This window comes from Erinaceus europaeus, chromosome 2 (genome assembly GCF_950295315.1).
Source record: "Erinaceus europaeus chromosome 2, mEriEur2.1, whole genome shotgun sequence".
Lineage (NCBI taxonomy): Eukaryota > Metazoa > Chordata > Mammalia > Eulipotyphla > Erinaceidae > Erinaceus > Erinaceus europaeus.
The window spans coordinates 166,198,446-166,270,534 of NC_080163.1; the positions used below are offsets into that span (position 1 = coordinate 166,198,446).

The window sequence follows — 72,089 nt, forward strand, 5'->3', positions numbered from 1 at the left end:
TAGGGGGAGTGAAAGACAGATACCTGAAGACCTACTTCCCTGACTGTGAAGCAACTCCCCTATAAGTGGGGAGCTGGGGGCTTGAACTGGGGTCCTTACGCAGGTCCTTGCATTTCATACCATGTGTGCTTAACCCACTGCACTGCTACCGCCTAGCTCTCTATTTTCTAGTTTTAAGGTCTTCCTTGCAAGTATATGGGTATACTTACATGCTGTTTTTACAATGAGTGGTAAATTTAGGAATATACAATGTCTCATCTTAAAATACATTTTCAATATAAAACTCATCCCTGGAGATGATTAATACGTGTATTTATATACTATTTGCATTTATGTTTCGTTTGTCTCTTACTTTTTTTTTGCCTCCAGTGTTGTTGCTGGGGCTCAGTGCCTGCACCATGGATCCACTGCTCCTGCAGGCATTTTTTCTGTTATTAGACAGGACAGAGAGAAATTGAGAGAGCAGGGGGAGATAGAGAGGAAGAGAGAAAGATAGACACCTGCAGACTAGCTTTGCTGATTGTGAAGTGAAGTGACCTCCCCTGCAGGAGGGGAGTCAGGGGCTTGAACTGGGAACCTTGTGCAGGTCCTTGCACTTTGTACTATGTGCGCTTAACCTGGTGAAGCACCGCCTGGCCTGGCCTTTACTCTTTAACTAATATTAAAGTATGGTTTTCATTATGATTGCCACTGTCCAGTCAGTAAGGTGGTCCTGACTTTAATCTTGTGATACAGCTATTATCATTATTATTCAAATTAACAGTTGAAATTGCAGCTAGAGATATGTTTTTAACCAATCAGACACTGAAGAAATGTGACCACTAGCTAATTACAGATTGTGTTCATGTAATTGGCAGAGCTGCTCTTGCTGACATTGAAGTTGATTGCACTCAACTCTTAGACTTTCTGTAGATTCTGACTTAGAAAGGTACATCAAAACTCTGGTGACTGGTATGTGCCAAATAGGTATTCATAGGCTTATTAATATTTTCTCAGTAGTGTAAAGCCACCTGTATTCTAAGGCTCATTGGATCAGTCAGTCAGATGTATACCATACTGGTAGGACCTGAAGGTTCACAAATGAGTAGGAGCACAGCACAGCGTCTGCTTGACGACTTAGCTTCCTACCCACCGCAGCATGTCCTGCTTAACAAAGGCAACTCCCCAACCTGCAACATCCTGCTGACCAGGCAGAAGGGAAGATAACCAAAAGTCGCAACCCCTACCCCCCTGCTTCCTCCTGCTATGGCTTGGGGACACTTTTTTTTAACTAAACTAACACGATGCTTGTCACGTAGCCCCCCTGCCCTAAACCCTATATAATCTCAATAGAAACTATAGAGGGGGTCAAGCATTTCTGACCACCACTGCGTGGTGGCTCAAGTGTGTTCGTCCCTGGTGCCAGCTAATAAAGACTCTGTTGATTTTACATCGCTCTGGTCTCTTGGTGATTTCTGTGGATTACCGGACCCTAACACATGGAGGGCGTCTAGTGGGGTGCCGCGGAGGTGCGACGGTCCCTCCTTGGCCCTGTGAGCCCAGTAGCCGGGAGACCCATGGAGGGGCTGACCAGCAAGAGGGCTACATGCTGACTGGGACTCAGGTTCTGGCGCCGGAGGGGCAGCCGCGGTGGTGGTGGTGGTGGCGGTGGCGGTGGCGGTGGCGGTGGCGGTGGCGGTGGCAGCGGCAGCACATTGCACCCCCCCAACCTCCCTGGTCAATTCCCTGTGGTGACGCTCTCTGGGACCCGCGGGAAAGGAGTGGTGTGGGGTCGCTGGTGCAGGGTGGCCTTGGCTGCAGCTACTGGGGTGAGGGGAAGGCGTGCGCCAGCAGGGGGTGGCTGATGCCCTGCTCTCCAAGTGCCAGCTAGTGCTCCAGGCTTTTTTAGGGGTGGTTGCTAAGCGAGGCGCTACCAGGCGCAGGATTTTATAACCAAGCCTTTTGTAACAAAAGCAAATTAATATGTAAAATATGATAGATTCCTTGTGCAGGCACCAATACCCAGAAATAACCCTGGTGAGGAAAACAAAACACAGAACGTAAAAAAAAATAAATAAATAAACAATGATGTTGAGAGAAAAAAGTTAAAAGAATCTGGAGGAGCTGGGCGGACCTGCAGCAGGTTAAACGCAGGTGGCACGAAGCACAAGAACCGGCCTAAGGATCCCTGTTCGAGCCCCAGGTTCCCCACCTGCAGGGGAGTCCTTCACAGATGGTGAAGCAGGTCTGCAGGTGTCTATCATTATTCCCACCCCTGCTGTCTTCCCCTCCTCTGTCCATTTCTCTCTGTCCTTTTTAACAATGACGACATCAATAATTACAGTAATAACTGCAACAATAAAAATGAACCAGGGCAAAAAAGGGAAAATAAAAAACATATATATTTTTAAAAAGCACATTTAAAGAATCTTGGAGTTGGGCGGTAGCCCAGTGGGTTTAGCACACATGGCACAAAGCACAAGGACTGGCCTAAGGATCCCGGTTTGAGCCCCCAACTCCCCACCTACAGTGGAGTTGCTTCACGGGCTGTGAAATAGGTCTGCAGGTGTCTATCTTTCTCTCCCCTCTCTGTCTTTCCCTCCTCTCTCTATTTCTCTGTCCTATCCAACAAGGGCAACAATAACAACAATAGTAACTACAACAATTAAACAAGGGCAACAAAAGGGAATAAATATTTAAAAAAAGAAGTTAAAAGAATCTTTAAATTTGTAGCAAACAGGTAAACAGTAACAATTCAGTGTACATATCCTTGTAGACACTGTATGGAAGCCAATGTGCAGACATCAGAGGAAACAACACTGCTGTTTGGGGATGGTCTAGATGTGAATTGATATAGTCCCAGAATGAAAAAATGTTTCTGGACTGAGGTTAGTAGTCTTTCTTAGTTACGTAGCCTTTCCTCTCTTTGTACACATTTGAGAATATTAATAATAGGGTCAGTTATTATTAAGAACTTGAAACAACAAGGGCAACAAAAGGATAAATGAATAAAAATAAAAATTTAATAGAAGAATTTGAAGGTATCTTGTAAATAATTAGCAAGTGTTATACATATATGTATATATATATATATATATATATATATATATATATAAGATTTATATAAATATAAAGCAAATTCAGGGCCTGGCGGTAGTGCAGTGGATTATGTGCACACAGTACAAGGCGCAAAGACTGGCCTAAGGATCCTGGTTGGAACCCCTGGATACCCACCTGTGGGGGTCATTTCACAAGTGGTGAAGCAGGACTGTAGGTGTTGCTTTCCTTTTCAGTCTCTGTCTTCCTGTCCTCTATGTTTCTCTCTGTCCTATCCAACAGCAATAGCAATGGCAACAATAATGACAGCAGTAACAACTAGGACAAAAGAATGGGAAATAATGACCTCCAGGAGCAGTGGACTGTAGTGCAGGCACCAAGCCACAGCTATAAGCCTGGAGGCAAAAAGAAGAAATCTTTTGTCCATTCTCCCAGAGGGATAAGAATAGGCAACCTTCCAGTGGAGGGGAGGGTATAGGGAACTCTGGTGACTGGAATTGTATGGGATTGTACTCCTCTTATCCCACAATCTTCTTAATCATTATTAAATCACTAATTTAAAGAAAGCAAGAGAAAAAATCTATAAAAACACAGAAGCACACTATCTGCTAGCTACCTTCTTAGTAACTTTCTGAAGCTCCACATTCATTCTGTAGTATATTTAGAAAAGGGTTTAGTCTAGCTAGTTTAACACAAATACTAAAGAAAACATGTTCTCTATACACTTGGTGAGGGAGGAACATTGCTTGTTTTTTTTTTTCCTATTTTTATTAGTGATTTAATAATGGGTTTAATTGTTTTGTTGTTATTGTTGAGTCATATGATTGATTTATTGTCATTTGTGATCAGTCTCTTGTCAGTTTTGTGACATCCAGGTATCTTCTCCCAATTTCCGGGTTACGTGTGTGTGTGTGTGTGTGTGTGTGTGTGTGTGTGTGTGTAAAAATGTAAAACCAAGGTCTCTTTTGCAGTGTACTCCTTGGGAAACAGAAGCTGGCTTGTCATTTTTTTTTATTTAAGACCTTTATTAACAGATGCTTGCAGCTTATTGCCTTTTTTTTTTTTGAAAAAAAATCAAGTTGTAAACTTTTATTACAAATTCAAAATGAGGTTCTTAAAAATCTCAACTTGACCAGATATGAAACAATTTAAAAACCTTTAAAGGTGTATTGAGAAAAACCAGGCCTTTAAAAAAAAAAAAAAACATGTTTGTTACCAAAAAGAGACATCTTTAGATAAAAATAATAAAACCCCCCTTGCTGCATAGATAATGCAGATAGTTCTGGTTATCTGTTCAAGGGGAAAAAGCAAGCACTTAAGGTCTACAGCTCATTCCTGTTGTTGAAACCATATCTGCTCCTTACATTGACCATTTTACTGTTCCCATAACCTTCATTGCCTTGATCTTCTTGTCCCTGCCAGCAGGCGCCACCGATGTGAGGCTGCCTGGGCAGCCGCTCCCTGTGCCACTACCCGTGGCACCAGGCTTGGTGTCGGTGGTGCTGAGGGCGGGGGCGGCCTGCGGCTGCTGGGTCTAGGCCACTCTGCTCATGGTTGCCATGATGGTGACTGGGGCCAGCTGCTGCAGCTGCAGCTCCTCCCAGGGTGTGATGGTAACTAGGAGGCAGTGTCGCTGGGGCTGCTCAGGGCTCTCTGGGGTCCGCACTCAGCTTGTCATTTTTAAACCAGGTTCTAGTAAGAATGAACATGTCTGGCTCCACTCAGAAACATTTCTTTTTAATATTTACTATGGTTTTGAGTTTCCCATCCTTTCCCATCCAAGTTCAGCTCATTAGCAAATCTTAGCAAAGATCATGTTTAATATTTTGGCATCTATGTTCATCAGAGATATTGGTCTGTAGTTTTCCTTTTTTGTTCTGTCCCTATCAGCTTTTGGTATCAGGGTGATGTTGGCTTCATAGAAGGTGGAAGGGAGTATACCTGTTTCTTCAATCTTATGGAAAAGCTTAAGAAGTATGGGTACTAACTGTTTCCTGAAAGTTTTAAGGAGAATGTTGTTTAGTTTCCAACTTCTGTGACTTTTAATAATCTTCTGTTTGTTGTTAAATGTTAGTTTTACTCCACTGTGGTCTGAAAGATACGTGGCATGATTTTGATGCTCTTGAATTTATTTATGCTGTCTTTGTGGCCTAATATGTGGTCTATCCTTGAGTATGTATTATGTGGATTTGAAAAGAAGGTGTATGCCAGTTTTTTGGGGTGAAGGACTCTGAAAATGTCCAAGAGGTCTAGTCTGTCTATCTCTTCATTCAATTCTCTTGTATCTTTGTTGGTTCTCTGCTTTGTTGATCTGTCTAAGTGTGAGAGTGGGGTATTGAAGTCTCCCACTATTACTGTATTATTATTGATGTATTATTGAAATTCTTTCAGTAAGCGCTTGACATATTTAGATAGCCCCTCACTGGGTGCATAGATGTTAATAATTGTTATGTCTTCTTGGCTGATTGATCCTCTAATCATTATGTAATGTCCTTGCCTATCTTTTGTTACTTTTTTTAACCTAAAATCTATAGTGTCCGAGATGAGAATGGCTCTTTCTGCCCTTTTTTGTAGTCACTTTAAGTCTGTGTTTATCTTGTTGTGACAGATGTGATTCTTGCAAGCAGCATATGGTTGGGTTATGCTTTCTGATCCATCCCCTCACTCTGTACCTTTTGATGGGTGAGTTTAAACCATTGACATTTATTGATATTATGGATTTAATGTATTGTAGTGCCATTGTTCAAATAAAAATTTTTGTTTGCTCTGATATATTGCAAGTATTTATAGTGATGTTCTTGTTTATAAGAGGTCTTTTAGAACCTCTTTCAGGGCCGGCTTGGTGATGGTTGCCTCCTTTAACTGTTGTTTGTCTAAGAAGGTTTTGATCCCTCCATCTAGTTTGAATGAAAGTCTAGCAGGATATATTATCCTTGGTTGAAACCCTTTTTCATTCAGGGCTCGATAGATATCTTGCCATTCTCTTCTGGCTTTTAGAGTTTGATTGGAGAAGTCTGCAGATAATCTTATGGCATTTCCCCTGTATGTGACTTTTTGTTTCTCTCTTGCAGCCTTTAGGATCCTTTGTTTATCCTTACTTATTCTCATAGTGACTATGATGTGTCTTAGTGTCTTCAGGTCTGGGTTGTATCTGTTTGGAACTCTCTGGGCCTCTTGAATCTCGATGTCCTTTCTGTTATTCAGGTCTGGGAAGTTTTCTTCTATTATTTCCTGTAGAATGTTTGCTTCCCCTTCCTCTCTTTCTTCCTCTGGCAGGCCAATTAAAGGAATGTTACTTCTTTTGAGATCATCCCATATGTCTCTGTTGTTGTTTCCAGTGTCTCTCAGTCTCTTTTTGAGCTCTTTCACCTCTTTCTTAGTTTTCTCTAACTTATCCTCTGTCTGACTAATTCTGTTTTCTGCTTCTGTTAGTCTGCTTTCCCTTGCCTCAGCTTCTTTCTTCATTAGAGCTATTTGAGGTTTCAGTTCTCTAATTGCCTCAAGATAATCAGTATTTTCCTTGGGGGTCTCAACTTGTTTTCCGAATAGTGCCATTCCTTTCCTCCAAAGTTGTTTTCATTTCTGTCATTAATAAGTTTATTATTGCTTGTATCCTTTTCTTAACTATGGTTACTTCTGGCTGATTTGTAGTTTCTTCTGGGCTCTTGTCTTCATTCATTGGAGTAGCAGTTTTATTTGTTTTTGATCTACCCATTTTTAATGTGTTTCTTTTTTATGCTCTGTTATTCCTCTTTTGTTGTGTCTTCAGTACAATTAACACTGTACTAAATACCTTTATGACAATTTCACTCACCAACCTCAGGAATTACAATAGCAACTGTAGCAAGTATTGAAGCAGTTTAATCACTACCAGTTAGCCAAACAATATCTCCAGTCTGTGAAAAAATAGCAACCAAATCCCAGTGAAAAAGAAAGAGTAAAAAAAAAAGGGATAGCAAGAATAGACAGTTATGCAAATCTACTATCCACTGTATATTCTAGGGGTAACAAGAGGGGAAAGGGAACTAGAGCAGAGATAGACACATAGAGAGTCCACTCTGAGTCAGATTTCTTCCCCAAAATAATTCACAAATTCATAAAGGCAAAGAAGAAGGAAGGAAGAAGTGTATGACAAGATAAAAAAAGAAACAAGAGAGAGAAAAGAGAAAAGATAAAAAGAGCTGTAATTAAAGAGCAGTGAAAGGAAAGTTTTTTTTTATTACTTTATTTTTAATTTAATATTTTAATTAGCTAGGAGGAGGAAAGCGAGAGTCTGTAGAGGAGGTAGGAGTAATGAGACAAGTTCCTCCCACAATAGATAAGATGCCTACTACCCTAGCAATGAAAGATACCCTAAGAGTTAATTCTGATCAACCTAAAGGGGGGGAAGATATATGCCTTTACATAATATTAATAATAAAATAGAGCAGGGTAAAAAAAATACCCTGTCCCAGATTACCTCAAACCTTGTGAGCAGAGGTAGCTGATTGTTAAGAAAGAAGAAGAAAAAAAATAATAAAGAAAACCTCAGGACCAGACAAGGATAGCTAGGATAGACAATTATACAAATCTATTATCCACTGTATATTCTAGGGGTAGCTAAAGGAGGAAGGGAAGTTGATCAGAGATACTCATAGTGAGAGTCCACTCTGAGTCAGATTTCATCCCAAAAATAATTCCCAAACGTGTATCAGTGAATTCAGTGAAAGCACACTGTTTGGTGATGTGGGGGATGGGGCCTGTGGCTTTGGAAGCCACAAAAAAAGAGAGAGAGAGAGAGAGAGAGAGAGAAATGACAAGAAAAAGAACAGTAATAAAAGAGCAGTTAAAGGAAAGAGTTTTTTATTTGTTTATTTTTTATTATTTAATTATCTATGTGGGGGAGGGGTGGCTACTTAGAAAGAAAAAAGGCCAGAGGTTTCAGAAGGGAATAGACTTAGAATGAATGGTACTCCCTGGTGGGACAGGAATCTTGGTAAAGAAAGAAGCTCAGCAGAGGATCCTGCTAGGAGGTGGTCCCCCAGGATTGGTTATGGGGGGGTGAGGGGTAGGAGGTTCGCTTTGGGAATAATAATTTAAAAGAAAAAAATTTTTTCCTTTTTTTCTACTCTATTTTTAACCCAAATTAAGTTATAGTCACCTCCTTGGTGTCACCGCTAGGACCCCTTATTGACTGGCGTACTGAAGGCAGAAAATCCTACCATTTCCAGACAATGTGGTCAGAGCTCAAGCCACTAGCAGCTTCTCAGTCCACCATGTTCCGGGAACCCCGCTATTCTTTTTTAAAGTTTTATTTATAAAATGGACAAGGCCATAGGTTAAGAGGGGTACAATTCCCACCACCAGAACTCTGCATGCCATCCCCTCCTGAAAGCTTTCTTATTCTTTATTCTGCTTTGTCCTCCTCTCACGCAGTCTCATCCTGCAGGTAGCAGGGGTGGGTCTGGGCAAAGCCCTATTTCTTTTTCTTGCTCTGAGATTTTGAACTTTATATCCTGTCTCTAGATTTTATTCAAACTTAAGTCTGTCTCTAAACCCTAACACCATCAACACAAAATGAGTTGAGTTAGATTCTTAAAATTTATTTTGGATTTGAGTCCCCACCACACCTGCAGAGGAAAAGATTTGTGAATGGTGAAGCAGTGCTGCAGGTTTCTCTCTCTCTCTCTCTTTCTATCTCTTCTCCCTCTTTACTTCCCATTTCCTTTTTGATTTCTTCTGTTACTATCCAATAAACAAAGATAATAAAAATATTTTTATTTTTTAATTTTTAAAATATTTATTTTCCCTTTTGATACCCTTGTTGTTTTATTGTTGTAGTTATTATTGTTGTTATTGATGTCCTTGTAGTTGGATAGGACATAGAAAAATGGAGAGAGGAGGGGAAGACAGAGAGGGGGAGAGAAAGATAGGCAGTGAAGCAGGTCTGCAGGTGTCTATCTTTCTCTCCCCCTGTCTTCCATTCTTCTCTTCTTCCCTTTGTCCCAGCTGCATCCACAGCAGCACCATGGAGCCCTGAGGCCTGCGCCCTGAGACCCTGTCGCCCCCTGTCACATTGAGTAGCATAGCATAGCATCACCCCCAGGCAGCATTGAGCCAAGCCGCATTGTGTCACACCCATAGGCCCCAGCGCTGGGACCTGGGCCCTGCGCCCTGAGCGCCCAGCAAGAACTGTGTGGAGGCCCCGTGTGGAAGTACTGCTGGGGACTCCCCAAGGTGCTGTGCCAGACAGCAGCCAGTGGCCAGGTCCATAGTGCTGGAGCCCATCTAGTGAGATTCCTCCAATTCCAAATAAGTGGCCCCTGGTTCCTGTGCCCTTGAAAGCTGGGTTGTTGTGCCCGCCTGGGAAGGTGCTGGGTGGGGTGAGGGGCGAAGTCGGGGTACAGCCGCAGATGGGCCAGCGCCCCCGGACCCAGTACCCCGGGACAGGCGCACCCCTTAGAGGTGGCTGCGCACCCTCCCAAACCTCCAGCACCCAGCGGCCTTAAGCAGGGCGCTCCCCCAGATGGAGCCATGCGCACCCCCGGTACGGGCGCACCCAGGGGAGGTGTCCGCGAGCCCCCAGACCCCGCACCCGTGGCAGGGACACCCTGGAAGGGTGGCTGTGCGCCCTCAGATCGTGCTGCTTTTGGCTTCCGTGAGCGCGAGCGTAGGGACCCCGCCGGAGAGTCTGGGCAGCAGGCCTTCCCTTTCCTTCCTGCCAGGAGAGGGGTCCTAGGTCCCTGGGCCTCACCCAGGGTGTCAGTGCTAGTGGCTCCAAGTGCCCCGAGGGTGAGGACCCGCCAGCTCAGCTGGAGTCCAGGCAGTGCGCCTCCTGCCCACCCCAAACGCCCTGGCAGGAGGGGACTCCGGAACCCACCAACCTGGCCTCAGGAGCAGCCAGGCCCAGAAAACTCTCTGTGTGTCCGCCCACCCGAAATGTGCACCCGCTGGCCTTCCTCTCGGTGTGGCCCAAGACGAGGTCCTCGGGGGACGGCTGTTTGGAATCCTGAACTTCGAGTTTGGTCTGGGGAAACATGGAGAGCCAAGCTCCCAAATTAGGGTGAAGGAGGCTGGGGCACAGGGTGCGGGTCCAGGTTGGGGGTCTCCTCGCACTACTAGAACTGGAGTGTTTTCTCTGCCTCTGTCTCTCTCAGAAGAGACATCCATTTCAGAGGGGTGCCACAAGCCAGCTGGCTCCAACCCTTGTTGAGCCCTGGGCCCGGGCTGTGGATTGGGTCTGGGCTGAAGGTCTGGCACTTTGCAACCTGCTGGTCCTGGAGGGCACTGCCAACACCCACCCCCAATCCCCCTCATCCCGGTGGCCTGGGCCTGGCAGGGCTCCGTGTGTGGTGGGGGGTGGGCAGGGGTTGCCTGTGGTTCTTGTGTCTGAGGGGACAGTCCTGGGGAGACTGCAGTCTTCCTACTCACACAATGGGGCAGCCAGGATGCTGGCAGGTGGGAGCTGCACTAGGAGCCCCACAGAGCCAGGCAGCAGCCGATCTTGGAGCTGGGTAGGAACCGGGCAGGAACCGAGGTTTTTTTTTTAAAAAAAAAGAAATTAAAAAAAGGAAAGTAAAAAAAGGAAAAATGTTATTTATTAATACAAAAAAGAGAAGCAGAGCATGACTATGGCACATGCAAATCTGGGGATTGAATTCAGGACTTAATTCGTACAGAGCCATTGCCCTAGCCATTCTGCAATTCTAAAGTATAAATAGGTTATTTTATTTTTGTTGTTGTTGTTGCCACCAAGGTCTCATTGTCTCCCTTTCTTTTTTTTCTTGTCTATTCTTTTCACCTCTTTTTTATTTTTATTTATTTTTCCATTTTGTTGCCCTTGTTGCTTAACATTGTGTGGTGATTAATGTCGTTGTTGTTGGATAGGACAGAGAGAAATGGAGAGAAGAGGGGAAGACATAGAGGGGGAGAGAAAGACAGACACCTGCAGACCTGCTTCACCACCTGTGAAGGGACTCCCGGGCAGGTGGGGAGCCAGGGGCTAGAACTACGATCTTTCCTCTGGTCCATGAGCTTTGCGCCATGTGCGCTTAACCCGCTGTGCCACTGCCTGACTCCAACTGTCTCCATCTCTTAACACTTTTTAAATAAGATTATAATATAGTCCTAGCTTCCGTAGTACATATACTAAAATTGGCATGATACATAGAAGATTAGCATGGCCCCTGCTCAAGGATTACACACAGATTCATGAGGCATACCATATTTTTTCAAAAAAAGGATTATAAAATATATGTACACACATATAAATAATTATAATCTTTTAAAGAGCCAGTTAATGCAACCTGGGAGGCGGTTCAGTGGCAAGAGATCTGGATTTGTATGTGTGGGATCCCAGGTCTGTCTGAACTCTGGTTCTACATATGCTGAAACTTTTTTAAAAGATTTATTAATCAGTGAGGGAGAAAGGGAGGAGAGAGAGAGAGAGAGAGAGAGAGAGAGAGAGAGGAAAAACACTATAGCATCAGTCTGGAACATGTGATGCTGGAGGTAGAATTCAGGACCTCATGCTTGAGTCCAAAACTCCAACCACTCTGCCAGCCTCCAGGACTGCAGATTGGCTTTTTTGAATAAAATCATGGTAATATTGTTCTCTTAACTGTACATCTTTTAAATAATACAAAGTCTTTTTAAAATTTTTTCTCAAATATTGTGCCTGGGGATCAATCCCACCCAGAACCTTGCACCTGCATGGGACAGCTGAGAAGCCTCCCTGCCAGTCTCCATTCTGTATCCTTTAAGAGAGGGAGACATGCAAAGCACTGCTCCTCTATGCAAGGAGTCCCGCCCATTGCCTGCCTGTGTTTTCACTTGCAGTGTGGAGGATCAGACCCCCAGCCACATGCTATGCTATGTTTTCTTTTTAAGAAACAGACAACCTGCGCCTAGATTTAGGCGGGTAACTGGACTCAACAGTAGGCCAGGCCCATTTAAAATCCAAATTCAACAAATTTAGAACCAAGGCAAAGGAAAGAACAGTCACTATAATTTTTTTAAGACACTGGGTAGCTTCTTTGCATTGGTCTCTCTATATAAACATGTTATTTTCACCATCTCTGTATTGATGATTGAAGTGGGTCAAGCTGACTTAGTTCTCCTTGAGACAGACAATGTGTGTATCTACATTTGGGTCACAATACCCTGCTGTATGTTGATCTTTGAAAGTAAATGAATGTGCTGGGGTGGGATTGGGAGGCAGAACTTGGAGAAAGAATCATCCTCATCCATAGGTGTTGCTACATTCAGCCTTCATATAGGAAACACCTCAAGATATCAGTATCAGAGCAACCATTTACAAGTATTTTTTCAAGATTTATTTTACTTGTTTATTGAATAAAGACAGAGAAACTGAGATCGTAGGGGGAGGTAGAGAGAAAGACACCAACAGCACTGCTTAACCGCCTGTGAAGCTTCCTTCTTTACAGGTGAGTCAACAGTTATTACCATCTTAAGCTAGGTATCATTTCTTCCTTTCTTTCTCTCTTTTTCTTTTTAATTTCTTTATTGGGGAATTAATGTTTTACATTCCACATTAAATACAATAGTTTGTATTTGCATAACAATTCCCAGTTTTCCATATAGCAATCTATGTATCATTTCTTTTCTTTCTTTTTTTTTTTTTTGTTATTGGATAGCGACAAAGAGAAATTGAGAGAGAAGGGGGAGATAGAGAGGAATAGAGACAGAGAGACACCTGCAGACCTGCTTTACTACCTGTGAAGTGACTCCACTGCAGGTGGGGAGCAGGGGGCTTGAACCAGGATCCTAAACGGTCCTTGCTCTTTGTGCCATGTGGGCTTAGCCCACTGTGCTACCTTCTGGCTCCCTTAGGTATCATTTCTAAAGCCTGTTAAATCTAAAATGTTCTTAATCTTTTGTAGTAATTTCCTGATTCATGTTTGCTTGTCTTAAATATCTTGGTTCTGTTTTAGTTTGCCTTGTGGGAAGTCCCATCTGTCTTTGGTCTTGGTAATTTTCCAGGGCTTGTAGTTGAATGCCAGCAAGGACGCTCCCAGATAAAAAAAGAAATCGCTCTGCATGTGCTTCGAGATAGGCTTTACCAGAAGATTATAGAGAAAGACGTGTCGACAGCAAAATAACAGAAGAATGCAGGTAATATATATATATATATATATATATATATATATATATATATATATATATATACACATTTAAATAAAAGAAAAAAAGAAAGGTGGGGGTCAGGTGGTAGTGCAGGAGGTTGAGTGCAGGTGATGCAAATCACAAGGATTGGTGCAAGGAACCTGGGTTGAGTTCCTGGCTCCCCACCTGCAGGTTGTCTCTTCATAAGTGGTGAATCAGGTTTGCAGATGTCTTATCTTTCTCTCACCCTCTATGTTCCCCTCCTCTCTCGATTTCTGTCTGTCCTATCCACAATGACATCAATAACAATTATAATAACCATAATAATTATAAAACAACAAGAGCAACAAAATGGAAAGGAAAAAATGATTTATTTATTAATGAGAAGGTGTGAGGGAAGAACTAGAGCATCACTGTGACCTATGGAATGCCAGAGATTAAACTCAGAACTTCATGCTTGAGAGTCCAATGTCTTATTCACTGCACCACCTCTCAGGACACTGCAGATAAGATTTATTTAGTAGAATCACTTAACAACTGTTCGAAGAGTCATTCTGCACATGCCTTACATATGGGAGTCCCTCGGATTGATTCCTGGCACCACTGAACAGCAACACAGACACAGCAAGCCAAGTTCAGTGATTGGTAGATCTATGCTTAGGTCTCTATCTCAAAATCATAAGCATTGAACTGAGAGGTAGCTTATTGGTAAATTGCATACTGCACATGCATAAGGCCCCAAGATTGATCCCCAGCATACAGAAGTTCTGAGTGGTGCTCTATCCATAAAAATAAATAAACGAAGGGATCCAGAGCTTGCTCCCCCAGTAGAGTGCACATCACATCACCATGCTTGCAGACCTGGTGTTGAGCCCTAACACAACATGGGAGCACCAGGCATGATGGCAGGTACTGTGATGTTTCTCACATGCTCTTTCTCCCACTTTTTCTATTTCATTTTTTAAAAATTTTAAAGTCAATTTTCATTTATATATATATTAATATATTTATTTATTATTGGACAGAGACAGAGAAATAGGGAGGGGAGGGGGAGATAGAACAGGAGAGAGACAGAGAACCACCTACAGCCTTGCTTTACCACTTGTGAAGCTTCCCCTACCCCCTGCAGCTTAGGACCAAGGGCTTGAACCTGGTTCCTTATGCACTGTAATTTGTGTGCTTAACCAGATGCACCACTGCTGGCCCCCTGTATATTTTATTCATTTATTATTTCCTGGATAGAAATTGAGAGGGAACAGAAGATCTAGAAGGGGAGACAAAGAGAGACACCTGCAGTGCTACCTCACCACTTGTGAAGCTTCTCCTCAGCTGGTTGTATCTTGGGCTTGAACCTCAGTCCTTGTGCATTGTAACATGTGCACTCCACTGGTTATACCACCTCCTGGACCCCATTTTTTCATTTTTAAATTTAAAAGGAGAAAACAACTGTTGACAACAGTAGAATTATGTAAGTATGAAACTCTGGTGTAAGTATGAAACTCTGGCGTACTAAAATACATCAATATATTCATCTTTTTTTAAAGGTCACTTTGTGAGTGCACATGTTATAGTGTGAGAGGACCAAGGTTCAAGCCCCTGATCCCCACTTGCAGGTGGAAGCTTCACAAGCAGTGAAACAGTATCTTAATGTGTCTCACTTTCTTTTTCCACTCTATCTCCCCTTTCCATCTCCATTTCTTTCTTTCTTACCAAGCAAAAAGAAAAAAAAACTTTTTTAAAGGTTTCTTTATATTAAAAATGTTTTTTCATTATTCTTGACCAAGTAAAAATCTCAGGACATATAGAAAATATACTCCGCTGTGAATAAGAAATAACTTGAATGTTTAGGCTCTCTGTGTCTGTGCCAGAAGGGGTTTGCTAAGAAGTAGTGGTTTTTAAATGCAAATTCCTATCTTCAAGTCTATCTACTGATGCTCCTCTGCAATCTGAGACCATCACAGGCAAGGGATAAATATATTATTTGCACTGTCACTTACACTACTGCAGGCTAAAACAAGCGTAGGGAAAGTGGAAAGGCCAAAAGTAGGGAAAGCTAAGATATCTAAATCAAAGTGACTTGTGACAGTTATTATAATGCTTACTGTTATGAAGCCCACTTTTCCTAAAATGCTACAAGGTTTACTGCAAATAACTCAAAAACATGGCTATTTTGGGCTTCCAATTGGGCTTCCAATTCCAAAATTCTCTTTCAACCCCATTCAGGTTTTACTTTTGTTTGTAAAGATTTATTTATTAATGAGAGAGATAGGGGAGAGGAAGAAGGAGAACCGCAGCATCACTCTGACACATCTGATGCCGGAGATCAATCTTGAGACCTCACACCTAAGAACCCCAAAGCATTATTCACTGCACAACCTCCCAGACAGTGGCAGCCTTTATTTTTCTTTTTTTATATTTATTTTATTTATTTATTCCCTTTTGTTGCCATTGTTGTTTTATTGTTGTAGTTATTATTGTTGTTGTCGTTGTTGGATAGGACAGAGAGAAATGGAGAGAGGAGGGGAAGACAGAGAGGAGGAGAGATAGACACCTGCAGATCTGCTTCACCGCCTGTGAAGTGACTCCCCTGCAGGTGGGGAGCCGGGGTTCGAACCAGGATTCTTATGCCGGTCCTTGTGCTTTGCGCCACCTGCGCTTAACCTGCTGCGCTACAGCCGGACTCCTGGCAGCCTTTACTTTTTTATAATTTAAAATATTATGATACTTTGCTTACTTAAGAGGCAAAAGATTTATACAATCTGAAGAGAACAAGAGTATACATACTTTGCTTATTTAAATGATACATACACTTTAGTAGAACTTACACATTTGAATAAAACTACATACATATGTAATTCAAAATCTAGGAAATAGAGAAAAATGAAGTGGGGGGAAAACCCTTTCCTGACCCTCGACCTTAGACTCTATCAGTAGAGAATATTACAGTATGGTGTTTTTAAATGAATTTATTTTCCCTTTTTAGTTGCCCTTGTTTAACATTGTTGTAGTTATTGATGTTGTTGTTGTTGGATAGGACAGAGAGAAATGGAGATAGCAGGGGAAGACAGAGGGGGAGAGAAAGACAGATACCTGCAGACCTGCTTCACTGCTTGTGAAGTACCTTTCCTGCAGGTCCGGGGAGCTGGGGCCAGAACCAGGATCCTTCTGCTGGTCCTTGCACTTTGCAGTATGGTTTTGGCAGAGATATTTATTTCTGAACCCATAGGGATTTGTAATAAATTTTTGTAATAATATGTTTCATTTTAAAACTTGAAAGTATCTTAATTTCCATAAAAAATTTCATTAAAATGACCTTTAAACCAATTTTCTCTTTAGACAGTTATGATACAAATCCTGAATAGAAATAGCTTGAGGAAGAAATTTGAGTTAACACATTAGTAAACTTGCTGGAGAACGGACTGATGAGGGTAAAATATAGTTTTTTAATTATTTTAATTTCATGAATTACAGAAGGTGGTAAAGGGGCACAGAAGCAGCACTCTAGCATATGCAGTGCTTGGGATTGGACTCAGGACCTAAAATTTAGAAGCTCTAATTTCTTCCATGGTGCTACCTACCCATCCTCAGAGATATTTTTCTTTTGTTTTGTTCTAAAGATCTTATTTATTCATTAATGAGAGAGAGAGGAGCAGGGAGGATCTGCATGTTACTCTGGTATATGTGGCACTGGGGATTGAACTTGGGACCTCATGCCTGAGAATCCTATACTTTATCCACTCTGCCTCTTCCTCCCAGACCACTGATAATTTGGCTTTGATTGGAATTGGAACTACTGAAGAAGCACTATTGGGTGCTGGGTGGTTGTGCAGCAAGCGGGTTAAGCACACATGGCACAGAGCTCAAGAATAGGGGTTGGGATCCCAGTTTGAGCTCCCCACCTGCAGGGATGTCACTTCACAAGTGGTGAAGCAGGTTTGCAGGTGTCTGTCTTTCTCTCCCACTCATTGTCTCTCCCCCCACCCTCAATTTCTCTGTCCTATCCAGCAACAATGATAAACAAAAAGAACAACAAAAGGTGGGGGGGGGGTGATGGCCTGCAGGAGCAGTGGATTTGTAGTTCAGGAAGAAAAAAAAAAGAAAAAGAAACACTCTTACTCTGTAAGTAAACCTGAGATAACAAGAGTCTTAAACAATTAAATTCCTTCCACTCTTGCTCTTTGTCAATTGTATGTGCCTGACATTCAGAAATAGAAATCCTTAGAAAAGAATTTGCGGTGCCTTTTCCATTGTAGTAAAGATAGTAATTATATTAAAATGTGAATTCCTTTCTATCTCTGCACAGGTTGGAAAAAGAACCTAGTCAGAAAGAATCCAGACCTACAATTTCACCCAGAATAGTGTCACTGACCACAGGGTAGGATATGAAGTCCATGATATTAAGGTAATATTACTGAATGTGCTTACTGTATCTTTGATTTATTAAGGAATCAAATTTTGGGGCCTGGTTTATTAAGGAATCAAATTTGGGGGCCTGGTTTATTAAGGAATTTGGGGGCCTGGTTTATTAAGGAATCAAATTTGGGGGCTCTAGCCGGTATCCTTAGGCTGATCCTTGTGCTTTGCACCACCTGTGCTTAACCCACTGCGCTACAGCCCAACCCCTGTTAATATTCTATTATCTTCCTTTCCTTCTTGGCTTGGTCCCTTTATCTTGCTTGCAAATCTGTCATCTGAACTGAGAAGGTTGAAAGAGGAGGGGAGGGGGCCCACTGAGGTGGAAGGATCCAGGGCCACATGTATGCCCTGCCCACTTCACTCCCAGGTCAGACTGGCTTCCTCTGCCCCCTGGAGCCTGTCTGTGCATGTGTGTGTGTGTGGGGGGGTGTTTACAAGTGTTTCCTGATGCTAGAACAGTCTCGTTGGAGTGTGACTGCTAACTGCTTTTTGGCAAGATACTATTTTAAATAGTCCTGGGGTCCTGATTGTGGTACACCTGGTTGAGCACACATGTTACAGTGCACAAGGATCCAAGTTCAAGCCCCTGGCCCCCATCTGCAAGGGGAAAACTTTTTGAGTGGTGAAGCCATGTTGCAGGTGTCTCTGTTTCTTTCCCTATCACCTACCTTCCCTCTGAATTTATGGCTGTTTCTATCCATTAAATAAATAAAGATAATAATAGAAAAATTAATTTACATGACAGAAGTCTACATCAAATTGGCATTTGAAATAAGAAAGCTCTTTTTTGAGGTCCCCTGTTACAGAGCACATGAGTGGAAACAAACTGCTTCTAGAAAGCCTGTTTTTAGTAGCTTAACTTTTTCCTTTCTTTAATTTTCTTTTCTTTTTAAACTATCTTTATTTATTGGATAGAGACAGCCAGAACTTGAGATGTGATGGAAGGGGGAGAGAGAGGGAGGGAGAGACAGAGACACTTGCAGCCCTGCTTAGTCACTTTTGAAGCTTTCCTCCTGCAGTGAAGATCAGGGGCTTGAATCCAGGTCCCTCTCCATTGTTGTATGTTTAACCAAGTATACCACTGCCTGACTCCCCCCTTTTTTCTCTTGGCTTTTCTTTCTTTGTTTATTTTTCCTTTCTTTCTTTTTTTTTTTTCTTTTGGGCTTATCACCAGGTTTCAGGGCCAGCACTATGAATCCACTGGTGCTGGCAGCCATATATATATTGATTCATTTATTTATTTATTTTGGCTAAGACAGAGAGATACTGAGAGGGGCGGGGGTATATAGAGAGGGATAGAGACCTGTTTCTCTGCTTGTGAAGTGTCCTTCTGCGGGTGAGGAGCCAGGGCCTTCAACCAAGATCATCGCATGGGTCTTTGTGCTTTTATACTATGTGCACTAAACCCAGTGAACCCCCACCTACCCCACCCTCCCATTTGCATTCCTTTATAGGTGAGAGGAAATACAAAATAAGAGGCAAAATCTTCACCCAGCACTTTGTTTAGGGCAGAAGAAACTCTGCAAATGTCTCCCCTCAGCTTAGAGGGAGAGGGGAGTTTCTCTGCATGTGATGCCTCTTTTTTTTTTTTTAATTATCTATGTCTGGATTGACTTATTGATTAGATAGAAAGAGAAATTGATAAGGGAGGAGCATATAGAAAGGGAAAGAGATAGAGACACCTGTAGCTATATTTCACCACTTGTGAAGTTTTCCCCCTGCAGGTAGGGGGCCAGGGGCTTGAACCCAGGTCCTTGTGCACTATGATGTATGCACTTAACCAGGTGCACCACCACCTGCCCCCATTTTTTTGCTTTTAAAGAAGCTTCCACTGATTTTTTTTGCATACAACTCTCTATATATGCTATTCTTTTTTAAAGGTTTATTTATAAAATGGAAACATTGACAAGGCCATAGGATAAGAGGGGTATAATTCCCACCACCAGAACTCAGTATCCCATCCCCTCCCAATGGCTTTCCTATTCTTTAACCCTCTGGGAGTATGGACTCAGGGACGTTATGGTGTGCAGAGGTAGAAGGTCTGGCTTCTGTAACTGCTTCCATGCTGAACATGGTTGTTTACAGGTGGATCCATACTCTCAGTCTGTCTTTCTCTTTCCCTAGTGGGGCAGAGCTCTGGGGAAGTGGGGCTCCAGGACACATTGGTGGAGTCTTCTGTCCAGGGAAGTCCAGTAGGCATCTTGGTAGCATCTGAAACCTGGTGGCTAAAAAAAGAGTTGACATATAAAGCCAAACAAATTGTTGACCAATCATGAACCTAAAGGCTGGAATATTGCAGATGAAGATTTGGGGTCACTGTTTTGAAGATAGCTAGTAGGCCTATTTTAAAAATGTTATATTCCAAAGGGATATATATTCCAAAGGGATATTATATTCCAAGGGATATATATTCCAAAGGTATATTATATTACTACTGCTTTGTTCTTCTTTCAGCCAGTCTCATCATGCAGGTAGCAGGGATGGGTCTGGGCAAAGCCCTATTTCTTTTTCTGGCTCTGAGATTTTGAACTTTACATCCTGTCTCTAGATTTTATTCAAACTTAAGTCTGTCTCTAAACCCTAACACCATCAACACAAAAGGAGTTGAGTTAGATTCTTAAAATTTATTTTGGATTTGAGTCCCCACCACACCTGTAGAGGAAAAGCTTTGTGAATGGTGAAGCAGTGCTGCAGGTCTCTCTCTCTCTCTCTTCTCCCTCTTTACTTCCCCTTTCCCTTTTGATTTCTGCTGTTACTATCCAATAAATAAAGATAATAAAAATATTTTTTAATTTTTAAAATATTTATTTTCCCTTTTGTTGCCCTTGTTATTTTATTGTTGTAGTTATTATTGTTCTTATTGATGTCCTTGTAGTTGGATAGGACAGAGAGAAATGGAGAGAGGAGGAGAAAACAGAGAGGGGGAGAGAAAGATAGACACCTGCAGACCTGCTTCACTGCCTGTGAAGCAAACCCTCTGCAGTTTGAGAGCCGGTGTACTTAACCCACTGTGCTACCTCCTGACTTTGCTTAGATTATTTTTAAGGAATTTGTATTTACAATTAAATTTTGATTTGATAGAACAAGGCAATTCATACAAGGAAGGGAGATAATGGAGAGAGAGAAACACCTACAGCTCTGCTTGCTTGTCAAGCTTAACCCCACCCCCTAGCAGGTAGGCACTGGGGCCTTGAACCTGGGTTCTTAGTCATGGTTATGCGCATGCTCAACTGAGATCACCACCACCTGTGCCTATTTTAAAATTATTAAAGAATTTCTTAAGAATCCCTCAACACTTTATCTGTACTATTCCAGCTTAGGTCCATGATTGGTCAACAATTTGTTCGGCTTTGTATGTTAACTCTTTTCAACCACCAGGTTCCAGATGCTAGCATAATGCTGACCAGACTTCCCTGGACAGACAACACCACCAATGTGTCCTGGGGCTCTGCTTCCCCAGAGCCCTTGCCCACTAGGACAAGGGAGAAACAGGCTGGGAGTATGGATCAACCAGTCACCGCCCATGTTCAGCGGGGAAGCAATTGCAGAAGCCAGACCTTCCGTCTTCTGCATCCCACAATGACCTTGGGTCCATACTCCCAGGGTTAAAAAACAATAAAGCTATCAGGGGAGGGGATGGGATACAGAGTTCTGGTGGTGGGAATTGTGTGGAGTTGTACCCCTCTTTTTTTAAAAAATATTTTATTTATTTATTCCCTTTTGTTGCCCTTGTTGATTTATTGTTGTAGTTATTATTGTTGTCGTCGTTGTTGGAAGTTGTACCCCTCTTATCCTATGGTTTACTCAATGTTTCCTTTTTATAAATAAAACATTAAACAAAAAGGGAGTTCGGAGGTAGCGCAGCGGGTTTAGCGCAGGTCGCACAGCCTAAGGATCCTGGTTCGAGACCCCAGCTCCCCATCTGCAGGGGCCTGGCCTCACAGTAGGTGAAGCAGGTCTGCAGGTGTCTATCTTTCTCTCCCCCTGTCTTCCCTTCTTCTCTTCTTCTCTTTGTCCCAGCTGCGTCCAGCGCAGCGCCATGGAGCTCTGCGGCCCGCGCCCTGAGGCCCCGTCGCCCCCACGCGCCTTGCTTAGCGTCGCGTCCCGTCACACCCACGCGCATTGCGTAGAGTCACGTCACGTCAGCCCCACGCAGCATTGCATCGCCTAACGTCACCCCCACGCCGCATTGCGTTGAGTTGCGTTGCACCCATAGGTCCCAGCGCTGGTGCCCGGGTCCGCGACTTGAGCGCCAGGCCACGACTGTGCAGAGGCTCCCGGCGTGGAAGTACTGCTGCGGAGTCACGACGGTGCTGTGCTGGACAGCAGCGGCCATGTCCATCGTGCTCGGGCCATCTACTGCCATTCCTCCAATTCCAAGTAAGTGGCCCCCAGTGCCAGGTGCCAGGTGCCACCCGTCCTGGAAGGCTCTGGTGTCGCGCCCGCCCAGGAAGGTGCTGGTTGGGGGGAGGGGCGAAGTCGGGGTACAGCCACAGAGGCGCCAGCGCCACTGGACAGACACCATACCCCGGGCCAGGCACAGCCCGAAGAGGTGGCTGCGCCCCCCCCCCCCCCAACCCCCAGGACCCAGCGGCCTTGAGCAGGGCGGTCCCCGGATAAGGGCCATGCGCACCCCCGGCAGGGGCGCACCCGGGGGAGGTGTGCGCGAGCCCCCAGACCCCACACCCCGGACAGGGACACCCTGGAAGGGTGGCTGCGTGCCCCAGATCCCGCTGTTTTCGGCTTCCAGGAGCGCAAGCACAGGGACCCCACCGGAGAGTCTGGGCAGCCGGCCTTCCCTTTCCTTCCAGCCAGGAGAGGGATCCTGGGGTCCCAGGGCCTCGCCCAGCATGTCCATGCTTGCGGCTCCGAGCGCCCTGAGGGTGAGGACCCGCCCAGGCAGCTCGAGGCCAGGCGCACTGCCTCCAGCCCACCCCAAACGCCTGGGCAGGAGGGGACCCCGGTGGAACCCACCAGCCTGCCTTGGCTTCGGGAGTGGCCAGGCCCAGAGAACTTTCCGCGCACCCGCCCATCCGAAATGTGCCCGCTGTCCTTCCTCAGTGTGGCCCACGACGAGGTCCTCGGGGGAAGGCTGTTTGGAATCCTGAACCTGGAGTTTGGCCTGGGGCAACATGGCGTGCCAGGCTCCCAGACTAAGGTGAAGGCCTGGGCGCGGGGTGTGGGTCCAGGTTGGGGGGGTCTCCTCACACTTCTAGAACTGGAGTGATTTCTCTGCCTCTGTCTCTCTCGGAAGAGACATGCATTTCAGAACTGTGCCCCATGCTGGCTGGCTGGAACCCCTGTTGAGCCGTTTGCCAGGCTGTGGATTGGGTCTGGGCTGAGGGTCTGGCACTTTGCAAACTGCTGGTCCAGGGAGGCCACTCCCAGCGCCCCCCCCACCCCCTACCCATTTCAGGAGGCCTGGGCCTGGCTGGGCTCCTTGTGCCATGGGGGGGTGGGCGGGGGGCGCCTGGGGCTCTTGTGTCTGCGAGGACAGTCCTGGGGGGGACTGCAGTCCGCCTGCGCACAACAGGGCGGCCAGGGCACTGGCAGGTGGGAGCTGCAATAGGAGCTGGGCAGAGCCAGGCAGGAGCCAATCTTGGAGCTGGGTAGGAACCGGACAGGAACTGTGGTTTTAAAAAAAAAGGAAATTAAAAAAAAGAAAAAAATTGTTACTTACTAATACCAAAAAGAGAAGCAGAGCATGACTATGGCACATGCAATGCTGGGGATTGAATTCAGGACTTAATGCCTACAGATCCACTGCCCTAGCCATTTTGCAATTCTAGAGTATAAATAGGTTATTTTATTTTTGTTGTTGTTGTCACCAAAGTCTCATTGTCTCCCTTTCTTTTTTTTTTCTTTTCTATTCTTATCCACTCTTTTTAAATTTTTATTTGTTTTTCCTTTTGGTTTCCCTTCTTGCTTAACATTGTTGTGGTTATTAATGTCATTGTTGTTGGATAGGACAGAGAGAAATGGAGAGAGGAGGGGAAGACAGAGGGGGAGAGAAAGACAGACACCTGCAGACCTGCTTCACCACCTTTAAAGGGACTCCCCTGCAGGTGGGGAGCCAGGAGCTCTAACCACGAACCGCGATCTTTCCTCCGGTCCTTGAGCTTTGCGCCATGTGCGCTTAACCCGCTGTGCCACCACCCGACTCCAACTGTCTCCATATCTTAACACTTTTTAAATAAGATTATAATATAGTCCTAGCTTTGGTAGTACATATACTGAAATTGGCATGATACAGATAAGATTAGCATGGCCCCTGCTCAAGGATTACACACAAATTCATGAAGTGTACCATATTTTTCAAAAAAAGTTTATAAAATATATGTACACATATAAATAATTAAAATCTTTTAAAGAGCCAGTTAATGCAAGCTGGGAGGTGGTTCAGTGGTAAGAGGACTGGTTTGCATGTGTGGGATCCTAGGTCTGTCTGAACCCTGTTTCTACTTATGCTGGAGCTCTTTTAAAAGATTTATTAATTAGTGAGGGAGAAAGGGAGGAGAAAGAGAGAGAGAGAGAGAGATAAAGAGAGAGAGAAAACACTGTAGCATCAGTCTGTAACATGTGATGCTGGTGGTAGAATTCAGGACCTCATGCTTGAGTCCAAAACTCCAACCATTGTGCCAGCCTCCAGGGCTGCAGATTGGCTTTTTTGAAAAAAATCATGGTAATATTGTTCTCTTAACTGTACATCTTTTAAGTAATACAAAGACTTTTTAAAAATTTTTCTCAAATATTGTGCCTGGGGATCAATCACACCCAGAACCTTGCACCTGCATGGGACAGCTGAGAAGCCTCCCTGCCAGTCTCCATTCTGTATCCTTTAAGAGAGGGAGACATGCAAAGCACAGCTCCTCTATGCATGGAGTCCCTCCCATTGCCTGCCTGTGGTGTGCACTTGCAGTGTGGAGGATCAGACCCCCAGCCACATGCTACGTAAAGCATGTGCTTTACCCCCTGAGCCGCCTTCTGGTCCTGAGTTTGATTCCTGGCATTGCACGTACCATAATGATGCTCTCATTCTCTTTTATGAATAAAAAAGTTATGTTATGTATGTACTTGCATAACAATTCCCAGTTTTCCATGAAGCAATCTATGTATCTTTTTTTTGTTTGTTATTGGATAGCGACAGAGAGAAATTGAGAGAGAAGGGGGAGATAGAGAGGAATAGAGAGACAGAGAGACACCTGCAGACCTGCTTTACTACCTGTGAAGCGACTCCTCTGCAGGTGGGGAGCAGGGGGCTTGAACCAGGATCCTAAATGGTCCTTGCTCTTTGTGCCATGTGGGCTTAGCCCACTGTGCTACCTTCTGGCTCCCTTAGGTATCATTTCTAAAGCCTGTTAAATCTAAAATGTTCTTAATCTTTTGTAGTAATTTCCTGATTCATGTTTTCTTGTCTTAAACATCTTAGTTCTGTTTTAGTTTGCCTTGTGGGAAGTCCCATCTGTCTTTGGTCTTGGTAATTTTCCAGGGCTTGTAGTTGAATGCCAGCAAGAATGCTCCCAGATAAAAAACAAAGAAATTGCTCTGCATGTGCTTCGAGGTAGGCTTTACCAGAAGATTATAGAGAAAGACAGGTGTCAACAGCAAAATGCCAAAAGACTGCAGGTAATATATATATACATTTAAATGAAAGAAAGAAAGAAAGGTGGGGGTCAGGTGGTAGTGCAGGAGGTTGAGTGCAGGAGGTGCAAATCACAAGGACTGGTGTAAGGAACCTGGGTTGAGCCCCTGGCTCCCCACCTGCAGGGGGTCGATTCATAAATGCTGAAGCAGGTCTGCAGATGTCTTATCTTTCTCTCCCTCTCTCTATCTTCCCTTCCTCTCTCGATTTCTGTCTGTCCTATCCACAAACAATGACAGCAATAACAACAATAATAATAACCACAATAATTATAAAACAACAAGGGCAACAAAATGGAAAGGAAAAAAAAAGATTTATTTATTAATGAGAAGGAGTAAGGGAAGAACCAGAGCATCACTGTGACATATGCAATGCCAGAGATTAAACTGAGAACTTCATGCTTTAGAGTCCAATGTCTTATTCACTGTACCACCTCTCAGGACACTGCAGATAAAATTTATTTAGTAGAATCACTTAACAACTGTTCGAAGAGTCACTCTGCTCATGCCTTACATATGGGAGTCCCTGGGCTTGATTCCTGGCACCACTGAACGGCAACACAGATACAGCAAGCCAAGTTCAGTGGATAGTAGATCTGTGCTTAGGTCTCTATCTCAAAATTGTAAGCATTGAACTGAGAGGTAGCTTATTGGTAAATTGCATACTGCACATGGCAGGAGGCCCCAAGTTTGATCCCCAACATACAGAAGTTCTGAGTGGTGCTCTATCCATAAAAATAAATAAACGAAGGGGTCCAGAGCTTGCTCCCCCAGTAGAGTGCACATCACATCACCATGCTTGCAGACCTGGTGTTGAGCCCTAACACAACATGGGAGCACCAGGCATGATGGAGGGTACTGTGATGTTTCTCACATGCTCTTTCTCCCACTTTTTCTATTTCATTTTTTTTAATTTTTAAAGTCAATTTTCTTTTATATATATTAATATATTTATTTATTATTGGACCGAGACAGACAAATTGGGAGGAGAGGAGGAGTTAGAAAAGGAGAGAGACAGAGAAACACCTGCAGCCTTGCTTTACCACTTGTGAAGCTTCCCCTACCCCCTGCAGCTGGGGACCAGGGACTTGAACATGATTCCTTATGCACTGAAATTTCTGGGCTTAAACAGATGCACCACTGCTGGCCCCCTGTATATTTTATTCATTTATTATTTCCTGGATAGAAATTGAGAGGGAACAGAAGATGTAGAGGGGGAGACACAGAGAGACACCTGCAGCGCTGCCTTACCACTTGTGAAGCTTCTCCTCAGCTGGTTGTATCTTGGGCTTGAACCTTAGTCCTTGTGAATTGTAACATGTTCACTCCACTGGTTACATCACCTCCCGGACCCCATTTTTTTCATTTTAAATTTAAAAGGAGAAAACAACTGTTGGCAATAGTAGAATTATGTAGTATAAAACTGTTGTACTAAAATACATCGATATATGCATCTTTTTTTAAAGGTCATTTTGTGATTGCACATGTATAGTGTGAGAGGACCAGTGTTCAAGCCCTTGATCCCCAATTGCAGGCAGTAGCTTCACAAGCAGTGAAACACTATCTTAATGTGTCTCACTTTCTTTTTCCACTCTATCTCCCCTTTCCATCTCTATTTCTTTCTCTCTTACAAAACAAAAAGAAAAAAGACTTTTTAAAGGTTACTTTATATTAAAAATGTTATTTCATTATTCTTGACCAAGTAAAAATATCTCAGGACATATAGAAAATATACTCCATTGAGAATAAGAAATAACTTGAATGTTTAGGCTCTCTGTGTCTGTTCCAGAAGGGGTTTGCTAAGAAGTAATGGTTGGGAAATCCGAATTCCTAGCTTCAAGTCTACCTACTGATGCTCCTCTGCAATCTGAGACCATCGCAGGCAAGGGATTAATATATCATTTGCACTGTCACTTACACTACTGCAGGCTAAAACAAGGGTAGGGAAAGTGGAAAGGACAAAAGTAGGAAAAACTAAGATATCTAAATCAAAGTGACTAGTGACAGTTACTATAATGCTTACTGTTATGCAACCCACTTTTCCTAAAATGCTACAAGGTTTATTGCAAATAACTAAAAAATCTGGGTATTTTGAGCTTCCACATTCTCTTTCAACACCATTCAGATTTTACTTTTGTTTCTAAAGATTTATTTATTAATGAGAGAAATAGGGGAGAGGAAGAAGGAGACAGCATCACTCTGACACATCTGATGCCGGAGACCAAACTTGAGACCTCACACCTAAGAACTCCAAAGCTTAATCCACTGCACAACCTCCCAGACAGTGGCAGCCTTTATTTTTTTATAATTTAAGATATTATGATACTTTGCTTACTTAAGAGGCAAAATATTTATACAATCTGAAGAGAACAAGAGTATACATACTTTGCTTATTTAAATGATACATACACTTTAGTAGAACTTACACATTTGAATAAAACTACATACATATGTAATTCAAAATCTAGGAAATATCGAAAAATGTAGTGGGGGAAAAACCCTTTCTTGCCCCTTGACCTTAGACTCTATAAGTAGAAAATATTAGAGTATGGTTTTTTAAATGAATTAATTTATTTTCCCTTTTTAGTTGCCCTTGTTTAACATTGTTGTAGTTATTGATGTTGTTGTTGTTGGATAGGACAGATAGAAATGGAGAGAGGAGGGGAAGACAGAGGGGGAGAGAAAGACAGATACCTGCAGACCTGCTTCACTGCTTGTGAAGTACCTTTCCTGCAGGTGGGGAGCTTGGGGCCAGAACCAGGATCCTTCTGCTGGTCCTTGCGCTTTGCAGTATGGTCTTGGCAGAGCTATTTATTTCTGAACCCACAGGGAGTCGTAATAAATCTATGTAATAATATGTTTTATTTTAAAACTTGAAAGTATCTTAATTTCCATAAAAATTTCATAAAAATGACCTTTAAACCAATTTTCTCTTTAGAGAGTTATGATACAAATCCTGAATAGAAACAGCTTGAGAAAGAAGTTTGAGTTAACACATTAGTAAATTTGCGGAGAACGGACTGATGTGGGTAAAATATAGCTTTTTAATTATTTTTAATTTCATGAACTACAGAAAGGGGTAGAGGGGCACAGAAGCAGCGCTCTAGCATATGCAGTGCTTGGGATTGGACTCAGGACCTACAATTTAGAAACTCTAATTTCTTCCATGGTGCAACCTACCCATCTTCAGAGATATTTTTCTTTTGTTCTAAAGATCTTATTTATTCATTAATGAGAGAGAGAGGAGCAGGGAGAATCTGCACGTTACTCTGGTATATGTGGCACTGGGGATTGAACTTGGGACCTCATGCCTGAGAATCCTGTACTTTATCCACTCTGCCTCCTTCTCCCAGACCACTCATAATTTGGCTTTGATTGGAACTGGAACTACTGAAGAAGCACTCTTGGGGGCTGGGTGGTAGTGCAGCGGGTTAAGCACCCATGGCACAAAGCTTAAGGTTAGGGGTTGGGATCCTGGTTTGAGCTCCCCACCTGCAGGGATGTAACTCCACAAGCAGTGAAGCAGGTCTGCAGGTGTCTGTATTTCTCTCCTACTCCTTGTCTCCCCCCACCCTTAATTTCTCTGTCCTATCCAGCAACAATGATAAACAAAAAGAACAACAAAGGGCGAGGGGGGGGGATGGCCTCCAGGAGCAGTGGATTTGTAGTGCAGGAGGTAAAAGAAAAAGAAACACTCTTACTCCATAAGTAAACCTGATATAACAAGAGTCTTAAACAATTAAGTTCCTTCTACTCTTGCTCTTGTCAATTGTATGTGTCTGACCTTCAGAAATAGAAATCCTTAGAAGAAAATTTACAAGTGCCTTTTCCATTGTAGTAAAGATAGTGATTGTGTTAAAATGTGAATTCCTTTCTATCTCTGCACAGGTTGGAACAGGAGCCCAGTCAGAAAGAATTCGGACCTACAATTTTACCCAGAAGAGAGTCACTGACCACAGGGTAGGATATGAAGTCCAAGATATTAAGGTAATATTACTGAATGTGCTTGCTGTATCTTTGATTTATTAAGGAATCAAATTTCGGGGCCTGGTGGTAGCACAACAGGTTAAGCATACATGGTGCAAAGAAGCCACCTGGCAGCGGTCCCAGTTCATGCAGATACATGTGGTCCTGGTGATACTGCGGGGCCCATCCATGCTGGCTCTGGGCACAGCTCAGTGGCCCCCATCTGTGCAGTACTTAGGGGCCGGGGAGCCCACAGTGGACCGCAGGACAGCAGCAAGGCCCCTGTGTCGCCCTAGTTACAACATCTTCACTGGAGTGACTGTCAGTATCACCTAGAGATGCCTGCTAGCCATATGCTGCTGGGCATTTCAGTGTTTGTTTCGCCTTTCTTTTTATTATTTTTTATATATTCTCTTTTGTTGCCCTTTTTTATTGTTGTTGGAATTATTAGTATTGATGTCATCCTTGTTAGACAGGACAGAGAAAAATTGAGAAAGGAGGTGAAGACAGATGGGGAGAGAAAGACAACTGTAGATCTGCCTCACTGCCTGTGAAGCAACTGCCCTTCAAGCAGGGAGCTGGGGGCTCGAACTGTGATCCTTCAGAAGGCCTTGCGTTTTTGCCCCACTTGGCTTAACTGGCTGCGCTACTGCTCAGTTCCCTTTTTCCCCGCTTTTTTAAAAAAATTATTTATTTATTCCCTTTTGTTGCCCTTGTTTTATTGTTGTTAAGATTTAATTTTTTAATATCTATTTATTCGGTTTTGTTGCCTTTTTTTGTTGTTGTTGTAGTTATTGTTGTTTTGTTGGGTGGGACAGAGAGAAATGGAGAGAGGAGGGGAAGACAGAGAGGGGGAGAGAAAGATAGACACCTGCAGACCTGCTTCACTGCCTGTGAAGCGACTCCCCTGCAGGTGGGGAGCTGGGGACTGAAGCCGGGATCCACATGGTGATCCTTCTGCTTGCGCACTTCTGCTTAACCTGCTGCACTACCAACCAAATCCCCTGTTGTAGTTGTTGTTGTTACTGATGTCATCATTGTTGGATAGGACAGACAGAAATGAGGAGAGGAGGGGGTCAGGCGGTGGCGCAGTGGGTTAAGCGCACGTGGCGCAAAGCGTAGGGACTGGCGTAAGTATCCTGGTTCGAGCCCCCGGCCCCCCACCTGCAGGGGAGTCGCTTCACAGGCGGTGTTGTAGGTCTGCAGGTGTCTATCCTTCTCTCCCCCTCTCTCTGTCTTCCCCTCCTCTCTCCATTTCTCTCTGTCCTATCCAAGAACAAAGCAATGTCAACAATGGCAATAATAACCGCAATGAGGCTGCAACAACTAGGGCAACAAAAAGGGCAAAAATGGCCTCCAGGAGCGGTGGATTCATGGTACAGGCACTGAGCACAGCAATAACCATGGAGGAAAAAAAAAATGAGGAGAGGAGGGGAAGACAGAGAGGGGAGAGAAACATAGACACCTACAGACCTGCTTCACTGCTTGTGAAGCAACTCCCCTACAGGTGGGAAGCCAGGGGCTCCAACCTGGATCATTACCCCATCCTTGCACTTTGAGCCATGGGCGCATAATCAGCTGCACTACCACCCAAGTCTCCTCTTTTCCCTTTCTATATGCACTGAGTATGTGCTTGTCTCTGAAGGTCATGTATACCCTATGAGTTTTAGTCTTTTTTTTTTTTTACCTCCATAGTTATCATTGGGCTTGGTGGCAGCACTAGGAATCCACTGCTCCTGGAGGCTATTTTTACCATTTCATTGCCCTTGTTGTTGTTGTTGTTGCTATACCTGTTGTTGTTGGACAGGACAGAGAGAAACTGAGAGAGGACAGGAAGACAGAGAGGGGGAGAGAAAGACAGACACCTCCAGACCTACTTCACTGCTAGTGAAGCGACCTCCCCCACACACATAAGGAAGTGGGGGCTCAAACTGGGATCTTTATGCCCATCCTGGTGCTTTGAGCCATGTGTGCTTCTCCCGCTGTGTACGGCCCAGCCCCCGGTATTTGCCTTTAATGACTTTGGTGTACCTTACTAATAATGAGACTATTTCTCATATAGACTCAGAATAATACTTTGATCGGACTTTTCAGGAAGCATTTCTTTAGATCATGTTCAGAGTTATATTTCTCTTTTTAAATATTTTTCATGACATGCCCGATTTTATATATATGGAGACAGAGATAGAGGCAAAGGCAGGGACTGAGAGACAGAGAGACAGCATCCCAGCATATACAGAACCTATCTGGCTGGAATGATCACCTAGTCTGGCACTCTCTCCGTCTCAGGAGATGTTCTCATCCCTACTCCCAGCCTGTCCTGGGACCCTCTTCCTAGTAATTGCTACCTCTGCATTTTTCCTAGTTAACATTAATTTTTGGTCATTTGAGAGTTGGTCTCTATTCTTGAATGTTGCTCACACTTTCAAGGTGTTTCCCTACTCCCCCCTACATTAAGGAACACTTTAACTGCTATGTGGATACAATATATTTCCTTGCAAGGGAGTATTTGAAACTATGATCTGTATTTAAAGTTGATTTACAAAGTGCTGAGTTTGCTAGAATATATATCTGTCATTTACAAGGAAACAGTCACTGTGCAAGAAGAAATACAGTGTTGACAGTAGTGTTTCAAATATATAGTGTTCTTATGCACTCAGTCCAAGAGTTACTGAAATCAACAGTGTTTACTCTCAAACTGTAGTCAAGTCTGTGGAGCTAAGAGAATTTACATTTTTACTTGATTCATTTTTTGTGAGCCTTTGGGAAGCTAAAGGCAAGTTTTCTTCAAGTAGATCCTGTGAAAAGTGGGTTGTAACCCCAGTTTTTTAAAAATTATTATTCAAGGTTGCACAGCATCAGATGTGTCTGACTTCTAAGGAAAATGAGACCCCAGACACATTGATGGGTGAGTGTCAAAATATTTAAGTTGGGATGGTTGGATTTAAAATATCAGTTCAAAACTCTCTCAATAGCAGCTGTTTAGTATTAAGCTTAATTGTCTTCACAGATTTCATCCATCCTGACCAGCCCTTACTGTGGCACAAAACTCAGACCTGCCTTGCTAAAAGTTTTCTTTAGTACACTAGAGAATATACTGATTTGTACATCTGGGGAACAATATAGTTGCTGGGTCTTTCTATTTGTTTTGTCATCTCAGTGTAATTTGTTTTAGGTAAAATACTTAATTAAAATAATGAAAATAGAAACCAGGCATTGCACAATGTAAAGGCATCAATACCCCTGTCCCAAACTCACCTGTTCCCAGTGTCTTTTTCATCCCATTTTCCGTGTTTTCAGCTACATGTTCTCAGGGAAAAAAACAAAACTCAGACCTGCTCCTCTGCACCTCTAACCACACTTGATGGTGTTGTTAGCCAGAGAGGTGAAGTCTCCTATTTTTTTCACCAAGAAGTGCTGTCTTGAAAAAAATATTTTGAGGGAGAGGCTGGGTGGTGGCTCACCTAGTTGAGAGCACATGTTACAGTGCTAAAGGACTCAGGTTCAAGCCCCTGTTCCCCACCTGCAGGGGGAAAGCTTCATGAGTGGTGAAGCTGTGCTGCTGGTGTCTCCCTCCATATCACCCCCATTCCTTCTCAATTTTAGGCTGTCTATCCCATCAATAAATAAAGATAATAGAATATTTTTAAATATGTATACTGAAGGGGCTGGCAGTGTACCTGGTTAAGCACACATAGTACTCAGAACAAGGACCCATGCAAGGATCAAGTTTCAAACCCCACTCCCCACCTTCAGGGGGGTCGCTTCACAAGAGTCGAAGCAGGTCTGCTAGTGTGTCCTTCGTTCTCCCTCCTCTCACCTCTCAATTTCTTTTTTTTAAATTTTTTTATATTTACTTATTTATTCCCTTTTGTTGCCCTTGGTGTTTTATTGTTGTAGTTATTATCAATGTCATTGTTGGATAGGACAGAGAGAAATGGAGAGAGGAGGGAAAGACAGAGAAGAGGAGAGAAAGATAGACACCTGCAGACCTGCTTCACCACCTGTGAAGCAAGTCCCCTGCAGGTGGGGAGCCGGGGCTCAAACCGGGATCCTTTCGCCGGTCCTTGCATTTGGAGCCACATGCGCTTAACCCGCTGTGCTACCGCCCGACTCCCACCTCTCAATTTCTGTATTATCCAATAAAATGAAAAAATAGGCCACCAGGAAAAGTGGATTCTTATTGAGCCCCAGCAATAAATAACCCTGGAGGCAAAAAAAAGGAAAAATCTTTTAATTGATTTATTCATTTACTTCACTAATCATATCTTTCTCTCCCCCCCTCTGTCTTCCGCTCCTCTCAATTTCTCTCTGTCCTGTCCAACAACAATGACAGAAATAAAAATCAATAATAACTACAACAAAGATAAAAAACAAGGTCAAAAAAAGGAAAAAATACCCTCCAGGAGCAGTGGATTTGTAGCATAGGCACTGAGCCACAGCAATTCCATGGGGGGGGGGAATTAAAGAAAAAAAGAAAAATAGAGAGAGAGGGGGACTTTTAAACCTACTTCACCACTCATTAAAAATCCTTCCTGCTGGTGGGGAGTAGGGGCTCAAACCCAGGTCCCTGTGTATGGTAAGAGCAGTCTCAGCTATGTGCATCACCAGCCATGCCCCATTCTAACATAGTTATCTAGTTGTCTGTGTTTAGGTTGCTTCCATATTTTGACTTACCAACTATATAGCTATATAAACATAGCTGTGCATATGTCTTGGGACTAGCATACAATTAAATATTAGAAATTAAAGTACATATATATGTTTTTAACAGACTATTATTATTGGAAAGGGCAGAGAGAAATTTAGAAGGGGGGGAAGTGGAGAAGGCGAGAGACACATATGCACCTGCAGCCCTGCTTCACCACTCTTGAAGCTTTCTCCAACTCAGGCGGAGATCAGAGGCCTCAACCTGGGTCACTGTGCACTGTAACATGTGTGCTCAACCAGATGTGTCACTGCCTGGACCATAAAATATATATATATTCTTTTTATATTTAAAAAATATTTTTATTAATATTTCTTTATTCCCTTTTGTTGCCCTTGTTTTATTGCTGTAGTTATTACCGTTGTAGCCGTTGTTGGAAAGAACAGAGCGAAATGGAGAGAGGAGGGGAATACGGGGGAGAGAAACATAGACACCTGCAGATGTGCTTCACACCTGTGAAGCAAACCCCCTGCAGGTGGGGAGCCTGAGGCTCTAACTGGGATCCTGATGCCTGTCCTTGTGCTTTGCACCACGTACACTTAACCAGATGCACTACCAGCGGACTCCCAATTCTTTATATTTTAATGAGAGACATACAAAAAGAGAAAGATCAGAGCACTGCTCAGCTCTGGGTTATGGTGGAGCTGAAAATTGATCCTGGGACTTCAGAGCCTCAGGCATGGAAGCCTTTGACATACAGAACCATTATGCTGGCTCCCCAGCAGGGTCAGTGGAAGATAAGGAAGTTAGATGAGTGATATGCCTGGAGACAATCTGAGTTTTCAAGACTATCGGAAGTTCTCAAAAATTGAGAAAAGTGGGCAGTTCAAAGCCCTGCTCTACACCTACAAGAGGGACACTGCACAAGCAGGGAAGCAGGTCTTTCTCCCTCTTTCTCTCCATCTTTCTCAATTTCTCTTTCCTATTCAAAAAAAGTAGAAGGAAAAGAAAAAAATAAATCTAACAAAACAAAACAATGTGTCTAAATGGTCATACTAAATTATTGCTAGGCAATTACATTTTTAAAATTTTATACTTATTTATTTTCCCTTTTCTTGCCTTTGTGTTTTATTGTTGTTGTAGTTATTGTTGTTGTAAATGATGTCATCATTGTTACATAGGACAGAGAGAAATGGACAGAGTAGGGGAAGACAGAGAGAGGGAGAGAAAGATAGACACCTGCAGACCTGCTTCACGGCCTTTGAAGCAACCCCCTGCAGGTGGGGATCCTGGGGCTCCAACCAGGATCCTTACACTGGTCCTTGCGCTTTGTGACACGTACACTTAACCCGTTGTGCTACCACAAAGCCCCGAAATTTGATTCCTTAATAAATCAAAGATACATTAAGCACATTCAGCAATATTACCTTAATATCTTGGTCTTCATATCCTACCCTGTGGTCAGTGACACTATTCTGGGTGAAATTGTAGGTCCAAATTCTTTCTGACTGGGCTCTTGTTCCAACCTTGCAGTGATAGAAATTCACATTTTAACATAATCACTATCTTTACTACAATGGAAAAGGCACTTGTAAATTTTTTTTTCTAAGGATTTCTATTTCTAGAGGTCAGGCACATACAACTGACAAGGAGCAAGAGTGGAAGGAACTTAGTTGTTTAAAACTCTTGTTATCTCAGGTTTACTTATGGAGTAAGTGTTTTTTTTCCCCTTCTGCACTACAAATCCACTGCTGCTGGAGGCCATCCCCCCATCCCTCTTTTTGTTGCCCTTTGTGTTTATCATTGTTGCTGGATAGGACAGAGAAATTGAGGGTGGGGGGGAGACAAAGAGTGGGAGAGAAAGACAGACACCTGCAGACCTGCGTCACCCCCTGTGAAGTGACATCCCTGCAGGTGGAGAGCTCAAACCAAGCTCCCAACCCCCATCCTAGCCCTTCATGCCATGTGTGCTTAACCCGCTGCACTACCACCCAGCCCCCAAGAGTGCCTCTTCAGTAGTTCCACTTCCAATCAAAGCCAAATTATCAGTGGTCTGGGAGGAGGAGGCAGAGTGGATAAAGTGCAGGATTCTCAGGCATGAGGTCCCAAGTTCAATTCCCCAGTGCCACATATACCAGAGTAACATGCTGATCCTCCCTTCTCCTCTCTCTCTCATTAATGAATAAATAAGATCTTTAGAAAAAACAAAAGAAAAATATCTCTGAAGATGGGTAAGTTGCACCATGGAAGAAATTAGAGCTTCTGTATTTTAGGTCCTGAGTCCAATCCCAAGCACTGCATATGTTAGAGTGCTGCTTCTGTGCCCCTATACCCCCTTCTGTAGTTCATGAAATTAAAATAATTAAAAATTATATTTTTACCCACACAAGTCCTTACTCCAGCAAGTTTACAACTGAGTTAACTCAAATGTCTTTCTCAAGCTGTTTCTATTCAGGATTTGTATCATAACTGTCTAAAGAGAAAATTGGTTTAAAGGTCATTTTTATGGATTTTTTTGTAAATTAAGATACTTTCAAGTTTTAAAATAAAAAACAGTATTACAAAAATTCATTATGACTCCCTGTGGGTTCAGAAATAAATAGCTCTGCCAAAACCATACTGCAAAGTGCAAGAACCAGCGGAAGGATCACAGTTCTGGCCCCTGCCAAAACCATACTGCAAAGTGCAAGAACCAGCGGAAGGATCCCAGTTCTGGCCCCCAGCTCCTCACCTGTGGGGGAATCACTTCACAAGCTGTGAAGCAGGTCTGCAGGTATCTCTTTATCTTCCCCTCTCTGTCTTCCCCCTCCTGTTGGTCTGCTTCTAAATTCTGCTTCTAAGACCTCTTCTGTTGCACTACCTAAGGTGTGGTCTACTTACATAATCACTGTGTTACCTGGGAACTGCCTTGCCTGTAGGGCATTGGTTTAATCCACACTGGTTTCTGAGCTTTTTCCTTCTCCCCACCCCATATCTTACCTAAATCTTCTTCCAACCTGACAGTTACATCTCAGGATATATAAGGACAGGATTATGATTAGAGATAGCTCTGGTTAGATCACACTGCATTCCCCACTCAATAAAGATTGAACTGCATCCCAGTTCAGCCATGACTCCCTGGTCTTCTGTCTCCCACGCACAAAGGTAGCCTGGCACCCACCTCTCTCCATTTCTCTCTGTCCTATTCACCAACAACTACATCAATAACCACAACAGTGTTAAACAACAAAGGCAACAAAAAAGGGGAAAATTAATTAATCAAAAAAAAAAACATACTGTAGTATTTTCTACTGATAGTGTCTAAGATCAATGGGCAGGAAAGGGTTTTTCCCCCACAACCTTTTTCTATATTTCCGAGATTTTCAATTACATATGTATGTAGTGTTATTCAAATATGTAAGTTCTACTAAAGTGTATGTATCACTTAAATAAGCAAAGTATGTATACTCTTGTTCTCTTCAGATTGTATAAATCTATTGCCTTTTAAGTAAGCAAAGTATTATAATATTTTAAATTATAAAAAAAAGTCTGCCACTGTCTGGGAGGTTGTGCAGTGGATAAAGCTTTGGAGTTCTTATGTGTGAGGTCTCAAGTTTGATCTCAGGCATCAGATGTGTCAGAGTGATGCTGTGGTTTTCCTCCTTCTTCTCCCCTATTTCTCTCACTAATAAAGAAATCTTTTTTTTTTAAGTAAAGCCTGAGTAAGGATGAAAGACAATGTGGAAGTCCAAAATAGCCATGTTTTTTAGTTATTTACAGTAAAAATTGAAGCATTTTAGGAAAAATGGGTTGCATAGCAGTAAGCATTAAATAACTGTCATTAGACACATTCAGATAATTTAGTTTTCCCCTACTTTTGTCCTTTCCACTTTCCTTACCCTTGTTTTAGCCTGCAGTAGTGTAACTGACAGTGCAAATAATGTATTTATCCCTTGCCTGCGATGGTCTCAGATTGCAGAGGAGCATCATTAGGTAGACTTGAAGCTAGGGATTTGCATTTAGAAACCACTACTTCTTAGCAAACCACTTCTGGCACAGACACCAGAGCCTAAACATTCAAGTTATTTCCTATTCACAACGGAATAGGAAATATGTCCTGAGATATTTTTACTTGGTCAAGAATAATGAAAAAACATTTTTTATATAAAGTAACTTTTTCAAAAGTTTTTTTCTTTTTACTTGGTAAGACAGAAATAAACAGAGATGGAAAGGGGAGATAGAGTGGAAAAAGAAAGTAAGACACATTAAGATACTGTTTCACTGCTTGTGAAGCTTCCCCCTGTAAGTGGGGATCAGGGACTTGAGCCCTCGTCCTCTCACACTATAACATGTGCACTCACAGTGACCTTTAAAAAAAGATGAATATATTGATGTATTTTAGTGCACCTGTTTCATACTCACATAATTCTACTGTTGCCAACAGTTGTTTTCTCCTTTTAAATTTAAATGAAAAAATGGGGTCTGGGAGGTGATGTAACCAGTGGAGTGCACGTTACAATGCGCAAGGATCAATCCAGCTGAGGAGAAGCTTCATAAGTGGTGAGGCAGCGCTGCAGGTGTCTCTCTGTGTCTCCCCCTCTACATCTTCTGTTCCCTCTCAATTTCTATCCAGGAAATAATAAATGAGTAAAATATACAGGGGGCCAGCAGTGGTGCATCTGGTTAAGCACACAAATTACAGTGCATAAGGAACCAGGTTCAAGTCTCTGGTCCCCAGCTGCAGGGGGTAGGGGAAGCTTCACAAGTGGTAAAGCAAGGCTGCAGGTGTTTCTCTGTCTCTCTCCTTTTCTAACTCCTCCTCTCCTCCCAATTTCTCTGTCTCGGTCCAATAATAAATAAATATATTAATATATATAAAAGAAAATTGACTTTAAAAATTAAAATATGAAATAGAAAAAGTGGGATAAAGAGCATGTGAGAAACATCACAGAACCTGCCATCATGCCTGGTGCTCCCATGTTGTGTTAGGGGTCAACACCAGGTCTGCAAGCATGGTGACATGATGTGCACTCTACTGGGGGAGCAAGCTCTGGACCCCTTTGTTTATTTATTTTTATGGATAGAGCACCACTCAGAACTTCTGTATGTTGGGGATCAAACTTGGGGCCTCATGCATGTGCAGTATGCAATTTACCACTAAATTTCCTCTCAGTTCAATGCTTATGATTTTGAGATAGTGACCTAAGCACAGCTATACCATCCATGAAACTTCACTTGCTATTTCTGTGTTACTGTTCAGTGGTGCCAGGAATCAAGCCCAGGGACTCCCACAATAAGGTATGTGCAAAGTGACTCTTCGAAGAGTTGTTAAGTGATTCTACTAAATATTATCTGCAGTGTCCTGAGAGGTGGTACAGTGAATAAGACATTGGACTCTAAAGCATGAAGTTCTCAGTTTTATCTCTGGCATTCCATAGGTCACAGTGATGCTCTGGTTCTTCCCTCAATCCTTCTCATTAAAAAAAAATTGTTTTCTTTTTCCTTTCCCTTTTGTTGCCCTCGTTGTTTTATCATTGTTGTGGTTATTATTATTATTGTTATTGATGTCACTGTTATTGGATAGGAAAGAGAGAAATTGAGAGAGGAGGGGAAGATAGGGGAGAGAAAAATAAGACATCTGCAGAGCTACTTCACCACTTATGAAGAGAAAACCTACAGGTGGGGAACAAGGGGCTCAACCCAGGATCCTTACTCCAGTCCTTGCGATTTGCACCCAACTCAGGATCAGAAAGTGGCTCAGGGGGTAAAGCACGTGCTTTACATAGCATGTGGCTGGGGTCTGATCCTGGACACCGCAATTGAACACCACAGGCAGGCAATGGGAGGGACTCCATGCATAGAGGAGCAGTGCTTTGCATGTCTCCCTCTCTTAAAGGATATAGAATGGAGACTGGCAGGGGAGGCTTCTCAGCTGTTCCATGCAGGTGCAAGGTTCTGGGTGGGATTGATCCCCAGGCACAATATTTGAAAAAAATTTTTAAAAGGTCTTTGTATTACTTAAAAGATGTACAGTTAAAAGAACAATATTACCATGAGTTTATAGCCAATCTGCAGACCTGGAGGCTGGCACAGTGGTTGGAGTTTTGGACTCAAGCATGAGGTCCTGAGTTCTACCTCCAGCATCACATGTTCCAGACTGATGCTATAGTGTTTCCTCTCTCTCTCTCTCTCTCTACCTCTCTCTCTTTCTCCTCCCTTTCTCCCTCACTGATTAATAAATCTTTTAAAAGAGCTCCAGCATATGTAGAACCAGAGTTCAGACAGACCTAGGATCCCACACATGCAAATCCAGACCTCTTGCCACTGAACCACCTCCCAGCTTGCATTAACTGGCTCTTTAAAAGATTATAATTATTTATATGTGTGTACATATGTTTTATAATCTTTTTAAAAAAATATGGTAGGCTTCATGAATTTGTGTGTAATCCTTGAGCAGGGGCCATGCTAATCTTCTCTGTATCATGCCAATTTTAGTATATGTGCTACCGAAGCCAGGACTATATTATAATCTTATTTAAAAAGTGTTAAGAGAGGGAGACAGTTGGAGTCGGGTGGTGGCACAGCGGGTTAAGCGCACATGGCGCAAAGCGCAAAGACCAGCTGAAAGATCCAGGTTTGAGCCCCTGGCTCCCCACCTGTAGAGGAAGATCCGGGTTCGAGCCCCTGGCTCCCACCTCACAGGTGGTGAAGCAGGTCTGCAGGTGTCTGTCTTTCTCTCCCCCTCTCTGTCTTCCCTTCCTCTCTCCATTTCTCTCTGTTATCCAACAATAAGGACATTAATAAGCACAACAATGTTAAGCAACAAGGGCAACAAAAAGGGAAAATAAATAAAAATAAGAAAAGAATGGAAAAGAAAAGAAAAAAAAGAGAGGGAGACAGTGAGACCTTAGTGACAACAACAACAACAAAATAAAATAACCTATTTATACTCTAGAATTGCAGAATGGCTAGGGCAATGGATCTATAAGCATTAAGTCCTGAATTTGATCCCCAGCATTGCATGTGGCATAGTCATGCTCTGCTTCTCTTTTTTGTATTAATAAATAACATTTTTTTCCTTTTTTAAATTTCCTTTTTTTAAAACCGTAGTTCCTGCCTGGTTCCTACTCAGCTCCAAGATAGGCCCCTGTCTTGCTCTCCTTGGCTCCTAGAGCAGCTCTCACCAGCCAGCGCCCAGACAGCCCCCTTGTGCTGGAAGGCCAACAGCACAGGACTCCCCAGAACTGTCCCTGCAGAAACAGAGCCCCAGGAGCCCCCAACCACACCCCACAGCGCATGGAGCCCAACCAGGCCCAGGCATCCAGGAAGCAGTGGGGGTGAGGGGGAACTTGGAGTGACCTCCCCAGACCAGCACATTGCAAAGTGCCAACCCTCAGCCCAGACCAGATCCACAGCCCGGGCGCGGGGCTCTGCACAGGTTGGAGCCAGCCGAGAGAGAGAGAGAGAGAGAGAGAGAGAGAGAGAGAGAGAGAGAAAGACAGAGAGACAGAGACAGACACAGTGAAAACACTCCGTTCTAGAAATGCAAGGGGACCCCCAACTTGGAACCGCACCCCCAGCCACAGCCTTCACCCTAGTCTAGGAGCCCGGCTCCCCATGTTGTCCCAGGTCAAATGTTCACCATTCCAAACAGCCGCCCCCTGAAGACCTCTTCATGGGCCACACCTAGAGGAAGGACAGTGAGTGCACTTTTTCAGTGAGCAGGCTAGCGGAAAGTTCTCCTGGCCTGGCCACTCACGAAGCCCCCTCAGGCCGGTGGGTTCCAGGGTCCCCTCCTGCCCGGGGTGCAGAGGTGTGGGGGTTTGGGGTGGGCGCAATCCCGGCCTCCAGCTGAGCGGGCAGGTCCTCACCCTCGGGGTGCTCGAAGCCACCTACAGGGACACGCTGGGCGAGGCCCTGGCACCCTAGGACCCCTCTCCCAGCAGGGAGGAAAGGGAAGGAATGCCCAGACTCTCCAACGGGGTCCCTGAGCTCGCGCTTGCCCTCGCTGAAGCTGAAAGCAGCAAGATCTGGGGGCACGCAGCCACCCTTCCAGAGTGTCCCTGCCGGGGGTGTGGGGTCTGGGGCTCATGCACAACTCTCCAGGGTGCGCCACTGCTTGGGGTGCGCAGGGCCGCAATCCCATGGAGCGCCCCGCCAAGGGCGCCCGGCCAAGGCCACTGGGTCCTGGGGGTGGGGGTGAGGGGGCGCGTAGCACCCTCTCCAGGGTGCGCCTGGCCCGGGGCGCGGGGTCTGGGCAAGCCCAGCCACCATCTCTCTTGGCTAGGGTGCTGGGTTAGAAGGCACGCGGCCCCTCTGCGCTCCACCCCGACTTCGCCCCTCCACCCACCCAGCACCTTCCTGGGCAGGCGCGACACCCTAGCTGCCGAGGGCTCGGGAACCCGGGGTACACTAACTTGGAATTGGAGGAACGCTTGACGTCTCCTCACCCAATCTGGTCCCCTACGCCTACACTGAACTTCTCTGTTCCAGTCTCTTGGAAACAGAGCTGGCAGTCAGCTGAGGTAAAGAACAAACACCTCATCACAGACCCCTGCAAGCGTCAACCCGGCTTTGACCTAGCACGTTATGATTGGGCCTTCCTCAATTGCTATCGAACAGGCCATGGCCAGTGCACCTCTATGTTCCATCGCTGGGGAGCCAGAGACGACCCGAACTGCCCCTGAGGCTACACACTATGACCCACAGTCAATGACTGCCACCTCTCCAGATTCAAAGGAGGTCTCAAAACTTTACATCAGGCTCAACCTGATGCTGTTGACTAGCTATGGAAGAAGGGCAAATGCTAAAAGAAGAAAGGAGGAATCCCAGTAGATGGGCTCCTGCACAATGGACCTGGTCACAGCTGTGCAGCACAGCACCATCGCAAATTCCCAGCAGTACTTCTAAGCTGGGATCCTCTGCATGGCCATGGCCGGGGGTCAGCGTGGGGGTCGGGGCCCCTACGCTGGGGCATCTGGGTGCGAAGCAACACTGCGTGGGGTCCTCATGGCCTCAGGGGCTGGGCCGCCAGGCTCCATGGCTGCACTGGAGGCAGCTGGGATGGCCAACTCCAGGCGGCTCCAGTGTGCAGACGAAGGCTCCAGGGTGCTCTGGGTGGGCGCAGGAACTACAGATCCAGGGGCGCAAGCGGTCTTGGTGCGCAGCGAACTGGTGCCCTGGCGAGGGATCCCATGTCCTGGGTGCAGGTTTCCGAGGTCAGGTTGGCCTCAGCAGAGACAGCAGGTGTGGCCTTTGTGTGACAGCTCTGGTGCTGTGCGGCTTCTGCTCCCAGCCCGCATCCCCGCCAAGGAGTCCCCCAAGATAACATTTTTTAAATTAAAACAATGCTGTCATGACTTTCCTGTATTTTAATGGACACAGTATTGCTGTAGGATAAAATGACTAAAAGTGCATGACAAAGTTGTGTCTATTGACAAGCAAGCAGAGCTGCACATGCCTTTCTCTCTCTTTCTCTCCATTATCTCCGCTCCTTGTATGAATTTCCTTGTTCTATCAAATCAAAATTTAATTGTAAATATAAATTCCTCAAAAATAATTTAAAGGGAGTCCGGAGTTAGCGCAGCAGGTTAAGCGCACATGGTGCAAAGTGCAAGGACCTGTGTAAGAATCCTGGTTCCAGTCTGCAGGTGTCTTTCTCTCCCCCTCTGTCTTCCCCTCCTCTCTCCATTTCTCTGTTCTATCCAATAACAACAACATCAATAACAACAGTAACTACAATAATAAAGCAACAAGGGCAACAAAGAGAATAAATAAATATTAAAAATTTGATAGTAAAAAACTGGAGAAAATGCTCCTTAAGAAAAAAAGTATCAAAAATAGTAGTATCTCCAAATCATAAGTTAGAAGTAGCTCCTATAGGACTGAGAAGAAAGCCTAGAGAAAGAAATCATCCAGGAAAGTATCTACATGGCCATGCACAACACCAAGCTTCCAGGTCTGGCAACATATGGGAGATGCTAGGTCCCAGTGAAAGCTTCACAGAAAAGCTCCCTCCCTCTCAGTGTCTTTGCATCTGAAAACAAGAAAAATGACCAATGACCCAAGGAGAGCTACAATGGCTGGAATATTCAGCTGAAATCCATAATGTGCCAAGTATGATGCACCCTGTCACATGTGCCAGACTGATTCTCTAGTTCTCTCTCTTTCTTGCACAAACACACTCATACTCTTTCCCCACTCCACAAACCCCTCTCATTTATATGCAGATATTTCAATGTGTCTAAGAGCAGTGAACAGACATATATGAGGCCCAAGTTCCTCCCCATGCACACAGAATACCATGCATAACATTATGGTTTCAAGCCTAGGGTCAGAAAATGGCTCAGAGTGTAAAGTACAAATCATAAAATGTGTGAGGTTACAGCACAGAACCACGCATCCCCCTCACACATGGACACACAGCAGCCTCTCTGACAAGAAGCCTCAAGATTTCAGGAGCAGTTGATATTGTCTTGTTACTCTCTTACCGCCCTCCTTCCCACTTCACTGTCACACACCTCTATAAAATAAAGACAATCCAGAAGGGGCATTTAGAATCATGTAGGCACAGGGCCAGTGTGGTTACCCTGATGAATTTAAATGACACAAGCTAGCACAGGCAATGTAGGTATTAGAAATGAAAGCACAAGTTCTGTCATTCAATCCTTGGAATCGTATTCACGTGGAATGTGCTTGAATGATGCTCTGGCTCTCTCCTGCCCATAGTCACTTAGTAAATAAACACACCTTACAAAATAAGAAAATCCTCCTGCTCTTCTGTATGTGCTCTGCCTTTTATCTGTCTCTCTCTCTCTCTCGTAACTTTTCTAGTATCCTCACTCTCTCTCCCCATATATGTATGTGTGTGCTCTGTTCTCTCTCCCCCCTATATGTATGTGTCACATAAACACTAAAATAAGAAAGTCTAAAACAAGAAATTCATGTGAAAGATAAACCTTGCTGCAATAAAATGCCTGTCAGTGTAGTTTCCTATGATGTGTGAAGGTAGCAACAGGTCATACTCCAAGATATGGCTCACAGCATAAGGAGTATAAGCTACAAACCATTTTTATTGTGCTTTGCCTGGTAATGCTTCATAACTGGCTACCCAAACCCCAGCAAGCTCCTCCCATTTGCCATTGTAGCTTCATTTAGGTGATTTCTTAGGAGCTTATGAATGTAACTCATTGAAGAAGCTCATAATTTTTCAAGTGCTTGGTATTTGGCTCCTACCCTGTTGTTAAAATTTTCGGAGGCTCTTGCCGGGCGGGTCTAGCTTCACGGGCGGCTAACAGAGACGCGGAGACAACGGCTGGGCAGGGAAGCTGTATTTCTTTATTCAGGAACAATGATTCATAAACTAAGACAAACTAATCACCAAACAGAACTCTGCTGTCTCTTTCCGGCGGCGCAAGCACTCTTTCTTTTACTCTCGAACTCAGGAACCCAGGAACTCTGTCTCTCTGGCACTATCTCTTACTCTGTAACCCTGAAACTCTCGAACTCAGGAACTCCGGAACTCTGGCACTCTCGAACTCAGGAACCCTCTCCCGGGGTTCCTTGGCGTGGGGCCAAGCAGGCCCGCGAAATTAATAGGACTGATCCAATTCTCTTGGCGGGGGAGGGCTAGAACAAACCAATGTAAAGCATACGACAATTCCCCCTTTTCTTTTTAACTAAATGACTATAGTATCAAGGGTGTGGGGTGAACAGAAACATATATAACCAAAACCAGCATGTTGCCAAGGGAAGGCCTGAGGGGGCCATATCTGAAAAAAAAAAACATTTCTTGCCTCTGGGGGGCTACTTGCCTCAAGGGCAATTGCATGGGGGCGGGGAACGGCCTAGAGTCCCACAGGCAGCTGGCTGCAACTTACCTACTATGAAACAAAACTTGTTATTAGCATATCTACTGCACGATCCAACGTTTCTAATAGAGAAGGAATTTGAGACTTTTACATATCAACAACGTCTTTTAACCTTTTGTTACACCCATTCAAGATGGAGACACACCCTAGGTGTGGGCCGGAGAGGAGACCTCAGGCATGAGAATAATTAGCATAGCCATTGTGCGATCTACCATTTCTAATAGAGAAGGTAGTGTTTTACATATCAACAAGTCTATTTAACCTTTTGTTTAGACCAACTTAGTTAAAATATATTGATTGTTAACTAATTTTTACCTCAGACTTTAAATGTAAGTTAATTTTATCTTTATGAGAATTACGTTGAAAACCTTTTTCATTTAACTTTGACTAGTAAGAATTTAGCCTTAAAGCTACTGTTTACCAAACTTTAAACATACACATAAACATGGTCATTAATACACGAGGAGAGAAACCTTTGTTACGAAGACATGTCATTTTAAACACGAATTTAAATCTGTACTGTCTTAGTTGTTGGGGGGTGGTTCACCATCCGGAGGTGGCTTCCCGCGCAGCTTTACTTCTAGGAATTGCAGGTTGCGATCTCTGCACAAATCTCTGTGTACTCCGGCTTGTCTGCCTTCAGACTGGACCGGCGGCTGGAGATCTCGTGTGCCCAGTTTCGGCAGGGAGCCCGGGGGTCCGGGAGGCCCGGTATGGTTCCAGAATTCATAGAAAGAGGGCATGCAGGCCAGTTTTGCAGAAGGCGTGGGCCTAGGTGCCCAGGGGTGGTGGCCATGATGGGCCGCCGCGGCCCTGCCCCATGGCCCTGCCATGTCTGCTGCCCTGTTCGCAGTGGCCGAGCAGCGTGGAGGGATCACGCGTCCAGTGCCCTGCGCCACGCGGTGGAGAGCCGGCTCCTGTGGGCTGGCCTCGGGCTCTTGCATGTTGGCCTCGGGCTCTTGTGTGTTGGCATAGGGCTCCAGCATGTTGGCATTGGGCTCCTGGGGCTTTTGTGTGCTGGCGTAGGCCTCCTGCGGGCTGCGGGGCTGCGGGGCTGCGGGCGCAGTGCGTGGGGTTGTCTGGGCGCAGCCGGCTGGCTGGCTGTTCCACCAGGTGGAAACAGCAGCTCTGCGCCTCGCCTCCCGCCCGCTGGCTCTTCCCGCTGGCTGTTCTGAGTTCGCCCGAGCGAGTGGAAACCACAGAGTGGTCCAGAGATAAATGTTCCAGAAACAGCAAAACAGTCTTGTGAAGAAAGAGCAGAGGCCTTTGGAGATCTCTTCACAAGCAGAAGAGAAGGCCATAGTGCATAGGTAGCCAGATTGTCTTTACTTATCTGAGAGATGCGCAGGTCCGGTCCACGTGGGTGCCATTTGTTGTTAAAATTTCGGAGGCTCTTGCCGGGCTGGCTTGCTTCATGGCAGTTAACAGAGACGCGGAGACAACGGCTGGGCAGGGAAGCTGTATTTCTTTATTCAGGAACAACGATTCACAAACTAAGACAAACTAATCACCAAACAGAACTCGGCTGTCTCTTTGCGGTGGCATAAGCACTCCCTCTTACTCTGTAACTCGGGAACTCTCCAACTCTGGAACTCTGGAACTCTCGTACTGGAGAACCCTCTGAAACTCTGGCACACTGGAACTCTCTCTTACTCTGTAACCCTGAAACTCTCCACTCAGGAACCCTCTGGCCCTCTCTCTCTTCCTCTCGAACTCAGGAACCCTCTCCCGGGGTTCCTTGGGGCGGGGCCAAGCAGGCCCACGAAATTAATAGGACTCATCCAATTCTCTTGGTGGGGGAGGGCTAGAACAAACCAATGTAAAGCATACGACAGATAAAAATGAAAGAAAAAGTGAAGAAAGAGACTGGAGATGCAGGAGCCCAATGCCAACATGCAGGCCAGCCCACAGGAGCCGGCTCTCCACCGCGTGGCGCAGGGCACTGGACGCGTGATCCCTCCACGCTGCTCGGCCACTGCGAACAGGGCAGCAGACATGGCAGGGCCATGGGGCAGGGCCGCGGCGGCCCATCATGGCCACCACCCCTGGGCACCTAGGCCCACGCCTTCTGCAAAACTGGCCTGCATGCCCTCTTTCTATGAATTCTGGAACCATACCGGGCCTCCCGGACCCCCGGGCTCCCTGCCGAAACTGGGCACACGAGATCTCCAGCCGCCGGTCCAGTCTGAAGGCAGACAAGCCGGAGTACACAGAGATTTGTGCAGACATGGCAACCTGCAATTCCTAGAAGTAAAGCTGCGCGGGAAGCCACCTCCGGATGGTGAACCACCCCCCAACAACTAAGACAGTACAGATTTAAATTCATGTTTAAAATGACATGTCTTCGTAACAAAGGTTTCTCTCCTCGTGTATTAATGACCATGTTTATGTGTATGTTTAAAGTTTGGTATGCTAATTATTCTCATGCCTGAGGTCTCCTCTCCAGCCCACACCTAGGGTGTGTCTCCATCTTGAATGGGTGTAACAAAAGGTTAAAAGACGTTGTTGATATGTAAAAGTCTCAAATTCCTTCTCTATTAGAAACGTTGAATCGTGCAGTAGATATGCTAATAACAAGTTTTGTTTCATAGTAAGTTGCAGCCAGCTGCCTGTGGGACTCTAGGCCGTTCCCCGCCCCCATGCAATTGCCCGTCGAGGCAAGTAGCCCCCCAGAGGCAAGAAATGTTTTTTTTTCAGATATGGCCCCCTCAGGCCTTCCCTTGGCAACATGCTGGTTTTTGTTATATATGTTTCTGTTCACCCCACACCCTTGATACTATAGTCATATAGTTAAAAAGAAAAGGGGGAATTGTCGTATGTTTTACATTGGTTTGTTCTAGCCCCCCCCCCCCCCCCCCGCCAAGAGAATTGGATCAGTCCTGTTAATTTCACGGGCCTGCTTGCCCCGCCCCAAGGAATCCCGAGAGAGGGTTTCTGAGTCGGAGAGTTCCTGAGTTCCGGAGTTCGAGAGTTTTCAGGGTTACAGAGTAAGAGAGAGTTCCACAGTGGAAGAGTTTCAGAGGGTTCCCCAGTAGGAGAGTTCCAGAGTTGGAGAGTTCCTGAGTTCCAGAGTAAGGGAGAGGGTTCCTGAGTTCAAGAGTGCTAGAGTTGCAGGGGGTTCTCGAGTACGAGAGTTTCAGGGTTACAGAGTAAGAGAGAGTTCCACAGAGTGCCAGAGTTTTCAGAGGGTGCCCCAGTACAAGAGTTCCAGAGTTCCAGAGTAAGGGAGTTCCTGAGTTCCAGAGTAAGAGAGTTCCTGAGTTCCAGAGTAAGGGAGAGGGTTCCTGAGTTCGAGAGTAAAAGAAAGAGTGCTTGCGCCGCCTCAAAGAGACAGCAGAGTTCTGTTTGGTGATTAGTTTGTCTTAGTTTATGAATCGTTGTTCCTGAATAAAGAAATACAGCTTCCCTGCCCAGCCGTTGTCTCCGCGTCTCTGTTAACCGCCGTGAAGCTAGACCCGCCCGGCAAGAGCCTACGAAATTTTAACAACACTACCCACTGCTACAGCACACACATCCACTTTCAAAGCCACTGCCACCTATTCGTAAGCAGGATAAAAATATAAATCACAACTATAGCACAGATCATATGCATGTTCTAATAATAGCCATTACACCTCATGCCAACAGCATCTAGAAGGAATCCACATGCCTCTAAGTAAACCACTAAATCTACCTCTTCAGCTCTTACCCTGTAACCATGACAAAATAAAGCCCTAACAATTTAAACATCATACAATTCCAATCCAGTAAAATCACATGCAATACATCATGAAATGATTTAAGACAACAAATCTATATCCCTTCTGTATTAATCCCACAAAGTGTAACATTAAAACAATACTGATGGGCTTATGCACCAAAAGGAAGTACCTTTCCTCCACAAAAGGGAAAAAAAGTGTTCAATATATATAAAAACAAGCAATGTATTGAAAGACATTTATTGTGTCCGTCACTGTGGTCTCGTAGTCAAGATCTCAAGATGCCTGCCTCCATGGGTGGCCAACACTATATCGTTTCTTCTCCAAAACAGAAGATTCCGGGTGCATCTGGGTGACAAGTCTAGCAGATGGAGACTTGTCTCAAGTGGCCTCCCCCAGGGCTCTGCTCTGGCTGCTACGCTATTTAATATTTACATCAATGACCTCCCAGAAACTTCTTCAAGGAAGTTCATCTACGCCGATGACATCTGCTGTGCAACTCAGGCGTTCAACTTTGACATCCTCGAGGAAACACGAAAGACATTGTCTCTGATATCTGATTACTGTAAAAAATGACGACTAATCCCTAGCACTGCAAAAACGGTATCATCTGTTTTCCATCTACCCCATGCCTCGGCCTCGCGTGAGCTTAATGTGCAGCTTGATGATACGAGAATCCGGCATGAAGCCCAGCCAGTCTATTTTGTCATTACTCTAGATCGCACCCTGTCATTTTACGAACATCTCATAAAAACTGCAGCAAAGGTAGGTGCGAGGAATAACATCCTTGCAAGACTGGCCAGCTCCTCATGGGGCGTGAGCGCTTCCACACTACTATCATCATCTCTGGCATTATGCTATTCCACTGCAGAATACTGTGCCCCAGTATGGTTCCGTAGCCCCCATGTCCACTTGGTCAATTCCAAATTATATTCCTCCATGAGGATAATTTCTGGAACCATCCGTTCCAACCCGGTTCCATGGCTGCCAGTTCTTAGCAACATCGCCCCGCCAGATATTCGTCGGGATGCGGCATCATCTAAGTCCATTTCCCATGTCTACGCTCGACCAGACCTGCCAATATACGCAGATATCTTCGCCCACCCTGTTCAACGCTTGACTTCTCGTCATCCAATCTGGTCTCCTACGCCTACACTGAACTTTTCTGTTCCAGACTCTTGGAAACAGAGTTGGCAGTCAGCTGAGGTAAAGAACAAACACCTCATCACAGACCCCTGCAAGTGTCAACCCGGCTTTGACCTAGCATGTTATGATTGGGCCCTCCTCAATTGCTATCGAACAGGCCATGGCCGGTGTGCCGCTATGTTCCATCGCTGGGGAGCCAGAGACGACCCAAAATGCCCCTGCGGCTACAGACAGACTATGACCCACATAGTTAACCACTGCCACCTCTCCAGACTCAAAGGAGGTCTCGAAACTTTACATCAGGCTCAACCTGATGCTGTTGACTGGCTACAGAAGAAGGGCAAATGCTAGAAAAAGAAGATTGTGAACAAGAAATATATTGATAGCAACATGATGTGGAAAAAACATAAAGCAAATTCCAAGGCCACTTTAAGGTCGAACAGCTGTACAAAGAGGTCGATGCACTAAGACACACCCAGTAGCAAATGCTTAGGTCTGATATATCAGGCTCATTCTGCAGCCAGGAGCAAGTATGCTGACATCCAACGTGGTAAAATAGCTCAGGTGGGCAGTGTGCTGCTTTGTCATGTGTTTGATCCAGGTTTGGTCAGGTCCCCACCATATTGGAGTTCTGGCTGTTGAGGTCTCTTTCACTATGAATCTGCAGCTCTAACTAAATAGTAATTCTGGGGCCAGGTGGTGGTGCACCTGGGTAAATGCACAGGTTCCCAGGCACAAGGACCTAGGCTCATAACCCCACACCCCTTGCAAGCTTCATGATTGGTAAAGCAGATCTTCAGATGTCTCTCTCCATCTCTTCCTTCCTTCTCAATTCCTGGCTGTCTCTATCCAATAAATAAATAATATTTTTAATATTTACTTATTCCCTTTTGTTGCCCTTGCTTTACTGTTGTACTTGTTGGATAGGACAGAGAGAAATGGAGAGAGATGGGGAAGACAGAAATGGGGAGAGAAAGACACCTGTAGACCTGCACCACCACTTATGAAGCAACTCCCCTGAAGGTGGGGAGCCAAGGGCTCAAACTCGGATACTAATACCAGTCCTTGCACTTTGAGCCATGGGCGCTTAACCCACTGCACTACTAACCCAATTCCTCCAAGATAAAATATATATTTTTTGGGGGGATGGACCAACCATTTTATTTTGGCAAAAAACATCATGATTGGAAAAAAACTGCTCAGGCTGAAATGCTAATTAAAAATAGAAGCTAGGTTTTTGTGCTGTTCTGTTAAAAATAAAAAAAAAAACGATAAAATAGCTACACTATCGAAATGGTTACAAGTCAACCATACCCCTCTCAACAGACAGACAGACACACCAGATAGCTGATGAAAACCATCTGTCCAGGTAGAGAGAGAGTGGGGCTTCCCCCTCCCTACAGAAACTACAGAGTGGCGAGCAGGGTGAGTGAAAGATGGTGGTTGTACAGGGTGGAATCTGACAAAGGACCAGACTCCTCTGTCCTCCCTCCACCTGCCCAAAGAACTCAGCCCGCAGAAAACCAGAGAGATAGCTGAATCCCCCACAGACCCAGTGTCCTAGGTTCCTGGAGGGGTGTTCTGGAAGCCCAGGGCCTTCCTGCCATCTCTCTTGGCTGCAGAAACTTTTGCCCAGAAAGTAACTGAGTAAACCAGTCAACTGGCCCCCCATCCCACCTCAGAAGCCTTTGTGAAGTTTCTCTCCATCTTCAAATTAGAAAGGAAAAGAAAGAGAACAGAAGAGTAGAGAAAAGGAAAGAATAAAGAAAAGATTTCACAGCCTTTTTCTCAGGGAGATAGCTGCCTGATCTGAGGCTGGGGAGCAACCCAGATTCTATTGGGTAAGCTTTCTTCTTTTTTTTTTTCCCCTCATGGAGAAATTGACCAAGATTTCCACCATCAGGTGAACCCAGTCATGTCTATTTTTCAAGATGTCTTGATTGCATAGGACAGTTGCACCAGAGAGAGAAGAAACCAAAGCATCACATCCACACATGCAGGACCTGGGGAATCGAACCCGGAACCCCCAGCATGCGAGCCTGATCCTCTGGGCCATTTGCTCTGCCACATTCAGGAGAATGTAAAAAAGCAATTCCCCGCCAGGGAGGCCTGAGCAAAACCTCCACAAAGACCCAGTATGGAGGACAACCACCAAGCCTCTGCACTATGCAGGCCTCCAGGAGGGGGTTTTCCAAGCCAGGCAGAGGCTCAGAAACCTAGCCTGTTCCTCACAAGAGAGAGGGAGGGGATGCAGAGACCAGCAGCTGCCCCCCACACACCTGCACAATTCCCCTGGAGAAGGCATCTGGATCTGCCCCTCACTGGAAGTCAAGACCAGTCTGCTTTCTCTAAGAAGCCTGTGCCCACTTCCACTTCCAGCTCCAAGCTGCAGAGGAGGGAAACACAGAGCTGAACAGGTGAGGGGGACTTGGAGGGGGGAACCAAATCCACACACACAGCCCCCACCCCACCCAAGAGAGGCCTGGTGTTAAAGTGTCAGGGGATGGGGGGAAAGGCTGGGCGGGCCTGGCCGCTCTGTGCAGGAAGAGTGACCTCTGTAGGCCCTGGGTTGCTCCTAGCTCAGCTCCTGGTTGGCTCCTGGTCAGCTCCTGCCTGGCTCTTCCTGGATCCTAGTGCAGGCTCAGCTCCTAGTGCAGCTCCCACCCTCCATAGCCCTGGCCACCCATTGTGTGTGCAGGCAGACAACAGTCCCCCCCTCCCAGCACTGTCCCTGCACACACAAGAACCACAGGAGCCCCCTACCCACCCCCTACCGGGCAGGGAGCCCAGCCAGGCCCAGGCTGAGGGGAAGGGGTGAGGCTGGGGGTGGGATGGGGGGCTCAGAGTGGCAACCAGCAGGTTGTAAAGTGCCAGACCCTCAGACCAGGCCAGATCCACAGCCCGGGCGCCCGGCTCCGCAGGGGTTCCAGCCAGCCGACCTGGGTCACTGCTCTGAAATGCATGTCTCTTCCGAGAGAGAAACAGAGACAGAGACAGAGAAACAGAGAGAAACACAGAGAAAACATTCCAGTTCTAGAAGTGCGAGCGGACCCCCCCCCAAGCTGGTCCCGCATCCCGCACCCCAGCCTTCACCCTAGTCTGGTTGCCTGGCTCATCATGTTGCCCCAGGTCAAACTCGGGGTTCACTATTCCAAACAGCCGCCCCCCAGGACCTCATCGTGGGCCAGACCGAAAGGACGGACGCACATTTTGGGTGGGCGGGCGCTCAGAAAGTGCCTGGCTGCACCCGAAGCCTCCGCAGGCCGGTGGGTTCCAGGGTCCCCTCCTACCCGGGGTGCAGAGGTGTGGGGGGTTGGGGTGGGCGGGGCGCGCACTGGTCAGCTTACAGCTGTGCGGGCGAGTCCTCACCCTCCAGGGGCTCAGAGCCAAGCCGCCAGCACGGACACTCTGGGCGAGGCCCAGGACCTGAGGACCCTCTCTAGGCAGGGAGGAAAGGGAAGGCCGGACCCCCAGCTCTCCAGCTGGGTCCCAGTGCTCCTGCTCGCAGAAGCCAAAAGCAGCGGAATCTGGTGGCACACAGCCACCTTTCCAGGGTGTCGCTGCTGGGGGTGCAGCATCTGGGGGCTCGCGCACACCTCTCTTGGGTGCGCCCCTAGCGGGGGTGCGCATGGCTGCGATCTGGGGAGCGCCCCGCCAAGGGCGCCAGGCCAAGGCCGCAGGGTCCTGGGGCAGGGGGTGGCTGCAGGCAGCCAGCCACCTCTCCAGGCTGCACCTGTCTCAGGGCGCGGGGTTTGTTCGAGCCTGGCCACCTTCTCTCTTGGCCAGGGGCGCTGGGTCCAAAGGCGCGCGCCATTCTGCAGCTGCACCCCGACTTCGACCCTCCCCCCACCCAACACCTTCCCTGGGCCACATAGGGTGCGGCCCCTGGGGAGCCACTTACTTGGAATTGAATGAATCCCAGTAGCTGGGCTCCAGCACGGTGGTCCTGGCCACGGCTGTCCAGCACAGCACAGTCGCGTGTCCCCAGCAGTACTTCCACGCAGGGCTCTTCTAAAGATCGGGGCCCCAGCGCTGGGGCCTCTGCGTGCTGTGCATTGAAGCATGACATGCTGTGGGGGGCCACGGGGCCTCAGGGGGCCGGCCAGGGCTCCATGACTCTGTGCTGGAAGCAGCTGGGAAGGCTGACTCCTGGGTGGCTCCAGGGTGGCAGGCGGGGCTTTAGGGGGCTCTGCGTGGGCTCGGGCACTATAGATCCAGGGGAGCAGGCAGCCAGGGCGCGCTGTGGCACCGTGCCATGGCCTGGGGTCTGAAGTCCAGGTCCTGGGTCCAGGTTCTGGGAGTCAGGCTGTAGCGCAGTGGGTTAAGCATAGGTGGTGCAAAGGCCAAGGACAGGCATAAGGCCCTGTTCAAGCCCAGGCTCCATACCTGCAGGGGAGTCATTTCACAGGCAGTGAAGCAGGTATCTATCTTTCTCTCCCCCTCTGTCTTCCCCTCCTCTCTCCATTTCCCTCTGTCCTATCCAACAACGATGACAACAATAACTGCAACAATAAAACAAGGGCAACAAAGGAACACATTTAATTTAATTTAAAAAGAATCCAGGTTCTAGCCCCCATTCTCCACCTGCAGGGGGTAATGCTTCACAAGTGGCAAAGCAGGTCTACAGTTGTCAATCTTTCTCCCTTTCTATATCCCCTTCTCTCTCAATTTTTCTCTGTCCTATTAAATAAAATGGTGGGGAAAATATGTGTTTGGAGAAAAGGAGCTTTCACATGTGTCTGTATCCTCTATTCATCATAAATGACAATAGACACAAGCTGACTCTTGGAAACAGAGTTGGCAGTCAGCTGAGGTAAAGAACAAACACCTCATCACAGACCCCTGCAAGTGTCAACCCGGCTTTGACCTAGCACGTTATGAATGGGCCCTCCTCAATCGTTATCGAACAGGCCATGGCCGGTGCGCCTCTATGTTCCATCGCTGGGGATCCAGAGACGACCCGAGATGCCTCTGCAGCTACAGACAGACTATGACCCACATGGTCAACGACTGCCACCTCTCCAGATTCAAAGGAGGTCTCGAAACTTTACATCAGGCTCAACCTGATGCTGTTGACTGGCTACAGAAGAAGGGCAAACGCTAGAAGAAGAAGAAGCTGCATCCTGTCTTCTTGGTAGAGTCACTCTGTTTAGACTATGTTGAAGATTTCCAAGATCTGATTCAACTCGGTCCACGGCAGTGGCAAGAGAAATGAGGGGCTTTCTAGTAAGAAAAGTAAGGAATTTTTCTCTTATTTAAAGGGGGGGCACAAGCAATTTTATTACATCTAAAAGTCATTCAAATAAAATTCAAAATATCGGTTTATGATATAGGTAATTTATAAAATCAGTGTATATATAGAATACATGCCTTTTTTTGGGCAATTTTGTAAATATTCCATCTCTGTCAGAAATAATATTGTCAGCAGCCTGGTGGTGATGTACCACAAAGAGTGCATATGAAACAATGTGCAAGGGTCTGGGTTCAAGCCCCTGGTACCACCTGCAGGGGTGGGGAGAGAAGGAGAGCTTCATTCGTGAAGCAGTACAGGAGGTTTCTCTCACTTTATAACCACTTCCCCTCTCAATTTCTCTCTGCCTCTATCCAAAATAGATGAAGAAAGTATTTTTAAAAAGACATGATATTCACTGCCTTTAATTATTAGACTAAATTAGTGATAACAGGGCCAGTGAAATAGTTCACTTAGACAGTGTGCTGCTTTGCCATCTGTATGGTAAAGGTTCAAGTCCAGCCCCCACCACACTGAAGGAAGCTTCACTTTAGTGCTTTGGTCTCTTCCTCTCACTCTCCCTGGATCTATCTCTGTCTAAAATAAGTTGTAATAAACAAATAAATAAGTAAAAAAGTGATCATAATAACTGATACTGCCCCCTGTCCCCACTCAACTTGTCAGAATGCCCTTCTACTGCATTTCCACAGTAACACTGAGGGCAGCAAGATGGCACATCATGACAGAGAACATGGTGTCACCTACTATGTTTTCCATGGCCTTTTAGATAGGTCATTCATCAAGCTGTGGGCAAAAACTTCCTATTAACCAACTCTATTAACTTTTCTGTCTTTAACACAGTCGTCATAAACTAGTCCCCCTTCGTCTACCCCATGATGACTTAAGCTTCCTCAACAGAATGCATTCTCTGGCATAGGACTCTAATGGATTTACCTTTGTATTATATTTGCTTGGGGTAAAAGGTTTGCTTTACATTTATATCACAATCTTTTCGGTCTGATTCTGTGCCAAACTATAGCACTAGACTCAGCTTATCGGCCTATTTTAAGTGAAGACTTAACCAAACAAAACGGTGCTTGGTATGGCTCAGCAGGTGGTACAGTAGATCAAGTGTTGGACTCCCAATCATGAGGTCCTAAGCTTGGTGTCCAGCACCTCATATTCCCGAGTGGAACTCTGTGGTTCTCTCTCCCTCTCCTCCTCACTAATAAATATGTACATACATTTTAGTGGTGTTTGGAAAGTATTTTAAACGCCAAAGTATAGTCTATCAAGTATGGTATTATTTTATAGTAACAATTGAGGTTAGTTCACCTCTCAACACATACCTCATTGTATAACATGCTGATTTTTTGAATGATTGTTTGCTTTTCTTCTACAGCAAGGTCTTGTAACTGCTTTTCATCTTCTTTATTCAGACCTATAAACCATCAAGAGAAATAATGGTAAAAGCTTTAATATACAAAATGACTTTTAAATAGCTGCCTAGTTATATAGAAGTACTTTTAAAGAGTTTACCTGATATGAACATATCAAGATTTTTAAACTTGAAGAGTGCTTACAACTTCTCTTAGGAAAAAAAAAAAGGAGACTGTAGACATGCTAGATTATTCATAGTGTGCTAAGAAATGTTTGCTATTGAGGGTGGAGTCAAGATGAAGGCTTGAGGACAACACCTGGCATACTCACCAGTAAAGAATGCTTTAAACCTGGGAATTCCAAGTGACAGCAGGACTTGCAGGCCAGGAGGAAAGTACAGAGTAAGGGACAAAGAGGAATCACAGGCAGAGCATATAACCCATCTATGAACTGGCAATGGGATACTAAAAAGGAGAGAGGAGACCTGGAGTTGGCCCTGTGAGTTTTTGTCTTTTCCTTGCACCACCTTCCACCCCACCCCACAACCAACCTCTACTTCAGAGGCTTATTCTGGTAAGGGAACCAGCTACAAAAAAGGCTCTCCTGTGGAATTAAGCTCCTTAAGCCAGATTCCAAGCTCAGTGGAGAGTCATTTGAAGGAAAATGAAATTTACTGATTGGACTACAAAAAGGCACTTTTTAAAAAATATTTATTTTCCCTTTTGTTGCCCTTGTTGTTTAACATTTTTGTCGTTATTATTGTTGTTAGTGATGTCATTGTTGTTGGATAGGACAGAGAGAAATGGAGAGAGGAGGGGGAAGACAGAGAGGGACAGAAAGACAAGACACCTGCAAGCTGCTTCACTGCCAGTGAAGCGACTCCCCTGCAGGTGGGGAGTCCAGGGCTCACACCTGGATCTTTAGGCTGGTCCTTGTGCTTTGTGCCACCTGCACTTAACCAGCTGAACCACTGCCTGACTCCCATACTTTTTTTTTTGAAGGGGGCTGGAGGTTTCTGCTTGGTTGATTTCCATGACCAATCCCTGACTCTGCTGGTGCTGTTGTGTGGGAATAGTTTGATTTTGCTTAGTTTACTTATCTATTTTCTTTCTTCCCTCTATCTCTGAAGTGTATGTTTGATAGTTAATTTCTGTAATTGTCTTTGCTTTGTTTAGAAGGGGGATGGGTAAGTTTTGGTATAGATTAATCTGCAGATATATTTTTCGTAGAGGTTTTGCTTGTTTTCTATTCTCTCTGGTTTGACCAAAATTAGCTGGTGTTATTGCTGCATTAACTGATGATTGCTTATGGTCTGAATCTTGGAAGGAACATGTATTTTTTTTTGTTATTGCCCTTGTTGTCTGTATGTTTGTGTTTTTATCGTTGAATCAGGTGGGATTCCTGCAGACAGCATATGGTTGGGTTGTATTTTCTGATCCATCCTGTTACTCTGCCTTTTAATGGGTAAATCTAGGCTATTGACATGTATTAATATTATTTAAGTGCATTATTCAACACTTTTTGAGTGTTCTGATATATATCAAGGTATTTATTATTGTTTTTTTGGAGGGTTGTTGTTGTTAATGTGTATTGGAGGCCTTTTACAACCTCTTTCTGGGTTGGTTTGATGATAGTTCCCTCCTTTAACTGCTGATGTCTGAGAAGGTTTTTATCCCTCTGCATTTCTGCATGACAGTCTAGCAGGTTATACTATTCTTGGTTGAAATCCTTTTTCATTGAGAGTTCAGCAGATTCTTCTGGCTTTTAGAATTGGAGTGAAGTCTTCATAGTCTTTTTTAAAATATTTATTTATTCCCTTTTGTTGCTCTTGTTGTTTTATGGTTGTAGTTATTATTGTTGTTATTGATGTCATTGTCGTTGGATAGGACAGAGAGAAATGGAGAGAGGCGGTAAAGACTGAGAGGGAGAGGAAAAGATAGACACCTGCATACCTGCTTCACTGCTTTTGAAGCAACTCCCCTGCAGGTGGGGAGCTGGTGGCTCAAAAGGAACAGGGATCCTTAAGGCAGTCCATTCACTTTGTGCCATGTGTGCTTAACCCGCTGTGCTACTGGCCAACTCTGGACATTTCCTGTCTTAACCTTTTATAGGTTCCTTGGGCATGAAAACATGTGCTCTCATCAGGGTGAGCCACCACCCAGCACCCCTGTGGAGTTTCTCTGTGGTTGGCTGTCAGGAGCTGACCACACCCTGGGGCTCAATCTTGAAACTTGAGGCCAGAAAAGCTGCCTCCTGCTGGATTCTTTCCCTCTTTCTCATCTGCAGAATCTCCTTTGCAGACAGAAACATGTAAAGAAAAATGCATGTTCCAGTCTTGGCCCCAAATGTATGAGACAAAGTTATTACTCCATGGCTATATGAATGACATATTAAGATGTAAGAGAGCACTTACTGGTGTTTCTCTAGGCTGTAGGGTAAAAAGCTGTGCATTTAATCGCTTCATTATTGGGCTGGCAGTAGTGCACCCAGATAAGCACACACAGTACATGGTCAAGGGCCCAGCTTCCAGTTCCTGCTCATCCCTGCAGGAAGGAGGCTTCATTTGTGGAGAAGCAGGTCTGTACGTCTCTCTCTCTCCAGATATATATGTATGTGTGTGTATGTGTCCCCCTCCCTCCAGTCTATTCTGAATTTCTTTCTGTCCTATCCAACAAAATAGGGAAGAAAAAGAAGAAAAAAAGGTAAAAATGGCAACCAGGAGCAGTGGATTCCTGGTGCCTGCACTGAGCCCCAGTGGTTATAACCCTGAACACAAAAATGAGAATTGACCCTAAATGTCCTAAGGAAACTCAAACTATTATTGTGGTAGTTAATGCTGGACACATAAAAAGTGTTATGTAGCGAGTCAGGCAAGAGCACAGTGGGTAAATCTCATGTGGCACAAAGCTCAAGGACGAGCTAAGGATCCCAGTTCAAGCCCCAGCTCCCCACTGCTGGAGACACTTCACAGGGGGTGAAACAGGTCTGCAGGTGTCTATCTTTATTCTCCCCTGTCTTCCTCTCCTCTATACATTTCTCTCTGTCCTCTCTAACAACAAAATAACAATAATAATAACTACAACAACAATAAAAAACAAGGGCAAGACAAGAGAAAATAAATAAATAAATATGAAAAAACAATTAAAAAGTTGTGTAAATTTAGATCCAGATACATCTCTAAAGTATGGAATGGAATAATTCCAAAGTACTGAAAAGCATAATGCATAGAAAAAATCATTTTACAAAATATTGCAGATTGCCTCCAGCTGACAGTTAATGTCAATCTACATGTATGTTGAATTTCTGATTCTCATTTAATTAACATTATGCACTGTTATAAGTTGATCATTCACAATTAAAATATGTGAATGGATCTATTAGAAGAATCTCTAAGTACTTGAAAACTGAGTGAGTTTTGTTCATTTTGCTGGTCTGCTACGCCTACACTGAACTTCTCTGTTCCAGACTCTTGGAAACAGAGTTGGCAGTCAGCTGAGGTAAAGAACAAACACCTCATCACAGACCCCTGCAAGCATCAACCCGGCTTTGACCTAGCACGGTATGATTGGGCCCTCCTCAATCGCTATTGAACAGGCCATGGCCGGTGTTCTGCTATGTTCTATCGCTGGGGAGCCAGAGACGACCCGAAATGGCCCTGCGGCTACAGACAATGACCCACATAGTCAACGACTGCCACCTCTCCAGATTCAAAGGTCTCCCATATGACCCAATAATTCCTCTCCTGGGGTTATACCCCAAGGACTCCATAACACCCAACCAAAAAGAGGTGTGTACTCCTATGTTCATAGAAGCACAATTCATAATAGCTAAAACCTGGAAGCAACCCAGGTGCCCAACACCAGATGAGTGGCTGAGAAAGCTGTGGTATATATACACAATGGAATACTATGCAGCTATCAAGAACAATGAACCCACCTTCTCTGACCCATCTTGGGCAGAGCTAGAAGGAATTATGTTAAGTGAACTAAGTCAGAAAGATAAAGATGAGTATGGGATGATCCCACTCATCAACAGAAGCTGACTAAGAAGATCTGAAAGGAAAACTAAAAGCAGGACCTGATCAAATTGTAAGTAGGGCACCAAAGTAAAAACCCAGTGGTGAGGGGTAGACTTGTAGCTTCCTGGGCCAGTGGGGGGTGGGAGTGGGCAGGAGGGATGGGTCACAGTCCTTTGGTGGTGGGAATGGTGTTTATGTACACTCCTAGCAAAATGTAGACATATAAATCAGTAGTTAATTAATATGATAGGGGGAAATCAATTGTATGTCTCAAAGTTTCTCAAAAGACAAACTGAATCTTTTTAATATATAGGCTATGTATTTGATATGCGGACTCTCTCAAAAGCCTAGACCAAGTAGATTAGAAGCTTCCAATAGCACAGCTATGTACAAGATACTGGATACTGTACAGCAAACCATAAAAAAGTGACTTTTCAAAGTTAACCCAATTAACAAATAATGTGATGATAATATTAACTATTGATTGTCTTTTTGAACCCTAAGACAGCAGGAACCTCACATCTTCACTATAGAGCCCCTACTTCCCCCCAGTCCTGGAACCCTTGGATAGGGCCCACTTTCCCGTATGCATCTCCCAATCCAAACCAAATAATATTGCATCCGCCGATCACAACATAACCAAAGCAACGATTGCCACCTCAACATGCTTCACCTCAGACTGTATCCAGAGACTTCACGTGTGGAATGACAACCCTTCAGCTTCATTATTTGGGTGAGACCATTCCTTTAATAGTACACTCTAATTTCATCTCAGGTAGTTCACTTTCTAACAAAGTCCCATAACCTAGATATACACCAGTTTCTGTGAGAGAGAGCTTATGTGCACACGTATCCATAAACTACTGCAAAATATATACCTGAAAGCAGGATTACACTAGAGTTTGCAGTGAGTACCTCCCTAATACTTCCTCTCCACTATTCCAAGCTTGGGATCCATGATTGCTCAACAAATTGTTTGGCTTCATATGTTAACTCTCTTTTCAATCACCAGGTTCCAGATGCCACCAGGATGCTGGCTAGGCTTCCCTGGATTGAAGACCCCACCAATGTGTCCTGGAGCTCAGCTTCCCCAGAGACACACCCTACTAGGGAAAGAGAGAGGCAGACTGGGGGTATGGACCGACCAGTCAACGGCCATGTTCAGCGGGGAAGCAGTTACAGAAGCCAGACCTTCTACCTTCTGCAACCCTCAACGACCCTGGGTCCATGCTCCCAGAGGGATAGAGAATGGGAAAGCTACCATGGGAGGGGGTGGGTTATAGGGATTGGGTGTTGGGAATTGTGTGGAGTTGTACCCCTCCTACCTTATGCTTTTGTTCACTAATCCTTTCTTAAATAAAAAATTTAAAAAAACAAAAAAACAAAGGAGGTCTCCAAACTTTACAAAAGGCTCAACCTGACACTGTTGACTGGCTATGGAAGAAGGGCAAACGCTAGAATAACTTTGCTGCCCTTTGTAGGGGATGAGTGCCCTCAAGTGGCTAAATCCCAAAACTGCAGCTAAATCAAATCTGCGTGAATCTTTTTAGAGAAGTTCCAATGAGTCTCTGACAGACAAGGGAAGTGAATGACAACATGGCCACCTGTCTGTGCTTTACCCGTGTGCCAGACACATGAGGTAAATCTAGTATATGTGATCCATTCCCTCCTTAATCTTTTAATCATTCCTTATGGCAAAGACAAACATCTGTCTCCTTTTTCTGGATTGAGTGAGGAAAAGCATTGTTCGAGCATTACATCATAGTAAGAATGTCATATTTTCCTTCAAATAGTTAAGGGAATGTAAGAAAGAAAGAAAAGTTTGAGGAACCACTCAGCCTAGTCAAGCACTCAGATGATGCAGCAAGACAGAACAGGCTTCTCCCCACCTCTCCCACACAAGCAGACACAGACACAAACACACTGTCTGGTGCTCAACACCCTGATTTTTCTGACCAGTGATTCTCTCACTGATGTTAATCTGGATGTTTCTTGTCTGTGATCAGATGGAGTGCATCCTACAGAGCTGTTTAAGACAAGAAGTCGTGGAGAGGCGGGAGGTGCACCTGGCTCAGAGCACTAGTTACAAGCTGCTGGGTTCAAGACAGGGGTCCCCCCTAAAGAAGGAAGAGCTTCACAAGCAGTTGATGCAGTGCTGCAGGAGTCTCTCCTCTCTCCCTCCATCTCATTCACTCTACTTTTTCTGATGCTGACCAGTGAACTATGAATACAATAATAATAAAAAAGAAAGTGAAAGACTTTCAAAATGTGTGAGGATCTCAGGTCAATTCCAGGTTCAATCCCACTGCCAAAGGCCAGAGCTGAGCAGTGCTCTTATATTTCTCATTAAGATAAATAAATTATTAAAAGAGAAAACATACCAAGAAGCTAAGGCATCTATTGTAGGCTACATCAAGTCCTCCAATGGTTCCTCGAATGTGTGTCTTTTACACTAGAGTTGAAGGACATCAAAGAATGTCCACAACTCATTTGCCAATGGATTCATTCTTTCAAAAATGGTTTTATGAAGATAACATTGCCTTTGTGTATGTACACATAGACACACACACACACACACACACACTTATGCTCCTGGAAATAGTGTGTCTGTGACAGCATCCATGTGAATATACTACTGTGATATTTACTCTGTTTAGAATTACATAATTAGATGACCACTGCATGAAATAGGGGCTAGGCTTGTAGCATCTCTATTATTTCCAATAAAAGCCTGGAAGTCTATAGTCATCTCAAATGGAAAAGATTAAAAGACTCAAAGCTGTAGGTGCAACTGGCTTTAGAGGGGCACTCTGTCAGCTGTCAGTTATGATGCTGACCTTTGACCACTGACATCACAGCCCAGGAGCGGGCCCTGGCTACAGCGGAATCTTCAGTCTTAAAGACTGAGATGAGCAGTTCACACAGTGCTGTGCCCAGCTCTCTCTTTCGTGTCAAGGAGTGAAGAGTCGAGGATGTCTGCGTCTACCAGAAAGTCTTCGAGGCTTTCAGGGTGTCTGGGCTGGCTGCCCTGCTTAAGGTAGAGTCTGTCTATTCACATACCCTGAGTGACCAGCAAAGGAGGAGGATCGTCCCAGGAGGTGCTCTGTGTGATTCCCACTGACAGGATCCTCAGGTTCAGCCCTGGTCTCATCAATAGTTACTTGTGTTCATGAGATTCCCAACTGCTGATGCCAGAGAGCAGGCTTGACTTGTTAGGATCAGAGTCCTGTGGGCTTACTCAGGGCACAGCCAAGGAATAGCTTAGTACTTCCTTGAGTTGAGAAACATTTGAATGTTTGGTTTATTCTCAGCTGATCATGGGGATCTTGGCCCCCTCAACCCAAAGTGATGACTGATTAAAGAAGATTAGAGTCAGTTTTCCAGAATCCTGTTATCTAAGTGTGTATGTTAACCTGAGACCACAATGGAATGACTTCTTCACACTCTTGGATCTATGCAATCTGACTCCTATAGGTCACACATAGATCTGTTTAGAATTATTTTTATGAGAGAGAGAATAAAAAAGAAGAGAAAAGAAGGAAAGAGAAAAGAAAAGGGGGAGAGGAATGGGTAGGGAGTGAGGCAGAGTCACTCAGGCAAAAATTGCAAATGATATTTGGGGTTGATTATGCTTCGCAACACTCTATAGACACAGTGCTGCTTTCAGGCCTTGGCCATGTGTCCCTGAGTTAGTTCTTTGAAACATTTCTCATCCTCTCTCCTTTGACCTCTTAATGTCCCCTTACATTTTTTATCCTTATATTGGGGGGGTCAGTTTTAATTAACTACAGTGCAGTTTGTTGACACAGGGTGTCTGCAGAACACTCTCACCTCCACTCAGGTCCTCACCCAGGACCAAGCACAGGGCCCCAATACCCTTGCTCCAGCTCACTCCCTCTTAGTGTCTCCTTTCTAACAGGTCCTGAGACTCTGCTACTTTCTTGTCCCCTGACACTGAAGTGACAGATCCTGGGCCTTGTCCTTTAAGCTGCCCTCAATTACCACCATTCCTGAGTGACCACAACTCTCACAGGAGCTGTGTCTAGCTCAAGACTCCTGAATTGGGCTGCTGAGCCCTTCTGGGGAACTAGACTCCTCTGTAATGCTCTGTGAGGGCTGACATCAGCATGAGCTCCTGTGTCCCACCAGCCAGTGACAAACTGCCCTGTGGGTCTGCTGTGTTGCAGCTCTTCTATGGAGGAGGGCAGTCTGGAAGAGAACATCCTAGTGTTGCCTTATGGCCATATCCAGTTCATGGGCACTGGAAAATTCCAGAAGGGTCGGAGGTGGCAGAAAAGGCAATTGATCTTATATTCCAACGTGCTGCTCATCTCCAACACAAAGTATGTACCTGCCCCCTCGGGAGTTGGTGTAATGCACCAAAGTCAAAGACTCTGGGGTGGAGGAGCAGGGGGGAGTACAGGTCCTAGAAAAGGATGACAGAGGACCTAGTGGGGGTTGTATTGTTATGTGGAAAACTCTCAGGGTAAACTGAGAAATGTTATGCATGTACAAATTATTGTAGTTACTGTCAACTGTAAAACATTAATCCCCCAATAAAAAATAAAGAAACACACCCACCATCTCCTCAGGAGAAACCCAGCTGCTCCCAGATTGCAGGGATGCAAACTAACAGCGCTGTGCTCTATTTCCTCTCCAGGTACAAGAGTCACTTCAGAATCAAGTACTTGGTGCCCCTGATGGACATGTGGGTGGAACCCAACATGAGGAAAGCTGCTAGAGCCCGCACATCGCTGGTCTTCGGCTGGGCTGACTGCAGCTTCGTGGTCTCTTTTCAGTAAGACTGCAGCCAGGCCATGCCTGTCTCTTTATGACTCTCGGGGAGCACAGCTCCATCTGGGACGGTCTCTTAGCCACACGTGCTCTGACCCCCACAAGGACAGCTGTGTGCTCTCCACTGTCCCAAAATGGCTCTGATTCAGGCAAACACATGTAGCTGCTAAGCCCTTTTCAGGTGGTGACCAAGGGCTTGAACCCGGGTCCTTGTGCATGGTAGCATGTGCAGTTAACCACCAGCACCACCATGGGGACCTAATTCCAATTAATCCTCCATTTAGAAGATTTCCTTGCCAACCCAGCAAACTTTCAAAGAACAGGGCCCCTCACTACCCAGTGACCAGGACGGGCCTCTTGTATCACACAGTCCCACCAATAACAATCAATGATGGTGTTTACACTGGCCTGCACTCACAATATGTTTATGTGAATTTTGTGCATTTTTAATTTTTTTCTCCCCTTCTCTTGGATTTCAGATCAGTTGAGAAGATGGAGCAATGGTACAACAAGCTTTCTGAGTATGTCCTTATTTCATGTATTTGAAATCTTCAAGTTCTCAGAATGCAGAGTCCTAGCAGTCAATGCCCATCCCTACTGTCCCCCTTCTCTTCATGCTGTGATGGGAGCTAACATCACCCTGCACCATGTATTAAACGGCCCTGACATAAGGGCAGGTTTCTCTATGGGCCGATTCTCAAAGCAAATGAACCTGCCAGAGCTACAGCCCAGGGTCTGGCCTGGACTCCAGGCAGGCCTAGAGGATGGGATGTTCAGCCCTGGTCTCAAAGACCTGACACCCTAGACATGTTTTCTGGGATCTGTCTCATTCTCCAGAAATATATTTGCATACTGTTTCTCTCATTACATCTTGCACATATCTTCCAAAACTTGGTATCTTGAAAAAGCATTGAAAAATGTTGAAATGATTAGCCAAAACACAAGTTCATTTGATAACAGTCTAACAGCTCATTTCTCCTTCTCTCTTTTGGGTCACTGTGGAATCCATTAGCAAAATTTATACCGCCATTCTCGAATACCTGGATACCAACCAAGAGGAGGCAGAACACACCTGTGTGAGTGTTTCTAAGAATAGAACTCACATCCCAAGTTCCTGCTTCACACAGAAAGTGGTCTAGAGATGAGAGAAGAATTCAGCACATACCACCCAGAAAGATGTGTTTTCCTATTTACACACAGGTCTCTATGGCCACCAAAAAGGGAGCTGAGACAGGATGCAACCCTCTCTTGCATATACAAAGTGGTTAGCATTGCTCCCTATGGATTATCTCCTCCTGGAATGGGTGACTCTACTAATTAAAGAACAAATAACAACCTCACTTTTCTTTATGCTATTGACCAAAAGCAAGCTAGGAGGGACCAGGCAGTGATGTACCTGGTAGAGTGCACGTTACCGTGCAAAAGGACCTGGGATCAAGTCCCTGAGACCTACTTGCGGCAGGGGAGCTTCATGAGTGGTGAGGCAGTACTTCAGGTTTCTCTCTCTTTCTCTGTCCCTTTCTCCCCCCTCTGTTTCCCCTCTGTCAAAGAAAACGAAAAAAGAAGATAGTGGCAGCCAGGAGCTGTGGAGTCATGATGCAGCCACCAAGCCCAGTGGCAAAAGAAAGTTCTTTGCGTATCATTTGGTTTCTGGAATTGCAGTACAATAGCTAAGACATTTACTATGGGGAACTAAGACATTCTCTTACCCACATTTTCAGTAGTGACTGAATAATGGTTAATAAGCTTATACAACTATAGGGGTAGAGTTCCATGCTCACCCCACTCCAAAGCACTGTGTCTCCCATAAGAGAGAACTCCATAGTTCTCACAAACCTTGAGATAGATTGGCACATCTATTTGGGGGGAGGGACTGGAGCTGATTATGCTTAATGAATTGAGAAGGTGAGAGCTACTAGGTGGTTTCACACATTTATGGAATATAAAGCAATGAGTCATGTGAACTTGAACGAATTAATTATGAGTATCTTCTCCAATTTGTAAATGTACTTCTTTCATTATGTTAGAATCTTTCAGTCATGTGACCTTGGATATCTTTTCTTTCCCATCTTAAATCTTTCCCCATTTTCAGAGATGGGACTACATCTTCTTCCCTTGGAGTTTTTTTTTATTGTTTTACTATTTTAACGATGGATAGATACAGAAAGAATTTGACAGGGGAGGTAGAGAAGGAAAGAGACAGAGTCACCTACAGCACTGCTTAACTACTCATGAAGATATCCCCCTACAGGTGGGGCCAGGGCTAGAACATGAGTCCTTGTCCATGGTAATGTGTGCACTTAACTAGGTGTACTGCCTTACCTGGCCCTAAGGACGGTTTCTTTCTTTCTTTCTTTCTTTCTTTCTTTCTTTCTTTCTTTCATTCTTTTTCCAGAGCACTGCTCTGCTCCGCTCTGGCTTCGGGTGGTCCTGGGGGTTGTACCTGGGATTTTGGAGCCTTGGGCATGACAGTTTCTTTGCATAAGCATTATGCTAGGAGATCCCACTATGCTATTCTCATAAGATCCCACTTATTAGACCCATGGATGATGTCTGCATGGCCCTTGGACACTGGGTGCTCTGTTTACAATTCTTTACTGCATTAGAATGGGGTCATTTTTAATGACCTATCACAAACCAATTCCTCCTTAATTTCTCATCTTCATTAACAGCTTAGTATGTCAATAATAAGGCTTTCTGGCAGGGTAGTGGCACCGAATCCTGGATTCTTGCACTTGGTAAGGTGTGTGCCTAACCAGCTGCAACACCGCCTAGCCCTCTCTTTTATTTTTCTTCTTCTGCATAATTTGAACATCTGCATCATGTCAGGGTTGGCCTTCACTCTGTAGCATTGATGCCATTTTCCTGCTTCTTCATACATGAGGCAATGCTTCTCCTCTAGTGGGGGGGTATATTTTTTTAAATGCATTTGATCAGATAGTTGACATTTTAAATAACAAATTACTTACTCAACCAGGAGTTACCTATGTATGTAACCTGAGACTAGAGAGAAAGCAGGAAAAAAGTCAAATACCCTTGTCAACACACTTCTAAACATGCACTGAAAATCCAAGGATTCACTAAAATCTACAGTGGCGATTCTAAACCACAGTCACCCCCAAGGGGTCAAGTAGCTTTGATACTGGACAAAGGGCGCTCCCCCCGCTCTCTCTCTCTGTGGGGGAACAGAGCTGCTGGGAAATGTGTTCTTCCACTGCTCACTCCAAAGGCTTGTTGTGACCCTGACTTCTTTCTCTCCTAGGAGTCTGAGGAACCTGATCAGGGGTCTGTGAGTTCCAAGATGGAAGAAACCACAGAGCCACCTGCAGGTGAGTGTCAGGGCAATCTAAGAAGAGGCTGACTGGAGTGAGACATTAACTGCAAAGGCTCAGGGAAAATGGTTTCCAGCTTAGCTTCAATACCTTCTGACAGGGAAAAGTGCAGGCAATAGGCCTCCGTGCATTCAACAGACACTGACCAACTCACTGCTCTGTAACAGACTCTGATGATAGTCCTTCTCTACTTCTCTGTGGCAGACAGGGTTGCTCTGTAGAGCTCTTTCTCATTGGGGAATTCATTGCATTCCAGGCACAGGAATGTATAAGAGCATCTTCCTCTTTACTTTGTCAACTCTTTTCTTGGGCACATGCTAGGGCAGGGTCTCCTGTCAGATTCATGGACACAGAGACACAGAGACACAGCCTTCTTTGCACAGAAGGTCCAGGAGAAGGCCCGTGTGTCATCTTCTACAGTGAGGTGAGTCTCTTCATGGTCAGCCTGGACCTAGATTCAGATTTCTCTACATGTAGGTGGCAAACATCTGCATGAACATGAAGTGGGCCAAATGCCAGCCACTGAGGGGCTTCCACTAGAAGGAGATGACTCCCGCAGCCTTGCATGTGGAGACCAGCTGGGTGCCTGTATATGCTAGGTGCCAGGTCATATCTCCTTCTGAAACAAGCTCATGACATTGAAAATCAATCCAAAGGAGGGGGTGGGGGCAGGATTGGCAGGGACCCAGTAGCCCCACAGAAAACCATGCACATCTCCAAGGAAGACATAGCTCCCTTGCCATGCTCTGGCTACATCCCATGGTCACGATGGGCTCATCATGACCACTTCAGCCTGAACCTATGCTTGGATTTCTCTCCATATTAAGGTGAATATCACCATGAAAATGGAATGGCTCCACTGCCAGTGACTCAGGACCAGTCTCAGGAACAGGAAATCTCTGGCTTGGCTTACAGCCACCAGGAGTCCTTCCTTTTGGAGCAGCTATTTGAGGACACCCCAGGTTAGTTCCTCCTCAAGCCCAGACCCCAGGACAGGGCCAGCAGAGGAGAGGGAAATTGAACACTTTGCTGCCAGTGCCACCTCTGTAACCATTTGTCCCCTCCTGAAAACAAGCTCATGACACTGAAAACCAGCCTCACTGGAGAAATGGGATCAGAATATACACCAGAACTAATAGTGACCCAGCATGATAACTTCTACTTCCAAGTTTCTAGAAACCTCTTAAGTTCTCCAATAAAAAGCCATGGCCAGTTATATACACCTTCAAATTCAATCAAAAGTAGGGAGTCCAGGTCTCCTTTCTCAAATCCTCAAAGATTTTCCTGCTGATATGCAGGAATCATCTCCTACACTTATAACTGGGTTTGTTTTCTCCGACTGTCCCTCTACAAAGATTTCAGTTAGAAATGGAAGTTCGACCCCTTGATTCTCCATGTCCTTCATCCTCTCACTGCATGTGCTCTGCTCCCTATGGCCCCTCCTTTGTCCACTGCTAATCCCACTGCTATGTTCACAGGTCTCCAGACTGGGGGTGACTCTACTTTTACCTTGGGCAGCTCTGTAGACAGAGGCCACCACAAGAGCATCTTGGTGGCTGTGGACCAGAGGGATGACACTGTCAGCAACCTCCATGATGTGGAAAGCATCAGGCAGAGCTCCGTGTTCAATCATCTGCACGGGAGCCCCTCATGGCCACCTTTGCTGGACCTCACTTCCTCTGAGCTCAGAATTAAATACCTGATGGGTTGTGGGGACAGGGCCACCCATAAGCTGTCACTCTACAACTATGCCCTGAGCCACCCCATCATCCCTGTGAACCTGGCAGTGGAGGACATCATGGACTGTGCCACTCTGCTCCACCAGAAGGAGAAGGCCACCAGCACTAAGTTCTCCTGCATCATGGCCGTGCTGTGCACCAGCAACCACACAGAGAGTAACAAGGAAGACACAGAGGAGTGAGGCCCTCCATCCTGGTCCCCTGTTCCTGCTAGAGGTATGTGCCTCCTTCCTGACTGATGCCAGTGGTACAAAGGTGACCAGGCTCCTGGACACACCTCATCTACACCATGAGTGTGGATGAGCCTAGGCCATGTGAGATTAATTTGAGCAACCAGTCTGTGTGAGACACAAGGTGTTCTGGCTGATTAAAACAGGGCAAGAGAATCACATCCCAACAATGGCAGGACTTTACTCATTTTCTTGGTGGCAGCACAGTTTGAGAGGAGGCTGCAGAATTTTGCTGTATAGAGAGGAAAGGTTTCTACTACATGCTGACTAGGATTTAATATATTTAACTTTTGATATTAATTCAATTTACCTAATGGCTAGAGACAGTAATTAAGGTGGGAGGGAGAGACATATGGGGAGAGAAGGAGAGACACCTACAGCGTTGCTTTCCAGCTTCTGAAGCTTCCCCCCCTGCAGGTGGGGACAGGGGCAAGAACCCAGGTCCTTGCTCACTGTGGCATGTGTGCTCAACAGGTGGGCACCACTTAGCGCTTTCATGTATTTATCTCCAAGGAGACATTCTCCCTTTGACTTATTTCTTCAGGAATCAAGAGGAAGTTAGTATATGAGAATATGTTTTGACTAAGACAGCTCTCTGTTTTTCATTTCAGGCATGACAAGAAGACAACCTCCTAATTCCAAGCCAGGAGAGTGAAACCTACAAAAAGGAGCAGTGATGGACCAACTCATGCCTCTCTGAGCAGGATCCAGAGAGCCCCCTAGCAACACCCTGCTCAGTTGAAGGGCTAGGGCTCCTCTCAGCACCGTGCTGGGGGCTCCCCTGGCAAATCTGCAGTCAGTGAGGCCACCTGGGTGTCTGCTGGAATGCCAACAGACAGCTTCCCCTTTCTAGAACTGACCC

At 45.1% G+C, this 72,089-nt stretch overlaps 3 non-coding genes across 3 annotated transcripts; 2 read left to right on the forward strand and 1 right to left on the reverse strand.

Moving 5' to 3' along the window:
* The first annotated feature begins 11,139 nt into the window (after positions 1 to 11,139).
* Positions 11,140 to 11,246, forward strand: LOC132537204 (U6 spliceosomal RNA). The gene has a single exon (XR_009548666.1). It is a non-coding gene; the product is annotated as a U6 spliceosomal RNA (small nuclear RNA).
* A 12,519-nt stretch (positions 11,247 to 23,765) lies between these two features.
* Positions 23,766 to 23,872, forward strand: LOC132537234 (U6 spliceosomal RNA). The gene has a single exon (XR_009548695.1). It is a non-coding gene; the product is annotated as a U6 spliceosomal RNA (small nuclear RNA).
* A 16,330-nt stretch (positions 23,873 to 40,202) lies between these two features.
* On the reverse strand, positions 40,203 to 40,309 carry LOC132537185 (U6 spliceosomal RNA). The gene has a single exon (XR_009548648.1). It is a non-coding gene; the product is annotated as a U6 spliceosomal RNA (small nuclear RNA).
* Between the last annotated feature and the right edge of the window lie 31,780 nt (positions 40,310 to 72,089).